At 34.0% G+C, this 72,089-nt stretch overlaps 1 protein-coding gene and 1 long non-coding RNA gene across 2 annotated transcripts; one reads left to right on the top strand and one right to left on the bottom strand.

Moving 5' to 3' along the window:
• Positions 1–32,098: 32,098 nt before the first annotated feature.
• Positions 32,099–69,975, top strand: dan (protein distal antenna). The gene is made up of 2 exons (XM_075291273.1): positions 32,099–33,508; positions 67,418–69,975. Exon 2 carries the CDS (start codon positions 67,471–67,473, stop codon positions 69,451–69,453), a length of 1,983 nt encoding a protein of 660 aa, XP_075147388.1. The 5' UTR covers positions 32,099–33,508; positions 67,418–67,470; the 3' UTR covers positions 69,454–69,975.
• LOC142240663 (uncharacterized) lies at positions 62,793–63,450 on the bottom strand. Its single transcript, XR_012723348.1, has 3 exons — positions 63,182–63,450; positions 62,997–63,088; positions 62,793–62,851 (listed from the first exon to the last, which is right to left on the bottom strand). It is a non-coding gene; the product is annotated as an uncharacterized LOC142240663 (long non-coding RNA).
• Positions 69,976–72,089: the final 2,114 nt, after the last annotated feature.

Here is a 72,089-nt window from a genome sequence, read left to right as displayed (position 1 = left end):
ACATTGGATTAAAATCTTAGTTTGAATATTTGCATTTTCATCGCAATTTCGGTTTAATGCCGGAATAACACTTATATGACCTCATTCATTTTAAAGAAATTTTTAGAATTATTAAAGCCAAGTTGTCCATAGTCCAATAAAATTTTCTTTCTTGTAAAGATACCCATTTTGAAGTCGAATCACTTAAATGTAAGGTCAAAACCACTTCATTAAATGTTTATCCATTCTTGGACAAGAAAAAACGTTATATCGGCGAAATGCGTCTTCTATGCTAAGCACTCGCATTTTAAGAGCATAAATCTTTAGCCTCAATACAATATTTTTTTCAGTGTGTTTATTCGAATCATGTGAAAACCTGAATAAGTGAGAAAGTTTGAATCTTTTTTAATGGTCTTTGTTTAATTTTAAATTATTTAAAAGGATCTTATGTTAGAGTTGTACACCTACCATACTTTATTTCTATAGAAAATCTACCAAAACTTTATTTCTATAAAGAAAATTTTGTCAACATTTTATTACTATAGAAAATGTTATCAACATTGTATTTCTATAGAAAATTTTGTCAAAATTGTAGCTCTATAGAAAATTTTGTCAAAATTTAATTTCTGTAGAAAATTTTGTCAAAATTTTATTTTTATAGAGAATTTTGTCAAAATTTTATTTCTATAGAAAATTTTGTCAAAATTTTATCTCTATAGAAAATTTGTTAAACTAAATTATATACGCATTAAATCAGCTTTTTTTGTTTAATATATACCCCATATGGACTAGCTTACACTTTAGAAGATGATGTTAATGCCTTGCCAACGGCCGCAACCCAAGTAATTATATTGTGGATGACAGTCTTTACTGAAGTTTCTATGCAATCCATGGTGGAGGGTACATAAGATTCGGCCTGGCCGAACTTACGGCCGTATATACTTGTTAATTTTCTTCGGACGAAATATATTCTCTCTCTCTTTTTAGGATCGTTTTTAACAAATTGAAACCTAAACTTTTTTGCCATATTTCGTCCATAATATTAGCATTTTATTTTACATCCCAGCTAGCATTTGGTTGATTGTTTTAACAAAAATCATGTAAATGAGTCATATTCGAGTACTTTAGGAGATCAAAAACTGCTATGTCAGTTATGTGATTATAATACGATACGAAAATGACTCGCGCTAATGGGCGTAAAATGAGTTCGTTATAAAATACAACAAAAAATAACAAAAAACGTCTAGAGGAGCCATCTTCGAGTACTTTTGGTGATCAAAAACTGCTTAAACAGTTACAGGACCAAAAAATGGCACGAAAATGACTCGCGCTAATGGGCATAGAATGTGTTCGATTTAAAATCGTCTAAAGGAGTCATCTTCGAGTACTTTTGGTGATCAAATAATGATCTTACAGAGTTATTGCAAGTGTTTTTTTATTTAAATCACAATTTTAACGGGGCAATCTCTATAATATTGTCAGAAACTTCATATAATAATAAAAACGATTTAAATGAATTTGAGAATTTGCTACAGGAAAATGAAGAAAAGCTAAAACAAATTGTAAGTATGAAAGACCACGAAACAAACTAACAAATGAAAAATCTTTCATAATAACTTTAATTAAAAGTAAGTAAATATTTATAATACAAATAATAATTAAATTTTATTACAATAAAATCAAGAGTCATTTGTGATTAGAAATATGACTATTAAATGACTCATAAGTGAGTAAATAGAGTAATTGTGATCCATTAAAGACTCGTTAGGGATTATAATCATAATTAAAAAACGACTCGAAAAAGAATCGCAGATGAGGTACATTAAGACTAAAACTGATCAAAAAAACGATTCAAAAAAGACTTTAATGCTACTAGAAAATGAGTCGAGGAAGACTCTAAAATAATATAGAAGAAGACTCATAAATGATTTATAAAGAAGAGTCGCGGGTAGTCACGTTTTTCTTCCGACAAAAGAGTCTTTTATGTTCATAAAATGAGCTCATATTCTGCCTTTTTAATCGCCAAGTAGACTCGAAAGTGCTTAAAAAACGACAAAAATGTTAGCTGGGACATTTCTTTATATCCATATTCGTACTTAATAAATACATACATACATATGTTCTCGCATTGTTATAATTATACCACAATTTTCATGAAGCATTAGCTAAAGAACTTTAAAATCGTACAATGACATACCTGTCATGTTGCCTATATATAACATACGCCAGTTAACAACTTAACTGCCGAACATTTTTTCAGTATATATCTTTCTGTTAACTTAAATCCTAACGAAGATGCATGAAAATGGCCGTAACTTGTAATTTATTCATTTTTAGGATTTAATGAAAAAAAAAAAAAATAAATAGAATAAAATAAAATTAATATTGTAAATAGTTTGTTATTTATTATAAAGGTGGGTATTAAGTTCGAAACAGTATAAAATTATACCTCTGATGCAAATTTGATTAAAACTTGATGGGGAATATCACAAAGCAAATTTTCATAAGGTTTAATTTCTTTATAATTAGAGAAAAAATAATAGTGAAAATTGCGGCTAACTCGAAAAAGCTAACTTATAGATTATCTACACAATTATTGAAATTTAAGATTGCTCATTGTCTCAATTTTACGGTTCTTCGTGAATTTTAATAGAAGACGGATTGTTCCCGATGCAACAATTTTGGTTGAAGAATGTAAAAACTTCAATTCACTTTTACATTGTCGTCAAATTTCCATGATCTTTGAAACGCTGTTATCACAAAAGTAAGTATCGAATACATCAAGAAAATTAATTATTATTTTCAATTGTTAAAGGAAATTTCGTAGTTTGAAAGAAAAAAAATGGAGCTCAAAATTGCACGAATGCCTTTGCGGTGAAATTTCAAATTGTTAAGAAATCCTGAACTGTTTTGTGAGAAACACGTATTTATTAAATATTTACGCTTTTTTGTGTTAATTTTTTCCTATTTTTAGTTAGTTTAACAAGCGTACACAAAAAATTAATAGAGTTGAAACTTTCTCAAAATACAATATTTCCATTAAGTAAAATATATTTAAATTGGCTTTAGTATCCTAGAGCGTTCACTGATTTTAAGAGTGTTTGACGAAAATAGATATAAACAACAATCGATCGCTTTTTGAATAATTCCTTGTCCACATCTGGATGTTTTTGCAATTGAATACCATGTGTGTCATCATTCTCCTAAGCAACAAATATGCGACTAGATCAGATAATTCGGATTGTTGAAGACCACCATTATGCCCAATGAGTGCCACACAAAAGACAAATGGGTATGTTATTACAAGTTTGCATTCCATTTTCAAATGAATACTTCCATTGGAACATCCGAAATTATTTTAGCTTTGACGGCGCCGTCACTGCATTACGTGCACGGATGAAAAAGGCTGTTTTTCATATGTTTGGCTATAAACATTATATGTTTGGAACACAAATTTTTAAACACAATAGTTTTGAGTGCAAGCATATAATGTTCATAAACTAGCATAACATGTTTGGGACATATATGTTAATACGTTAGAACATATTATGTTTGGGACATAAAATGTTTATAAATATAATATGCTTGGATGCAAACATATATTAATTTAGAAATAGCCTATAAACATATATGTGTTTAGTAGCTTGGAGCGCCATTTAACAGGGAGCGATATTGAATTAAGTTGGTGGTTGTTGCTTGTTATTACAAAATTAACATTTTATTTTTCCTTGGGCAATTGATCAGCTACTTCTTTGATCCTTACAAACTGTGTGGTCCGCTGTTCGAATCCCCGTCCGGCAAAAGGTAAAATTAAAATAAAAAATCATACAATTGAATAATTTCTTCTACAATGTTTGTATTACAGAAAAAGGTGCTAAGAACTAAAAAATCTCGTGGAAGTGAGAAAGATGTGGGGGAATATACAATTGGGCAGAAACAACATTTTGAGCATTCAGGTCGAAAACCTATGTTGTTAGCACCTATATTACCTGTTTATTTTAATAATTCGTTATGATTGTAAATATATAAATAAATAAATAAAATTTTGAGCACAATATTGTTTGGGAGAATTTTTTTTTAAGCATATAATATTTTTGGGTGCAAAATGCTTCCAAACATATTATATGTTCACATAATAACATATTGTTTTTTGGAAGACATTATTGAATTTGAATGCAAAAATACAAAATGTTTGGAACTTAGAGTACCCAAACATATATTGTTTAGACTAATATGTTTTCAAACATATTATATATTGGAAGAGATCAAACATATAAATGTTTGGGCAATACCCAAAAATGTATATGCTTGAAGCAAAATATGTTTGGGAGTATATGTTACAGAAGCGATTTTTTGTGAGCGTCTGGAAGCTGGATTCATTTTTGTAATCTTTTTTTCCAACTTCACTGTTGAGTTGTTCAACGAGTCTGTCAACATCTTTTTTAACTTTTTAAACTTTAATCACCAAAAAATTCGTTTGTTACAAAATTTTTTTGTTTTCCATAAAAAAAGTTATTTTTGAAACAACAACACAGTCCATTTCGTTTATATCAAATACTGTTCTTTTCTGACTTTATGTCTTTAATAAGACACATTTTACAGTTCGAAATTTAATATAGTACAATGTAATGTTGAACATTTTTTTCGGAATCTTCCGAACATATGTATCTGGAATATATGTAAAAAAAAAACTTTGGTCGAAGCAGGGATCGAACCCACGACCCTTGGCATGCAAGTCGGACGTAGCAACCACAGCTCCACGGTGCCAAACTAAATGTTTGTTTCTGCTAAATAAACTGTGTTTATTCGGTTCGTGGGCGCCGCAAGCTATGCTATATAAATATAACTTATATGGGTAATCTTCTATTGATGGCAATAACGGCTACATAGCTTAGAGGTTAGTGTATTGGCTTACAAAGTGCATGGTCCGCGGTTCGATTCTCCGTCCAGGCGAAAGGTAAAAAAAATTTTAAAAATTTATAAAATCGTATCATTTCTTCTACATTGTTGGTATTACAGGAAAAGGTGTTAAGAACTAAAAAACCTCGTGGATGTGAGAAAGATGTGAGGGAAAATGCAATTAGACAGAAAACAATGTTTTTTTTTTGAGTTAGTCTTTATGAAATTGTTTTTACATCCTGGAAAAGAATAAACGTTTATCACAAAAAGTATGTACTTTTCTTCCAAATACACTTCCTCACAGCGAAAAGCAAATGAGAAACGAGCATTGTTTGTCTAAAATTTCGTTTGGGAGGAAAGAATTATTTTTTGCGTGCAGCTTCTCGATTGGTTGATAAACTTAACGCACTGAATCTGTGTCCACGTATCATTAGTTGTGGAAAGGTAGCCAGCAAATCCTCAATTGGTTTAAATTTATTATTTTGGTTTAAATTTATTATTAATTTTCTACCGCGTATTTTTATTTGTAAACAATAGGATTGATTTTGACAGCTGGGGGCCAAGTGTTGCCAATCACAATCAAAATTTGAACTTATAACTTTTTTAGTTATCTTTTAGCACTGGTTGTCAGTGCAAAAAGAAAACAACCCTATTGTTAAAACACTCTTGTGCGCTGGTGCGTTGTCTTGATGAAAAATTATTTTTTGTGTTGTAAGCCATATATATATATATATATATATATATATATATATATATATATATATATATATATATATATATATATATATATATATATATATATATATATATATATATATATATATATATATATATATATATATATATATATATATATATATATATATATATATATATATATATATATATATATATATATATATATATATATATATATATATATATATATATATATATATATATATATATATATATATATATATATATATATATATATATATATATATCACAAAAAGTATATACTTTTCTTCCAAATACACTTCCTCACAGCGAAAAGCAAATGAGAAACGAGCATTGTTTGTCTAAAATTTCGTTTGGGAGGAAAGAATTATTTTTTTTGCGTGCAGCTTCTCCATTGGTTGATAAACTTAACGCACTGAATCTGTGTCCACGTATCATTAGTTGTATCTATATATATATATATATATATATATATATATATATATATATAATATATATATATATATATATATATATATATATATATATATATATATATATATATATATATTTAATATATATATATATATATATATATATATATATATATATATATATATATATATATATATATATATATATATATATATATATATATATATATATATATATATATATATATATATATATATATTTTTTTTTTTTTGTCGAAAAGTGGTGTAGCCAAAGTATAATCCACTACGTTAGGCACATATGGCAATAATTTGAGGACCGAACTGTGACCGTAACTTTTTTCCGACCATAGCGATAGCTCGCGCAACCGCACAGTCGTTGTTACAACTGACTGTTTGGCCAAAATGTCTAAAGGCAATAGATGCAGCATGACATTAAGGGAATTTGTTCCTGTCTTGCTGAATGTGCCTGAGATACACAAGCACGCCATACGCTGAACTTTGTCTAAACTTGTCGGCTGGTGAATTGATGTGTATATCCAATGCACAATTTTCGTTTTAGTCCCCACTTTTTTCCTATTGCCTTTTTGCACAAGTATAAAGCTACCGTTGTTTTCCTCGCCCTTTCTTCAATATTAACCCTTCGTTGCACGACATTGCATATATGATATGTTACTTTTTTGTCTATATGACCCTAGTTTTTTTTGTCTTTCTCATTCTTTTCACGTTAGGGATACTCTTTGGTAAGACTTTTTGTCAGAATTGAACGGAAATAGGGTTTTGGTATCATAAATATACAGAAAACGGTTTCACCATTCCAAAAAACGTTTATCGATGCGAAAATTAAATCATGCAGCGAACAGTTCCAAAATAACGCCAAGGTATTTTGCACACTCACCAAAGGGAATTTCAATACCCCTAAGGAAATGGGCCTAACCGTGGGAGTTTTGCGATCTTTGCAGTACATGACTAGTTCTGTCTTTGCATGATTTACCCCAAGACCATTATCTTTCGCCCATTTCTCAGTCAGTGATTGTGGTGGCATCTGCGTATGCCACCACTTTTATCCTTTCTTTTTCTAGGGAAACCAGAAGGTTGTTTATAGCAACATTCCAAAGAAGAGGTACTCACTCCCCAAGGAGGAGGCCTCTGTTCACATACCTTTGTATGTTTGCTTGTCCTTGTGTGGCTGAAATACGTCTCTTCGTTAGAAGTTCGTCTAACAGCCTAAGTATACCTGGATCAACATTCAGAGTTGTCAGTCCATTTAAAATCGAGCTCGGATGGATGTTGTTGAACGTCCCTTCGATGTCTAGGAATGCCACGATAGTGTATTCTTTGACAGATAGTGAGCTTTCAATAAAGCTGACTAGTTCATGTAATGCGGTCTCAGTAGATCTGCCCTTCGAGTATGCATGCTGTCGTTTCGAAAGCAAACTTGAATCGATGCTAGTTCTAAGATAAATGTCTATCATCCTCTCCAGAGTCTTAAGTAGGAATGAGGAATTAGGTATGAAAACGACTTTTTTCCCTCCACTTTCCTGGGATATATGCTAAGTTGATACATCCTATATATATCGCCGGCAACCAAAGGATGATTCTGTCAGTCACTGCTTGTAACTCCGCCGGAGTAATTCCATCAGGTTCGGGGGATTTGAATGATCCAAAGCTATTTAACGCCCATTTATTCTAGATTCCGATACCATTTCCTCGATAGAAAACTACCGCTGAGCCCCTGTGGCACCGCCAGAACATGGTTCGACCGTCTGATTTCCAGGAAAATGTGTGTCCAATAGAACCTCCAGCGTCTCCTCACTGGACGTTGTCCAATTGCCCTCCGATGTTTTAATGAAACCTGGAGCGGAGTTAGTGGATGCTTCTCTTTTGTAAATTAGTCCATAGTCCGTCTTCTCAATTGTAAATTAGTCCATACGGGGTATATTAAACAAAAAAAAGGCCGATTAAATACGTAAATAATTCAGTTTGACAAAATTTTCTATAGAAATAAAATTTTGACAAAATTTTCTATAGAAATAAAATTTTTTTTCATTCGTTTTGTTTTGTTATTGTTGGTTTTGTTCTTTAATCATTGTTTTTGTTTTTTGATTTCAGCTTAAAACCATGCATTGACTAAACTACAAGTGTAGCTTAACCAACAGAGGAAAAGAATGTTTGTCAAATTTATTTGGGCAAAGCCCTATAGACTGCAAGATGGTTGGATGGACGCACGTTTCGGAATTACCACATTCCTTATCAGCATCCTCTACTTGCAGCAAAACTATCAACCAATTATCAGAATAAATTCAGGCAGTTCATTAAACCCAACAATGAACCACACTTGAAACTCCCGAAAAAAAGTTTTACATGATAGCTGGCTTATGCCGAAATAAATTCGTACAAACATAACTCTTTTCCTTTGCCACCGTCAAATCATCGATTTGAGTGCAGTTGGCTGCAGTGTTGCCAGGTGATTTTTGATTCTTCCCCCCAAATCTTAAGAAAAAAACCTAAATTGGTCTAAGCTTTTTTCAAAAATTTAAATTTAATTAAATAAAATTTGCTATTTAAGAAAATATTTTAAAACAAAAGAGATTTTCGTTTGTTTAAATTTCATCCCTGAGGAAATTATTTTTTTATGGATGTAATAATACAATATGTATATCAATTTAAAACGCGGGCTTACTCTTAAAAAGCTTTCAGCTGCTAAGTTAAAATACGATTGTTTTTAATTTTGTCAAATATTAAAAATGCCCTTTCAACAGTAGAGTATAAAAAAGATAACGAAAATAATGCTATTTGCCTGAGAATTGCTCCACTTTATAAGGTCTGAAATAATTTTTACCCCCAAAAATCCCCCCAAATAAATTTTACCCCTAAAAATTCCCCTAAACGTGAAAAAAACCCCTAAATTTGGGGGGAAACCCCTAAACTGGCAACACTGGTTGGCTGGGTTTACTTTGAGCGTGCTTCCTCTTCTTTCTTTCATTCGTTTTGTTTTGTTATTGTTGGTTTTGTTCTTTAATCATTGTTGTTTTTTTTATTTCAGCTTAAAACCATGCATTGACTAAACTTCAAGTGTAGCTTAACCAACAGAGGAAAAGAATGTTTGTCAAATTTATTTGGGCAAAGCCCTATAGACTGCAAGATGGTTGGTTGGACGCACGTTTCGGAATTACCACATTTCTCATCAGCATCCTCTACTTGCAGCAAAACTATCAACCAATTATCAGAATAAATTCAGGCAGTTCATTAAACCCAACAATGAACCACACTTGAACCTTCCGAAAAAAGGTTTTACATGATAGCTGGCTTATGCCGAAATAAATTCGTACAAACATAAATCTTTTCCTTTGCCACCGTCAAATCATCGATTTGAATGCAGTTGGCTGGGTTTATTTTGAGAGTGCTTCCTCTTCTTTCTTTCATTCGTTTTGTTTTGTTATTGTTGGTTTTGTTCTTTAATCATTGTTGTTGTTTTTTTATTTCAGCTTAAAACCATGCATTGACTAAACTACAAGTGTAGCTTAACCAACAGAGGAAAAGAATGTTTGTCAAATTTATTTGGGCAAAGCCCTATAGACTGCAAGATGGTTGGATGGACGCACGCTTCGGAATTACCACATTCCTCATCAGCATCCTCTACTTGCAACAAAACTATCAACCAATTATCAGAATAAATTCAGGCAGTTCATTAAACCCAACAATGAACCACACTTGAACCTTCCGAAAAAAGGTTTTACATGATAGCCGGCTTATGCCGAAATAAATTCGTACAAACATATCTCTTTTCCTATGCCACTGTCAAAACATCGATTTGAGTGCAGTTGGCTGCTTTTATCTTGAGCGTGGTTCCTCTTTTCTTTTTTTTATTTTTTCATTCGTTTTGTTTTGTTATTGTTGGTTTTGTTCTTTGAAAAAAGAAAAAAATTGTGACAAAATTTTCTATAGAAATAACATTTTGGTAGATTATTTTTGGGGATCGGCTATATATAACTACAGACCATATATTAGCGCAATGTACCAAATTTCACCACATACTAAATTTAAACCGGGATGGATTTTGCTCCTCCAGTAGCTCCGGTCCAAATCTGTCGGTTTAAGACCGGTATGGACCAATTTTTGCATGGTTCTTAGATACCATATACTAACACCACGTACCAAATTTCAACCGGATCGAGTGAATTTTGCTCTTCCAAGGGGCTCCGGAGGTCAAATCTGGGGATCGGTTTAACAATGGGGGGCTACATATAATTATGGACCGATATGGACCAATTCCTGCATGGTTGTCAGAGACCATATACTAACACCACGTACCAAATTTCAGCAGGATCGGATGAAATTTGCTTCTCTTAGAGGCTCCGCAAGCCACACCTGGGGTTCGGTTTATATGGGGGCTATAGATAATTATGGACCGATGTGGACCAATTTTTGCATGTTTGTTAAAGACCATATACTAACACCATGTACCAAATTTCAGCCGGATCGGGTGAAATTTGCTTCTCTTAGGTGCTCCGCAAGCCAAATCTGGGGATCGGTTTATATGGGGGCTATATACTAACACCATGCATCAAATTTCAACCGGATCGGATGAATTTCGCTCGTCCAAGAGGCTCCCCAAGCCAAATATGAGCGTTGGTTTATATGAGGGCTATACGTTAAAGTGGTCCGATATGGCCCATTTGCAATACCATCCGACCTACATTAACAACAACTTGTGTGCCAAGTTTCAAGTCGATAGCTTGTTTCGTTCGGAAGTTAGCGTGACTTCAACAGACGGACGGACGTACGGATCGACTTAGATCGACTCGGAATTTCACCACGACCCAGAATATATATACTTTATGGGGTCTTAAAGGAGCTTAGTTATCAATCATTTACACATATTATAGTTTAACTGTTTTTTTTTTTGCTTGTAGTGGCGCAAGTAGCTGACATATTGTTTTCATAGGGCCGGCTCAACTCTTAAGGTTGGACATAGAGGATTTGGGCATCTACACGAAATTTCCATTAACATAAGTATCTGAGATATTTCTGCATTTTCTGCAAACTGCTGATATTTTCTTTGCAGCATGAACCGTAATGTTAGCGATTGGTATTTTGATATTTTACTTGTCAGCTTTGCGTGTGAGTCGATTGTTAGCCTGAGCCCTCTGCTATCGATTATGTTGTTGCTGTTTTCGCATGCAAATTCGACAGACTATAACTCCGAATGTCCGGGTTCGATGCTCGTCATCTTCTTTTCCAATATAGATTTTTTTTTAGATATTTTTTATTTATTTTAATTTATTTCTTATCGCTATGACCTTTCTTTCTTTTTTTGTGTTTTGAGTTGATGGGTTTATTGTCAGATCATTAGTTTGAGATAGCGCTGTTGATGCTCTTTCTGCTGTTAAGTGAGCCACTGTTAACAGGGCAGTCGCTGTTAACAGATTAAAAGTGATCACCTGCCTTTCGTGGCTCAGAGGAAGTGTGTTGGACTACAGCTCCGGAGACCTGGGTTCGACTTCTCGCTCGGTCATGTCCTGGAAAATTATTTAATTATTTATTTTATGGCTTTTACCACCACATTATGCTAATGTGGGATGTATGGGTGAGCGTTTATTGGAATTGGGGAGCCATATTTTCCTTGGAAAATGTATGGTGCTGTTTGATAATGACCGATGTGTTTCTTTTCGGAGTTATGACAGGCTAGAAAAGGGGGTGCTGAGATAGCCATATTCCACAGTTTCCTTTGAATTTTGGCATCCGGCACATTGACTTCTCGAAATATTGTTTTTTTTTGTTGCAATTTTTTTTCATCTTTGTTGATCGCAGCAATTTGAGTTTCCCTAAACTGTTTGAAAACTGATATCCTTTTTCTTTTCTTGGATTTGGCCTGTTAAGCCTTCAAAAACAAAAACTTATTTTTCTTGTGTGCTTCAGACTTAAAGGATATTTCGAGTGGGAAAATCCACGACAAAGTCTCTTTGAGGGTAACTAAGTTTGCAGCAACTCGAAGATTTCTCCAGGTTTAGTTGGAGGTTATCAGTATTGGGCGATTTTGCTTGGAGTTAGCCTGTTGCTGGTTGGATATTGTTGGCTCGCCGTTATTTCTATTGGCTTTTAACCAATATTAATTACGCTCCAAATTCTCTTGACTGAACATAAATGGTAATTTTTTACACTTCTCTCTTGGACGAAAGAATGTTACATCTTAGGCCGATATATACCGTGTTGGGCTCTTGTGCTGTGTAAATTGGGCAAAAAGTGAAGTGAAATAACAATTTTGGATTTCTAGCCCTTCTGTCGTCCTGATGTCCTATTTGGAAAAAACATCACAACAACACCGCATCTTCGTTTTATTCCTTCTACTTTGATTTTGAAACTTGCCGATTGAAATTTGAGGTGTACATATTTGTTAATATAATTTAATAAGTTTGCGTAAAATCAAGCGGAAGTGAAGCGTTGAAAACTTAAAGTCAATCTACAATTAATTTTTAATTTCCAAGTAATTCCATTCGAAATTTTAGACCTCTGCTAAAAATCGCTTTTCATAATATTGGTAAAATAACAGTTGCAATTTTTTAAATTTTTTTTTTTGCTTCCATCGGTATAAAATAGAACTAAAAAAATATTTAAAGTGCATACAAAAAGAAAAGACATTAAGAGCATAACATTCGTATATGAACATATACGTAAATGGACAATTAAGCAAGGTAAGAAAATACCACCACAAGAATATATAAAAAGTGAACAAAACCCCTCCTGCTCATCATCCCTGAAAGGCCTTTCATCGTTGGATAGCAGCATATGTTCAAAGTAAGTGATAACCTAACCTAACCTATGTGAAGAGAACTCGTATAACTCCCGTTGTTTGAGTCTCCCAGTTTGTCTTAATAAATTCAAGAAAATATCAAAATACAAACTAATTTAAATAATATTGTTTATATACCATTTTAAATCCTATTTTTTTAGCTGTTAATTAAAATAGTCCTTGTGATCCTGTCGTTAAATACATATACACTTCAGTAAATTGTAGAATTGCTATGCTAACGAATGCACAATAACATACTTCTGTTAAATCTGTTATTCTCTCATGTTTACACATATAGTCATGTGCAGTTTTGGAAGCACTGGACTTGATGTTATATATATATGTGCATTGGCTTTGTAATGAAATTACAATTATGATTTTTATACGATTATCCGTTCGCATAGCATTACTATTTTGGAAAATATTAGGTTAGGTTAGGTTAATCCGCAGATACTGGTAGTTTTTTTTTTCATTTTCACTTCCGATTTTAATGTTGCTGCGTTGTCAGTATAAATAGCTATATATATGTATAGGAAAACTTACGGATAATTTATTTTTTTTTAATTTGGTTATTGCATGTAATTTGAATTTGTGATTTTTTTTATAGTAATTAATTTATAATATCAGTTGCTCTCAGCTATAATGTTCTACCATCTATTTGTATTGAAAGAAACTGTTATGAATGTTAAAGTTAATTGAGTTATTTTTCTCTTCGACATTGACGTTTGGTTTTGTTTGGAATAAATATATGAAATTTCATTCTGTAAATATGAACTAAATATTTTGGATTTTGATTTGTAAGGGGCCGAAGGTAAAGAGTAGGGTTACATTGTGTGGGTTACCAGTTATTTTCGTTCGATTTCGGATTTTTAATGTAAACAGGAAGGGCGGGCTATATGTTTGTACGAATGACATCTGAGTACAAACCTTGAACACTTCGAGGTGCTCCGAAACCTAGTTCTATCTTTTCTGTTTTTTTTTTCATTTTCCCTGTAACTACTGCTCACAAAACATTTTTTTTTAATATAGCATAGGTTTCCTTGTTCGAAGGTGGCAAGATCCCAGCCCATCCGACGAGCAATAAGGCTGGCTAGAAGCGTGCCATTGCCTTGGACCTTTGAGTAAGGATAAGGGACTATGAACGTATGCTACATGCTTGATACTTTAGATTTAATTATTTAATAATTACTTTGTTCTAAACACACAAATATTCAAAATTTTTTCAATTTATTAAACCTTTCAATTAAATTTTAATTTTAAACATATTTTCATTTTTATAAAAATTTTGTAATCATTTCTTTATGTTTTAATATAAATTATTATTATTATTTTCGTGATTCCTTTTAGGTTTTTAAATTTATAACGGATATTGTGTTGTTTTGTATTATAATTCATTATTGTCAAGATTCATTTTTGCTTTTTACATTTATAACCGATATTGTTTTTTACTAAAATTCCTGTACTTTAATTATAAGACTTTAATCTTGTTGTACAGGATATGCTTAAATAAATAAATTATATGAGTTAGAGCAATATTTCTATATGTTACAAACGGAATGACAAAGTTAATATATTCCCCATCATATGGTGGAGGGTATAAAAATTGTGTTTTTGGTGATATAAAGGTCATAATAACGTGAATATTTTAGTTAAAAGAAAGCCAAATTTTTAAAAGAAAACTTACTAATTCTCTATTAAATTATACGCTGAACTATAAAAATTTGTTCGAATCCATCTGAGGTTGCTCTGAAATTAAATTTTTTTTACAAGAAAAACATTAAACTGGTTTCCCAAAAAAAAATAATTAAGTAACAATAATATGAATAAAAACATATCTTCAAAAGAAAGCCACATTTTTAAAAAGAATACTTACCAATTTACTATTAAACTATAAGCTGTCGTGTAATAAAAAACTTTTCAAATTCATCTCGGATTACTCTGAAATTGAATATTTATTTTTTACATGGAATAAAATTAAAATAGATTTCTATAAAACAATTTCAATATATTTTCCATTTCAGCATTATTCTCTAATATTGAAAATTCTTAATGACTTTTTTCTAAGCTTCCGATCACCATCGACCATCTCATCGCTAAAGTATTAATAACTCACTTAAAAGGTTTAATAAGCAAACGTTATGTTAGTATGTCTCAAAATACCAAAATATGCCATACCTTTATATTCCCTTGTTGCATACCTGCTAAAAGATACAGCAGCCCACGCCAACGCCAACTATACAATTGAAGCATGCCAAGCAAAACCCAAACATTCCTACAACAAAAACACATGTGCCTTCATTGAAAACAACACCTCATCCAGGCAAATAAACCATCCGCGAATAACAAACCACTGAAAGAACAAAAATAAAAACAACCCCACGCTCAGATATACACAACATACCAGCACTCGCTACCATTTATTGCATTCAGCGGTGCCAACTCTGACGATTTTTGATGGTGAATTTGGCCTCTGACGATTTGACGACGATTTTAAACAACGTAGTTATGAGATGACGATTTTTTAAGATGTTCGACTCAAGTGTTTCCTTTTAAGGGTTTTTATGTCGATTTGACGATTTTTCAAAGGGATGTAGTTATAAGTTGTAATGTAAACAAGTTATTTTGGATCTCAATAATATGACAATTTATATTTAGCTTGCTTCCAGCCGTCTCCAATGTAGAAAGAAATTTCAAAGCAATCAATATAAATAAACCTAAAATTTTGAATCCCTTTGAAACTTAAACATTGCAAAGGTATTTTTTGTCTAAAAACTATTTAAAGCTAAATAATTGTGATTGTTATGAAGCCAGTTTAGTTAAATTCACTTTATTTATTTATTCATTACCGATAATAGAAATAATAATAAAAATTATACAAAAGCAAGTAATAAGGATTTAAATTCGCCTGGAGAATAGGACATTTTTCTGACAAGAAAATTTTGTTAAACAATGTAGTTAGGTTAGGTTAGGTTAGGTGGCAGCCCGATGTATCAGGCTCACTTACACTATTCAGTCCATTGTGATATCACATTGGTGAACTTCTCTCTTATCACTGAGTGCTGCCCGATTCCATGTTAAGCTCAATGACAAGGGACCTCCTTTTTATAGTCGAGTCCGAACGGCGTTCCACATTGCAGTGAAACCACTTAGAGAAGCTTTGAAACCCTCAGAAATGTCACCAGCATTACTGAGGTGGGATAATCCACCGCTGAAAAACTTTTTGGTGTTCGGTCGAAGCAGGAATCCAACCCACGACCTTGTGTGCAAGGCGGGCATGCTAACCATTGCACCACGGTGGCTCCCAAAAACAATGTAGTAACATACATGTGGTCACAACCAGATATGTTAATTTAAATTAATTAAAAATTTATTTAAATTAATCGTCGTTTAAAAAACTGGAAACTATATGACCTAATTAGAGATTTAAACGGCATTATTCATGTAACTAAAATGAATTAAACTTTTTTTAATAACAGCTTTATTGTGTAAACAATATATGGATACCTCGGATGTTTGAATAAAACATTTATTTTGTTCCTAAATCTTTTTTCCGCTGTTTTATGGGTGACGATTTTTTGACGAATTCTTTCGGATGAATTGACAATTTTGACGAAAAACATTTTAAAATTGACGATTTTCAGCCTAAAACAGTTGGCACCACTGGACAATTTGCATTGCTCTCAATACATCAGTGTTGCCAGGTTGGGGTTTCCCCCCAAATATAGGGGTTTTTACACGTTTAGGGAGATTTTTAGGGGTAACATTTATTTGGGGGGGGTTTTTTGGGGTAAAAACTATTTTAGATCTTATAAAGTAGAGCAATTCTCAACAAAATTTGGAACAATTCTGGCATGAATTTTGAGAAAAAAATAAGGGAAGTCAACCCATGTTCCTAAATACAAGCAAGTATGCACTGACATTCTTTTTTAAACGCATCTGTTGAAGGGGCATTTTTAATATTAGATACAATTAAAAACAAGGTTAGGTTAGGTGGCAGCCCGATGTATCAAGCTCACTTAGACTATTCAGTCCATTGTGATACCACACTGGTGAATTTCTCTCGTTTCACTGCCCGATTCCAAGTTAAGCTCAATGTAAAGGGACCTCCTTTTTATAGCCGAGTCCGAACGGCGTTCCACATTGCAGTGCAACCACCTAGAGAAGCTTTGAAACCCTCAGAAATGTCATCAGCATTACTGAGGTGGGATAATCCACCGCTGAAAAACTTTTTGGTGTTCGGTAGAAGCAGAAATCGAGCCCGAATTTGTGACAAGTGGTGTAATGATTTCATCTAATGATTTTTATTTACTTCAAAAGAAAATTTTTAGCATAAAAAACTTATTTTGTCTAAAATTTTGTTCCTCAGAAAAAATCTTCTTTCAGTTTATATATTTGTGTTAAATTTAATTTTTTAAGTGTATCACTATAGGATTTTTAAGGAAATTTTGTGCCTCTTTTTGTATTATTTCCATACTTAAAATTTTTGGGGGTTTTTGAAAAAAGTCTAGACCAATTTAGGGGTTTTTTCTTAAGGTTTGGGGGGAAGAATCAAAAATTACCTGGCAACACTGCAATACATGCTCTCACTCTCAAACAAAATTCAAGTAACGTCATCTTTACATTAATCACATTCCACTTTGCCCAGAAAGATCTCTGTACTAACATACGCATTAGTTCATCGCATCTGCTGACAATTTACTCTAAAAACAATATTCGTAAATGCACACCAGTTTCAGAACAATGAAAAGTTTAACTTAAAATTAACAAAAACTTCATGAAATGTTATCACCCCATTTTTGACAAAATTGTCTATAAATTTAATGACACATGAACTAAAAATATTAAATTGAGAAATATTCTACCAACTATTATTAACTATAGTAATTGCCAATAAGAAATTGCTCTACGCTTTCACGTTAATTTTTCGTTAAAAAATATTTTATCATACAAAAAAATTTATAGTAACTTGCACTTCGCATTTAGAAAGTACTTTACATTTCACAAGTAGTTTCACGTTCCATGTAAATTTCAAGTAGGTTAGGTTAAAGTGACAGCCCGATTAAGATTCAGGCTCACTTAGACTATTCAGTCCATTGTGATACCACATTAACTAAAAGTACCTATTACATATGGGCACTTGTAGTTTTAACCGTTGAACCTTCTCGATTATTTTCTTCTGTTGAACCAACCAGATTGTTCTAAAAACATTAGCAGACTGCTTAAGTTAACGTTTTCCAGGTCCGCCAGTAATCTGAAGCTATATGCCCCTAAAATTTGCTTACGCCTTACACAAAATGCGACACTCACACAAGAGGTGTTTTATTGATTCCTATTCCTCCGCATCATGACAGCTCATACAATAGTCATTATACTTCGCACCAATAGTTTTTGCAAAATCGCCTATCAGGCAGCGACCCGTTATAGCAGATATCAGGAGTGATATCTGGCGTCTCGAGAACACTAGCATATCTAGTGTGCGGTTTAAGTTTAAATGGAGCCATATTTGCTTGTTGTCGTTACAACCCTTACAATTCTCCCATCGAACATTTGCCATCATGACAGCCTTCTCACGCAGTAAGAGCTTGCAGGTAGCCAGATGCATACCAACAGATTCTATTTCCCCTGGAATATGTAAGGTAGTTCCTAGCCTTGCTAGCTCATCTGCTTCGCAGTTCCCCGGTATGTTCCTATGGCCAGGCACCCATATTAGGTGAATATTGTACTGCTCAGCCATCTCGTTGAGAGAGTCAAAGGATTTTATTGCAGGTTGACTGTCTGAGTATATATTAATGCCAACATTTTTGAAACATTACTTCTCAGCCAATTCACCACTTCTCTTATTGCTAATATTTCAGCCTGAAAAACATTACAGTGATCAGGTAATCTTTTCGCTATTCGAAGTTCCAGATCTTTAGAATATACTCCGAAACCCACTTGGCCATCCAATTTGGAGCCATCAGTGTAGAAATCTATATATCTTTTATTCCCCGGGGTCCGTGTACACCACGCCTCACTGTTGGGAATTAGAGTCTCAAACTATTTGTCGAAAAGTGGTCTCGCCAAAGTGTAATCCACTACGATAGGCACATCTGGCATTATTTTGAGGACCGAACTGTGACCGTAACTTATTTCCGACCACAGCGATAGCTCGCGCAACCGCACAGCCGTTGTTGCAGCTGACTGTTTGGCCAAAATGTCTAAAGGCAATAGATGCAGCATGACATTAAGGGAATCTGTTCCTGTCTTGCTGAATGCACCTGAGATACACAAGCACGTCATACGCTGAACTTTGTCTAAACTTGTCGGCTGGTGAAGTGCCGGCCACCAGACTACAACACCATATAGCATTATAGGTCTAACCACTGCCGTGTATAGCCAATGTACAATTTTTGGTTTTAGTCCCCACTTTTTCCCTATTGCCTTTTTGCACGAGTATAAAGCTACCGTTGCTTTCCTCGCCCTTTCTTCAATATTAAGCTTAAAGTTCAGCTTCCTGTCCAAAATAACGCCAAGGTATTTTGCACACTCCCTAAAGGGAATTTCAATACCCCCTAAGGAAATGGGCATAACCGTGGGAGTTTTGCGATCTTTGAAGTACATGACTAGTTCTGTCTTTGCAGGATTTACCCCAAGACCATTATCTTTCGCCCATTTCTCAGTCATCCGGAGGGCTCTCTGTATAATATCTCTAACTGTTGATGGGAATTTTCCCCTGACTGGTAGCGCCACATCATCTGCGTATGCCACCACTTGTATCCTTCCTTTTTCTAGGGAAACCAGAAGGTCGTTTATAGCAACACTCCAAAGAAGAGGTGATAGAACTCCTCCTTGAGGAGTGCCTCTGTTCACATACCTTTGTATGTTTGCTTGTCCTAGTGTGGCTGAAATGCGTCTCTTCCTTAGAAGTTCGTCTAACAGCCTAAGTATACCTGGATCAACATTCAAAGTTGTCAGTCCATTTAATATCGAGCTCGGATGGACGTTATTGAACGCCCCTTCGATGTCTAGAAATGCCACGATTGTGTGTTCTTTGACAGATAGTGAGCTTTCAATAAAGCTGACTAGTTCATGTAATGCGGTCTCAGTAGACCTGCCATTCGAGTATGCATGTTGTCGTTTCGAGAACAAACTTGAATCGACGCTAGTTCTAAGATAAATATATATCATCCTCTCCAGAGTCTTAAGTAGGAATGATCATAAGCTGATTGGTCGGAAATCCTTCGCATTCGAGTGAGAGGCTTTTCCCGCTTTAGGTATGAAAACGACTTTTGATTCTCTCCACTTTCGTGGAATATATGCTAAGTTGATACATCCTATATATATCGCCAACAACCAGGGGATAATTCTGTCAGCCACCGCTTGTAACTCCGCCGGAGTAATTCCATCAGGTCCGGGGGATTTGAACGATCAAAAGCTATTTAACGCCCATTTTATTCTAGATTCTGATACAATTTCCTCGCTAGGAAACGACCGCTGAGCCACTGTGGCACCGCCAGTGCATGGTTCAACCGTCTGATTTCCGGGAAAATGTGTGTCCAATAGTACCTCCAGCGTCTCCTCACTGGACGTTGTCCAATTGCCCTCCGATGTTTTAATGAAACCTTGAGCGGAGCTCGTGGATGCTAGCACCTTCCGTAGTCTGGAAGCCTCGGACGTATTCTCAATGCTGCTGCAGTAATCATTCAAGTAGATCGGAGAAGTTTAAATTTTGCTCTATAGTTTTAAAGGGACGTCACTTTCCACGATACAATAACATATCGACAAACATAGCACCCTTAACCTTCCCTGAAAATTCTTGAAACTTTCCTTCAAGTGTGGGACAAGGAAGGTTGCCTCCCCGTTCAAAATCTCCTCCTCCACTGCCTTTGTGAATTGCAAGAAAACTTAAAAATTTTTGTTTTTTCAGTTTTAGAGGAAGTCCTCCTCCCCGACCAAATATCGCAAAGTGATGTAGCGTATCTTTTGTAAACGTCCCAGAAAATGTCAAACATATTATAAGCCCAAATTTCAAAAAGAAGGGCAAGGGGCGGCCCTCTTCCGTCCAAATATCACAAAATCAGGTATCAAATATTAAAATCGTAGCCTCTCCCCAGTCCTCTGTAAATTTCAAGTAACTTGGTAAAGTTTAATTGTTTCTTTGTATGTACTTAAGAGGTGCGGATGTCTCCCTATGCCCTTTTATTTTCCCCCGAATCATGAACCTGATATAAATTTCATAACCTCACCCATTTTTTTGTGAAATTTCAGTCGGGGGAGTTTAGTTTTGTTTTCACCGTACTTTAAAAAAGTCAGGTAAAGGGGAGATCCCCCTCCGCGACCAAATATCGAAAAATAATGTTGCGGATCTTTGTCTAGATGTCAACCCCCACCTTCAATGAAAATTTCAAGCAAATCGCATAATTTTGTTTCAAGTTTCAAAAAGTAGGGCAAAGGGGAGGTCCCCTCCCCGTCCACATATAAACCCATCAGGTATCCCATATTAATTTCATAACCTCGCCGCATGTTCTCTGTAAATCTCAGATAATTTAGAGAATTTTAGTTTTTTCACTGTACATCAAAAAACTCGAACAAAGGGGAGGTCCCCCTCCACCGCCAAATATCGAAATAAAAAAGTAGCGGATCTTTGTGTAGATGCCAACCCCTACCTCCAATGAAATAGATACCCTATTTTCACCACATGAACGCCCCTACGATCTCTGAAAGTTTCAAGTAAATCGGTTCAGCTGTTTCCGAGCCTACCCGGAACATACAAACAAACGAACAAATATGCTGTGGCAACCCCGAACCAGTGATGGAAAATGCAGTACTATAGTACTTTTGCTATATTTTTTCACCCTGGTCAGTACCGTAGTACCCCCGCGAATGATTAGTACCTTTTGTATAGACATTTTTGAGCCGATTTCAGATTATTGTACAATAGTTTTGACAAAATATTTTAATATTTTGAGAAAGTCTTTAACAAACTTATTTGCTAATAGTATTTTAAAAATTTGGCAAAACAGACAAGTTCATGCGGGAAGAAAATCTCGATTTTGTAAAAGAACACTTTCTAGATGAGAAGTTATCAATCGCTTACTAAAATAATACGAACCAAAAAATATTATTTTGCAAAAATTTATTTCTTCAGAAAGTTTTGTCAAAATTTTATTTCTACGGAAAATGTTGTCAAAATTTTATTTTTTGTCAAAATTTTATTTCTACACACAAAAAAATTTCTGAAATTTTTCACGAAATTAATTGATCCAATTAATTTTTTAATTGAAATGTCTTCAATCACAGAAATGATAGTATCAATTAAAAAATTAACTGGCAGTCAGTTAAAAAATTAATTGATCCAATTAAAAAATTAATTGATACTATTAATTTGTGTGATTGATTTTTATTTCAATTAAAAAATTTGTTGATTCAATTAAATTTTTAATTGAATATTTTTTAAAACTCAATTAAGATTTTAATTGGAAAAATGTTCGTGATTTTTTTTCTGTGTATAGAAAATTTTGATAGAAAATGTTCTATAGAAATTGTATTTTTATAGAAAATTTTGTCAAAAGTTTATAATTATAGAAAATGTTTATTTCTATAGAAAAATTTGTCAAAATTTTATTTCTATAGAAAATTATGTCAAAATTTTATTTCTATAGAAAATTTCGTCAAAATATTATTTCTATACAAAATTTTATCAAAAATTTATTTCTATAGAAAATTTTTCCAGATTTATTATACAATAGTTTTGTTTTTATTTTTATTTTTATATTTATAGAAAATTTAGTCAAAATTTTATTTGTATAGAAAATTTTGTACAAATTTTATTTCTATAGAAAATTTTGTCAAAATTTTATTTCTATAGAAAATTTTGTCAAAATTTTATTTCTATAGAAAATTTCGTCAAAATAATATTTCTATAGAAAATTTTATTTCTATAGAAAATTTTGTCAAAATTTTTTTTCTATAGAAAATTTTGTCAAAATTTTATTTCCATAGAAAATTTTGTTAAAATTTTATTTCTATAGAAAATTTTGTCAAAATTTTATTTCTATAGAAAATTTTATCAAAATTTAACTTTTGTTGTTGTTTTTATTGCAGCTTAAAACCATACATTGACTAAACTACAAGTGTAGCTTAACCAACAGAGGAAAAGAATGTTTGTCAAATTTATTTGGGCAAAGCCCTATAGACTGCAAGATGGTTGGATGGATGCACGTTTAGGAATTACCACATTCCTCATCAGCATCCTCTACTTGTAGCAACACTATCAACCAATTATCAGAATAAATTCAGGCAGTTCATTAAACCCAATAATGAACCACACTTGAACCTCCCGAGAAAAGGTTTTGTATGATAGCCGGCTTATGCCGAAATAAATTCAAAACAAACATATCTCTTTTCCTATGCCACTGTCAAATAATCGATTTGAATTCAGTTGGCTGGGTTTATTTTGAGTGTGCTTCCTCTTCTTTTTCCATTCTTTTTGTTTTGTTATTGTTGGTTTTGTTCTTTAAGCATTGTTGTTGTTTTTATTGCAGCTTAAAACCATACATTGACTAAACTACAAGTGTAGCTTAACCAACAAATAACAAAACAAAAAGAATGGAAAAAGAAGAGGAGCACACTCAAAATAAACCCAGCCAACTGAATTCAAATCGATGATTTGACAGTGGCATAGGAAAAGAGATATGTTTGTTTTGAATTTATTTCGGCATAAGCCGGCTATCATACAAAACCTTTTTTCGGGAGGTTCATTGTTGGGTTTAATGAACTGCCTGAATTTATTCTGATAATTGGTGGATAGTTTTGCTGCTAGTAGAGGAGGCTGATGAGGAATGTGGTAATTCCGAAACGTGCGTCCATCCAACCATCTTGCAGTCTATAGGGCTTTGCCCAAATAAATTTGACAAACATTCTTTTCCTCTGTTGGTTAAGCTACACTTTTAGTTTAGTCAATGTATGGTTTTAAGCTGCAATAAAAACAACAACAATGCTTAAAGAACAAAACCAAAAATAACAAAACAAAAAGAATGGAAAATTTAATTTTTATAGAAAATTGTGTAAAAATTTTATTTCTATAGAAAGTTTTGCCTAAATTTTGTTTCTGTTTCTCTTCAGAAAATTTATGAAGGACAACTGAGGCAACCGTGATTACAATACTACGGTAGGCTTTGTAAGCGGATATAAAACTAAAAAAAGTATTTAAAATTGAGGAGTTGACAAACAAAATTTTATTTTCTTTAAAATTCAGTCTAAAGGAGCTCTTGACAATAATCTTCAGATGGAATTTTTGTTGAAATTTAGTGAAAAGTACTGTTTCGTTCAAAAAATACCTTTTTTGTACTTTCTTAAAAATTGTATTTTCCATCCCTGCCCCGAACCCTTCAGCTGGCAGACGAAGACGAAAACAATTACTACGCCCAAAAAAAGTGACCCCACCGTGGAAGAAAATGTAGATTTTAGAAAATTTTAACTAAAATAGTTTTCTAATTGCAACATGTTACAAATAAGTTAATGCTTTTTGTAAAATTGAAGAAAATTTGTTAAAAATAATTAATTTTTTTCTGTTGTTTATGAAAATTTCATATGTTGGAAGAAAAAATTGGATTTAAAAATTGTTAAAATGTCTTTAGCGCTGTACGAAGTTTGAGACAGGTACAATTTTAGTAAAATTTACTCATTTGAGAGACTTATGAACTCAATTTAAACAAACTTCTGCCATTTTAGGAAAATATGAACTATTTTATTTGTTAGTAAAATTGTGCACTATATTTGTATACAACTTTTTTCTTATTTTTAGTTCACGTCATTAAAGTTAGCAAAAAATTATTCAAATAACCCCCATTTTCATGGAACTCCGTTAGTGCTACGTTAGCTAACGAACTTTCAAACCGTGATATCTACATATCTGTCATCTTGCGTATATATTCCATATGCCAGTTAGAAACTTAACTGCTGAAATTTTTTCAGTTAAAGTTAACTGGAGAAAAGATATTTCCATGTTTCTTTCTGTTAACTGGCAGTTAAAGCCTAACGGAGCTACATGAAAATGGCTGTAAGGAACATTTACTCATATTGTGCAAAATTTAACTAAAATCAACTAATCTTCATGAACTAAAATAAAGTTCGTTTGGCATTAGAGCCCCTTTTTTCTGGGTGTAGTTGCTCGCGAGTTGTTCAGCCTTCATCTGTAGACTTTTTAATAAAAGAAATTTAATTCTTTGTCGCACAAAGTTATGTTAAATAAAAATAGTTTTAAATAGTTGTTAAATGAAACAGAAGTATTTCATTTACTCAAATAACTATATGTATAATTTCACGTACGGCGCGAAATGCAATTTATTCCAATTTTATTGGGAAATTGTATTCTTGGAAGCAGAACGGCGGCAGAATTTTTGAAATCAACGTTAATTGTTGTGCATGTATCGTTTTGCTATGACAAATTTTGTTTTTTGCTGATGCATACCAGTCAATACAATTTGCGACAACGAGGAAACATTGATTATAAGGAAGATTCTGGCAGCGGCGACGATTTGGATTTTTACGACTGCAGTAATACTGAAATGTCAGAAATGGAAAACTTTCTAAAACATATGGAGCAGTTACAGAGTGAAGTTATTTCTCTTCGGGAAGCACGGCAGCCTTCGAGTGATGTGCAACGACCTGGAATTCATCGGGTACATATACCTAAGTTCAATAAGCATAATCCTGAGTTGTGGTTCGCCCAAATAGAAAGATCTTTTCCTTTGTATGACGTCACCCAAGAAGCAGACAAATTTGATATTGTTTCTGTTCACCTCGAAGATGGCATACTTTTGTCTGTCGAATACCTTATAACAAATCCGAATTCAAGTGGTTATTTATTATTGCTGACGTCAAATCGCCAATATTGGGAGCCGACTTTTTAATTAATTATAATTTTATAATTGATTTAAAAATAAGATGTCTTATCGATAATAAAACGAAACTAAGCAGCCGTAGCAACATTCAAATACCAGGTATTTTAGCATTTCAATTCATTCTACATCAACGGGACATTTTAAAAAATTGATTGATGAATTCAATGACATAACAACGACGACATTGACTCGCAAGCTATCTACAGAGCCCATTGTCGTCCACAACATCGAGACCACAGAACAGCCCGTTGCTTGTCGCCCACGTCGACTTTCTGATGAAAAACATGCAGTTGCGAAAGCAGAAATTGAATTTTTAATAATAAACGGAATATGTCGTCCTTCGAGAAGCCCATGGGCCAGCCCAATTCACATGGTGTCGAAGAAAACTGGTGGTTGGCGCGCATGCGGTGATTACCGTAAGCTGAATTCCCAGACTGTTCCTGACCGGTATCCCATAGCCAATATTAACGACTTTTCAGAGAGATTACATGGTAAGTCCGTTTTTACTACACTTGATCTGGTAAGAGCGTATTATCAAATCCCTATGGCAAATGAGGACATTGAGAAAACAGTGGTGTGTACACCATTTGGTCTGGTGGAATTTTTATATATGCCATTTGGTTTGCGAAATGTCACCCAGACATTCCAAAGATTCGGTTTTGAGGGGCCTTGACTTATTTATTGTTATATAGACGATATTATTGTCATGTCATCATCAATTGATGAGCTCGAGGCTCATTTGCGAGAAGTATTTCAACGTTTACGTCATCATGGACTAACAATAAATGTTGGCAAATGTTATTTTGGCCAATACAATTTCTCGGGTATATCATCAATGCAAACGGTTCAAAACCTCCAACCAATCGAATAATCGCAATCGAAAACTACGCTAAGCCCGAAACGATTTGTGAACTTCGTAGATTTCTTGGTGTAATAAATTTTTATCGTCGATGCATAAACGAATAAACGAATTTCTTAAAGGCTCAAAGAGGAATGATAAGAGAAAAGTTCCGTAGACCTGAGGCAGAAACTGCATTTTTAGCTTGTAAAGAGAGCCTACGTCATGCAACCATACTTGCTCACCCGGCATCAGGCTCAGACCTAGCTTTGACTGCGGATGCATCGGATATAGCAATCGGTGCCGTTACTGAGCAGAAATTTAATGGAGTGATGAAGCGATAAGGTATTTTCGGCACATTCTCGAAGCTCGAAATTTTGTTATAAGGACCGATCATAAATCTTTGAACTGCGCATTTTATCAATGTACACTTCGATACATCTGCAGTTTATTGCGACATCTCGACTGGAAATGTTCGTATATACATTCCTGAATCTTTACGACAACAAACTTTATTCGTAATCTGGATATTGTCCACCTGGATATTGTTGTAATGCCTCTGGTTCAAGGTTACCGATACTGTCTCACAATGATAGATCGTTTTTCTCGTTGGCCAGAGTCAGTGCCTTTGAAAGACATGTCAGCACAAACTGTAGCAGTCGCATTTTGGGCAAATTTGATTTCACGTTTTGGTTGTCCTAAGGTAATAACAACAGATCAAGGGAGCCAATTCGAATCTGGATTATTTTTTTTGTATTTATTGAGTTTGGTTCCTGCACAACAAGACTCAAGGTCCTATAATTTACAGTACAGGCATTTGATTGTATGCGAACAGATTTATATCATAACAAAATTTAATAAAATTAATTTAACTAAAACGAAATGTAAAATTATCGTTTAGATAGATAAATGAGTGACACATGAGGTAAAAAAGAAATGATTGTTTGCTACGAAAATAAAAAGCATAAATAAATAAATAAATATCAAATTTGAAAGTTAACTTAAACAGGGTCAATTAATAAACGTTTCTAGAGATTATATGAATCTTATTGTCAATTAAAATACAAAATATAATTATGATAAGTACAATGAAAAGAAGTGAATGGATAGTGTAGTTTACTTATTATTGTGGAACATGTCAATATTAAAGAAAATATATAAAAAGTTTGCTTTTGAATTATGCTCTGCTTGTAATTGTCTTTATATTTAGTGGTAACACGTTCCAGAGACGAATCGCATGGATGAAGAATTGCCACTCCGTTACAACATATCTGTGGCGTAGTTGGATTAAATTACCAGTTCTACCTGATGCACTAAAGCGTAATCTATTAAATAGATGATCAGTTTCCTTGTCTATAATAATCCTATGTAGAAATACTAAGACACGAATTTTCAGGTAGTTCTCAAAATGGACCCCCAATATTCTGGTTGAAAACGGAGTCAGATGGGCAAACCTGTTGAGGCCGAAAACGTATCTTATAATTGCATTATTCAAAGCACTTGTTGTTTTAACTGGCTCCAAACGAACGAGAACAACAGCCTACCATCCCCCATCAAACGGGATGATAGAAAGATGGCACAGAACTTTTAAAGCTGCTTTATTGTGTCATAGTAATACAAGCTTCGCCAGCTGACCTTCTATATGGCGGACATAGAAGACATACACCACACGATTTTTTCAGCCAAACAAACGTTCCTGACGAGCCGTCCGAATTTTTAAAGAGACTTCGCGAACATTTCAATTTCTTGCGACCCGTTCCAGTTTCGCATCAAAAGCAAAATGTTCGTATTTAGGAATATCCAGGATTGTACTCATGTTTTTCGACGCACGGATGCTGTCCGAGAACCTCATGAACCACCTTATACTGGACCTTTCGAAAAAGTTCAACGAATTTCGGATCGAATATATACCATCTTGATAAAGGGTAAAAATGTTAACATATCGGTCGACCGTTTGAAACCTGCTTTCATCATCAATAATTCTGAACAACAAACAAAATCACATCAAGAACCTCATCCGATACAAGATGCAATGCCCAAAACTGAAAACATCCGATTGTCGTCTCAAAATATAACATCGTCTTCAGTTCGAGATTTACCAGATATTGGTAATGAACTACCACAATTACCACTACCATGTCCATCTCGCAAAAATGTATCGTTCCAAGCACATCCTGACTTGGCTACTAGGGAGAGGGTGGATGTGGCAACCCCGAACTTGCCGACTTCGGAGAATGAACGAGATGGCAACCCTTCAGCTGGCAGACGAAGAATTTTATATATAGAAAAAAATAAAAGAAGATTACAAGAAACCTAACACATAAGAAACATAAAAAGGAAATCATGAATAACTTTTTAGTTTATTTTCATTGATTGGTTCATATCGGTTCATAATTATTTATAGAATCCTCTATATAAAGGAAGCTTGTGGACACTGAAAAAATTATTTAAATTTATTCTTTAAAATAATGAAATTTTAATTAAAATAAATTTTATAATCTTTGCATCAATTTTGTTTATTAAATTTAGGACACAGATTTTAGAATTTTTCGTCCCTCCGTTAAAGTCGAACGCCTTTGAACTAAGGAAATTTTTCTTAAAAGCAAAGAAACACATTTTTGATGTAAAAAACATCGTCCTTAAATTAACTAAACTATTGTATCTTTAGGTTTATGATAAAAACGTTTTAAATATAGGCTAGGACCTATTTTGAAGATTTAGCATTTTTGATTTAAAGTTTTTGTTTTTGGAATTAAGAAAACGTTTTTTACTTTGAATATCCGTTATATATTACATTTTTGTTTGTACGTGAATAGCTTTATTAGTATACCGAGAAGACAGAATGAAAATTCGAATCAATACCAAAATCCTTAAGGGAAAAGAAAAATCTTTAGATCCAAGTAAACTTTTTTGAGTGTATGTAACATATTTAATCTATCATTTTTATCTAACATAAACTCCCTATTAACTAACATACAAGAAAGAAGGTTTAAGGGACCTTGCCATCAGCAACTGTTACTACAACCCATACTGAAAAAAATATTTACGTGATATTAAAGATTTTGAAAATTTGCGTCCCTTCGTTAAAGTTGCATGTCTTTAAACTAAGGCAAATTTTCCTTAAAGTAAAGAAACACATTTTTGATTTAAAGAAATCGTCCTTAAATTAACTGAAATATTGAATCTTTACATTTAAGATAAAAACGCTTCAAATATAGGTTAATTTTTGGAATTAAGAAAATATTTTTTACTTCGAAGTATCCGTCATAATTTGGATTTTTAAACTGACATTTGTTTGTACGTGAATAGCTTTATTTATATACCCGAAAAATAGAATGAAAATTCGATGAGACCTGTATCCTGCTTTTAATTTCATAGATCCTAGATTTAAAGCCAAAAAAAATTCCTTATTTTAAAGAACCCGCATCTTTGGCTCGGAATCAATGCCAAAATCCTTAAAGGAAGGTCAAAATCTTTGACCTTAAAGCAAACCTTTTTTTTAGTGCACGTAATTGGATTGGATTTGAGAGTCATTAGTTGGACTTTATAAACAATAACCGGCCGGGCCGAACCTTCGGCCATATATAATTTTTCGGATTTAAACGGATAAAAAAAGTAAACATTTAGATTTTTAATCAGTTTACTAAATTAATCAGTGCTATCGTGTCGAACGCAACTCAAAGTCGTCAAGTTAAGTACTGATGGAAGTCAGGTTTTTCTATTAAAACAATTGTATTTTCTACACTCACAAATAGTTTACTTGGATCCAAAGATTTTGACATTCAATTAAAGATTTTGGTACTAAATACAAGAAAAGGATGCGCCTTCTTTAACATAAATATATTTTTAGGGAATTCTCTGGCTTTACATCTAGGATCAATAAAATTAGGACACAGATCGCATCCATCGAATTTTAATTCGCTTTTTGCGATATAAATAATACTTCAAAGTAAAAAGGACTTTCTTTCTTTCCAAAAAAAAAAACAAAAAAACTTAATCCAAAGATGCAAATCCTTAAAATAAGTCTTAACCTATATTTGCAGCGTTTTTATATTAAATATAAAGATTCAATATTTCAATTAATTGATAGATGATTTATTTAAATTAAAAGCGTTTTTCTTTACTTTGAGGAAAATTCTCCTTAATTCAAAGAACTCCGACATAACAGTGGGACGCAAATTTCCAAATTTGGGTCCTAAATTTAATGAAAACCATTTTTAAAGCAAAGTTTTTAACTTTCTTTTAATTAAAATATCCTTATTTAAAATGAATTTGTCCTTAATATTGAGTACATTTTTAATACAATATTTTTTTCAGTGTACAGCTTTGTACGGAATTTTTATCCTTCGACAAACTCTATAAACTGTTTTGAATATACATACACATGTTTTCTGAATATAAATTTCAAATTTACTTACTAAAATATATTATAATTAAATAGCATTACTCTAATAAATGAAGAAGTCATACTATCGACAACTGGAGCTACTTTTGTGTAGAAAACAAAATAATAATGGTTCTTATTGCATTCTAGTGGACACTACACAGATTTTTTTTCATTTCAATCACGAAATTAATTGATCCAATTAATTTTTAAATCGATCACTAAAATGACAATATCAAACATCGATGCCTATTAAAAAATAATTGTTCCAATTACAGAGTTAATCGATTCAATTAAATTCTTTGATTGATTTTTATTTTAATTAAAGAAATAATTAAATCAATTGATATTTTAATTGAATATATTTGGAAATTCAATCAATATTATACTTGAAAAACATATTGGAGATATATTTTTCTGCGTTCTCTAGGTGTTCCCGTTTGTCAACTTGCAAATTTTTACCATAAATCATGATGATAAAATCCATCTTCTTGAAAATGTTAAAATATGCGTCCAAAACATATTGGACGCATATTTTGCACTGCAATATATAAAAACACATATTTTTGGCTATGTTTTTGGACTCAAATTGATATAGTCATTTTTGTCCCATTGGTTTATGTGGCATGTTTGAATCGTCCATATTTCCTCCTCGGGCATTTTTTCGTCGAGGTAGCCAATTTGGCAAAATGAACCCTTATTGCCTTCACTTTGACCACTTTTGCATGATATATATTGGCTTTTGTTCGAGTCCAAATGCTACATGTTCGCGATACATGTTGCCGACACACACAACATCTGCTCCAACACGTTCGGATCAGTCAAGTCGAAGTGGTCAAGAAACGTTGGCACGCAACATTAACCATGTTGTAAGGAACATTTCATCAAATATTAATACACAGCGATTGCTGGGTGCCGTTGGATGGACCACTGTTTGTTCACTTATGATGGGCAGCTTCTTGAAGGTTTCTTCGGACATTGCCATTTTTCTCGGAGTCGAACGTCGTGTTCAATTCACCATCTTCATCTTGCGACATTTGGTATGGTGTGCGGCCAAAGGTGTTTTGCTGTTTTTGTTGTTGCAATGTACGAGTTTAGGCGGTCTTTAAAAAACGGTCAAGTGAATCCTGAATTTGTGTAGAGACATTTGACATATGTATGTCCAAATGTGCGTATATACACATTAATGTACACGGTGGACATAGCATGTGGGAATGTACACAGCACACGCACACACGTACACACATAGAACTACACACGACTCTATGGATCTTCTTGTACAGCTCCTTTGCGTTAAATGAAAGAGCCTAAAGAGCGGCAAGTGACGGTCATACAGCAACATTTGCGAATAGCCAATGTTTTGAGTTTGGACCATGTGTAAAATAGGTTGATGGAATGGAGCGTACTTATATACTTACATTTAAACTACATGTGTATGTACGAAACTAAAATGTGTGGATATGTATGTATGTATATATGCGGCCAAATGTGTAAGAACGCGTTACGACGCGGAATGGTTTGGGCAGAGTGTAAAATGTGCCACCGATAATAATGGATGAATCTGCCTTAAATGAAAATAACGTGCATAGTTCCCAAAACTTGTCCTCACGCCACGGATTGTTCCTTATTCATCTTCCACGTTTTCTGCATCATCGTTAGTGCGAGCAGAAATCTAAAGGTCTCGGCGTCGCTGTCGATGTATTCGTCCATACAATTTTCGCCGTTAATCATTGTACTTTTGACTGTCACCGAAAACGGCGGGTAGTTTTGTTACCAAACCCACGATAAGAAGAAACGGTCAGCACGAGTGACCGATTGTGGAAGCCGCAACAACTACCCACCACCACCATGCCTACAAATATGTCACCATGCGTACGTGTGTGTATGTGTGCTCGTATATGTGTGCGTCTGTTTGCCTGAGACGGCTGCTTGTTTACCGTGAGGAATCCTTTCGCCGCGCTAATTCAATATTCACTCACGAGACTCGCGGTAGTTTGTCGCTGAACGCGAAGTTTATAGGTTCGCTGTGACAAGCAAAACAAAGACACAATCACATCCTTGCTGTACTCGAAAGAGTCAACACTAAACTTGTCGCTGCACACCAGGAACATTGTCATTTTCGATACAGCAAATCACTCAAAAGCAACATAAACTGAAATACACATTGGATACGACAACAACAAAATAATCATAAAAATTCGGTAACATTTATACCACAACATTGTAAATGATTTTGTGATCAAACTGAATTCGTGAAAATCGGTGTAAATAAATCCAACCATCCTTAGATTGACATTCAAAATAATTAGCAACAGTGATTCGATTCCATTCTTATAAATCAATATAAGAAAAATTTAAATTCTCATCTCTCGTGGAACTGTGGTGCAGTAGTGTGACAATAAAAATACAACATAGTTGATCGTTGGTCCAAAATAGAAAGAAGACAATAACATTAACATTAAAAGAAAGAACAAACTAATTAGTGAAAGGCGGTTGTGCTGCAACAAAGAAATATCCAAAGAATACATCGTAGTCTCGCGGTGAACAATATAGTTTTTTTGGGATCTTGTCAAAAACAAGGTAAGTTGTTCACAGACTATGTACACTGAGAAAAAAACATTATAATGACTTCATTTCATAGAATATAAATTTATATCATGTGATTTGTCCCACATGGCCAGAAGTTTAAAAATTCTTCATTGTCCTAAGATTTGGCAGAATAGTTTTGAATTAAAATAAATTCTGAAGAACTGAAATCACTGACACTAGAATTTTTACTAAATTAAGAGGAGATGTTAAATTAAGGGTGGCTTTTGGGGTAATCAGAGACTTCAAATGATGGTTTTCTTTGATTTCGAAGTTAAAAAGTTTCAAATGCCGAAACGTTATAGAATTGTATGAAATGTATAAAATATAGTAAACTTTATAAACCTTGGATGGAATTGTTTATTTATTTTTAATATTATTAATACTTTGAAAAAGTATCAAAAGTAATAAAATTCTTCCTTCTAACTTACATCTTGGAAAAATGTTAGCGTAAAAACTAATTTCATGAAAATTGGAAAGGAGATACATAATTCATTAATTCATCAATGTTTTTTTTTTATCCTACTGCAGTATGTATGAACGCATACAATATATTTGTGTAGGAGAATTTTCATACCATAAATATAGGTTCCATACCTCGGATACATACACTTATCGTGGCGATAATCCTATATATAAATCTGACCAAATTTAAATATAACTGCTACATATACGTATAATCTGACTTTGATATATCCATAAGCGTAGGAAGGCCTCTGGGGAGGGGGCTTAGAACCCTCCAGAAAATTGTAGCCCCCCCCCCCCCAGAATTTGAAAGCCTATTTACGATTTTCCATTGTTTTTATATATCCAGCAAAAAAGCGTTACCAAAAAAGTAGTGAAAATGTTATATTTGGATCCGGAAGTGGTGGAAAATTGGCGCAGAAGTTATGAATTTAACTAGGACGGATGTCCACCATTTCAACAGCTGTTGCACTGAATTTGAATCACTTTTTAGGGTGTGATCTGATTTCAGTGTTTTGAATGTGAATTAAAAGTTTGTGTGATATTTTTCCAAATAAATAATTTTTATTTTTTTAATGTGTTCTTACACCGAAACGTTTGACCTCGAACATTTCCAAAAATTATCGATATTTCTAGAATAGATTTGGCTTTTTTGCGGCAAAATGTTATTACTGTTTACCCTTTTTTAATGTATTTAAAAAAATACCCGTTAAAAAAGTTATAGAAATTGAATTTAAAAACTTCCTGTATATTTAGCTAAAACAATTAGCATCTTAATGAGGACATTTTTGGAAATGCTTTTACCATAAAATTGTGTCTTTAGAACAACTTCCATTTTTTTTTTGCTGGGAAAAATTATGGATGTATTAGTTGCTTTATTATAAATTAATTGTCTAGTTATGTTGAAGTCTGACTTTTTATTTATTTTTATAAAATACAATATTAACCCTCTAATGCCCCAATTTTTTTGCCAGCTTACTAAAACTCAATGTTAACGATACAAACTCAAGAAAACGACACAAGAAAAATATATACGGTAAAATTCAGTATATGCTGCAAAGCCTCTTGAACAGTTTTAACGAAATTTTCTTTTTATTTTACCCAGTTTTGATGGCTTAAAGTGTGTTTTACTAAAGGCTTCCTCATATAACGAAGCCCGCCTAAAGGCAGGATTGGGCATTAGAGGGTTAAGTGAATCTATAACTTCAGTCTATTAATTTTTAGCTAGGGGGGGCGATAGCCCCCCCCCCTAGGAAAATTGTCTAGCTACGCTACTGGATATATCCCTATGATCTGTAATATTTAATCAACGGTTTTCAAAGTAGGCATACGGTGTTACAAAGAAACACTTTGTGTCAAATTTGAAATAAATTTCGGAAACGACACACATCGGTTAAAACTTTTTTTATGTATTTTATTACTTTTTATATATGTTTCTTTTAGAACACTCCTTGCGAGTGCAGCCTTATGTAACACCAGAATTTGTCAATAGTACTCTCAAATTTAGTTTCCATTTGATTTTATTTGCTCTCAAAATTAAAGTATTCATAAATACAAAAATTAACAACAAAAAGAAACAAAAATTAATAAAATAATATTACACTGAGGAACCAAATTTTAGACAAACGAAAGTTGGACGTCTGTACAAGATTACCTGCCAACTTTTATCAGGGGTTGAACCATCGTTGAAAATTGTTTGTTCTTAAGAGGCAACTTCAAAAATGTTGTTTCCTTCGTGACAAAATATTTCTCTATATTGGATTGATAAAATGCTTAGCTCTACTTTGTAGTGAAAAAGCATTTTCACTACTACTACACCCATAGAAAAAATCATGAACGGCGTTGTCATTTCAAAACGTTTCGTTCATGAAAGTGAATCAACACACATGTCTGTCAAACTGAGAACAGACGGGGTCAATCTGACAACGTTAAAATGACACCATCCGTTGTCAAAACAACAACGAGCGTTCATGATCTGAAAACGTATTGGTTACGAATTTATAAACAAAATTAAAAAAAAAAAGATTTTCGCTACTGTGACTCGAACCTGTGTTGTGCGCACCATATGCGTTAACAGTCGCCTTAGCACATTGCACCACCATAACAACGTCTAACGATTATTTTAAGAATTTTTATGGAAAAAGAAAAACGAATGCCATTCATGAAATCGTGAACGCCCGTGGACAAAATCGTGAACATTTCGTTTTGATTTGTTGTGAACGTTTCCGTTTCATTTTGTCACCGTCCGTTCACGATTGTGGAACGCAATTTTTTCTATTAGTGTACGGCACCGCTAAAGGTAGTCCGCCAATAATAGGTACCAGTTGATTGGTGCGCTTTGTTATAGAATTCTCTTAACTTCTGTATCATTAAATCGTTTTTATGAAGTGTAGTTCGAATTCATAGAACACTCAAATTCTAGTTTTTTTATACTCTCGAATATTTTAGTTTTCCACCCGTAAAATCGACTTTTGGTCCAAACAGTCGAAATCGACAGTCGAAATCGATTTTACAACTTGCATTGAGAGGACAAATCAGTCGAAAGTTGGACTCGAAAGAGTTTTGACGTCTTCTTGAAATAAACAAATCGGAGCTATATAGCTTTAAATCCATGCTCTATAAAATTAATATTGTGATACAGATTTCATTTCATTGTCTTTCTGCGATATATTAACAAAACTATTCATGTCCCCATAAATAAATCGAAATTAGCACACGCAAAAAAATAATTCGTTTCTCCCAAACGAAATTTTAGACAAACAAAGTTCGTTTCTAATTTGCTTTTCGCTGTAAGGAAGTTTATTTGAAAGAAAAATATATACTGTTTGTGATAAACGTTTATTCTTTTCCAGGATGTAAAAACAATTTCATAAAGACTAACTCAAAAAACAATCTTTTCTGGCTAATAGCATTTTCCTTCACATCTTTCTCAATTCCACGAGGTTTTTTAGTTCTTAGCACCTTTTTCTGTAATAGACAATGTAGAAGAAATTCTACGATTTTATAAATTTTTAAAATTTTACCTTTCGCCTGGACGGAGAATCGAACCGCGGACCATGCACTTTGTAAGCCAATACACTAACCTCTAAGCTATGTAGCCGTTATTGCCATCAATAGAAAATTACCCATATAAGTTATATTTATATAGCATAGCTTGCGGCGCCCACGAACCGAATAAACACAGTTTATTTAGCAGAAACAAACATTTAGTTTGGCACCGTGGAGCTGTGGTTGCTACGTCCGACTTGCATGCCAAGGGTCGTGGGTTCGAGCCCTGCTTCGACCGAACTCCAAAGTTTTTGTTTTGCTTTTTTTTACATATATCCCAGATACGTTCGACAGATTCCGAAAAGATGTTCAACATTACATACTACTATATTAAATTTTTACTATGAACTGTAAAATGTGTCTTATTAAAGACTTAAAGTCAGAAAAGAACATTGCTTGATATAAACGAAATGGACTGTGTTGTTGGTTCAAAAATAATTTTTTCTATTGAAAAAATAAAAATTTTGTACCAAACGAATTTTTTTGGTGATAAAAGTTTAAAATTTTCGAAGAAATTCAAAAAACTCTAACGAAAGAAAAACGTTTTCGGTACACGTTTTCCAAACGTTTTTGTTCTTTGCGTGTATGGAGTAATCCTTACAGACTAACAATGCTATACTACAATATTTACAAATGGTATCTTATTCTTAAGTATTTAATAAGAGTGTAATATTTCTTTTTATAGTATATTTATCCTCTGAAAGATCAAAATATTTATAGTATTTATTAACTCATCACATAGTCGGCGAACAGGATCGTTATTTTCAAAGTATTATATAAATAATAATAAATAAATAATAATATATTATATAAATAATAATAAATAATAAATATGTACAGAATTCAAGTTTTGGAAACGTAATAGTGTAATTTTATATGTATTCTATTTCTCGCAATGATTTGCGGCATTGTACTATGTTAATTTTTATTAAACCTCAAAATCTATCATTTGTGAGCTTATATCCGGTCCCTTCTCTTAATATAAACGAAATAGACTCTTGCTCTCGAAAAATTCTATGCATGGAAATATAACCACACTCTCATTAGTAAGAGAGAATTCTACACTTGCAGTATCAAAATAGACTTGATAAAATTCGTTAACGTAGGATTATGAATTGCCATAAAGTTGATATTACATTCCCTAATTATTTATTTCGGCAATCACTCGGGATTTCGGTAACAGTCACGCTTGAAGCCAACAATAACAAACACACAGAAATAAGAGGAAACATGCTCACAATAAAAACAAGCTCCAGTGTTAATAGTTTCCCTGCGAGTTGAGAATGCTGATAGGACAGTCTTGTAGTCTAAAGCTTTTTTAACTTTTCTTCTGTTGATCAAGCTACTCTTGTAGTTTTATTTACATAAGGTTTTATGGTGAAATTAAATCTATAAAGGTATGATTGAGTGTGAAAATCAAAAATAAAAAACAACACATCTTATATTCTTTGAAATTTGAAGTAGAAATTACGCATTTTCTAAAAATCAAGTCGAAAAATCATGGCCTCATGGGGACATAGGGTTGGCCAAAGTTACAGTGATTTGATAGCGTTATCGAGGATTGAGTTGATGTGGTAGGAGTTGGATACTATTCATCGGGAAAAGGGTTCCCGTCAAGAAGACGACATAAGAAGCGAAACAATTGTTTGTTTTTACGGGAAAAGTTTCCGGAGTATGTCAACTCCCGAAGAGGTGATCAGAAGTAGACACCGGGTTTTTGAAATTCAAAACCTTGCGATTTCTTCCTTTAATTTCAAACGACTCTATTTTTTGCTTTCATAGTAGTTTTATATTGATTCAAATGGGAAGATTTCATTTAAGAATCAATTCACATTTACTCGATATGATCATTTTGTGCTCAAATCCTCTTCAGGTCGTTCGTACTGGAATGTGTTTGTCCTTAACATGCAGCATTCAAACTATTTTCCAAATAAGCGAAAGCGACTTACATCAGAGTCGTATTTTTGTAGACTTTTCTTCGTAAAATGTTCATACATTTAACAATGTTTTCTCTATTGAAATATATTAGTTTTAAGAAGCATTATTTACGAATTCATGAATACTTTACGAAATATTTCGAATAAGAATTTCTTCACAAAGAGTATGAAATATTTGTGTAGAAATGACAATATAATCAGAAATCATTTTAATGATTTTATTAGTGACAATAATCAGAATCAAAAAGTCGACATTTCGACTTGTTCTGGAAAAGTCTGGTTTTCGAATGTTCGTCTTTTTCGACTTTCAAAGTTTGTAGAAAGTTTCTCTCTGATATTGAAAACATATTGGAAGTAAACTTACTGGAATGCAGGGTTTCCAGAATTGTTTCACAAAAAACCGCTAGATTTGCCCAAAAAATAGCTTAAAAAGCTAAAAATAGCTAGAAAAAAAGCTATTTTTTTTATCAAAAGTCACTTTTTTGATTGAAAATTAACAAACATAGCTTTATTTCACTTAAATTTAATTGTATTAATTTTAATTCTACTTCTATGAGACTGGAACAATATCTAAGTCATGTAGCTCTGTTTCCGTACTCGATACATTTTGATTACTATCACAAAATTTTACTGGAAGTCCTTCGTTTACACCAAAAAGAACATTTTTCCCAGTAAAAAAGATGTTGTACACTGATGATTTTGGTATTGATTCCGAGTCAAATTTGAATTTATTCGTTTTTCAGCTTTTTCATGAGCTATCAAAGTGCTTTAAAAACGTGTTAACGACAACTTAAATTTTCAAATTCAGACTCGACTTCAAGTAGAAATTATTCTATATATCAAGTAAAATACGTCTTTAAAATAAAGTGTAGAAAAACATCTTCTAGTTTTGAACGCTTTTTTTGTTTGTGGTCAAGATATGAAAACTCCACAAATTTAAAGGCTATTTCATTAATTTTAAGAATTTTTTTTTTTAAGAATTGACCCTAGCCTAACAAAATTTTCTTTCATGTAAAGATATCCATTTTTAAGTTGAGTCACTTAACATAACTATAAGGACAAAATAACTTCACTGACAAAACGACTTTTTCGATTTTTGGACAAGGAAAACAGTTTATATACGAGAAATTCAAAAATGCTATTATGAGCAAAATTCGTGTTCGCATTTTAAGGACATGAAATCATGAAATAAAATAAAAAGGACATCATAAACGACTCAAATGCTAGGTTAGGTTAGGTTAGGTTAAAGTGGCAACCGATTAAGTTTCAGGCTCACTTAGACTATTCAGTCCATTATGATACCACATTTAACTAAAAGTACCTATTACATATGGGCACTTCTAGTTTTAACCACTGAACCTTCACTATTATTTTCTTTTGTTAAACCAACCACATTGTTCCAAAAACATTAGCAGACTGCTGAAGTTAACGTTTTCCAGGTCCGCTAGTAATCTAAAGCTATATGCCCCTAAAATAACGCCAAGGTATTTTGCACACTCACCAAAGGGTATTTCAATACCACCTAAGAAAATGTGCCTAACCGTGGGAGGTTTGAGATCTTTGCAGTACATGACTAGTTGTCTTTGCAGGATTTACCCCAAGACCATTATCTTTCGCCCATTTCTCAGTCATCCGGATGGCTCTCTGTATAATATATCTGATTGTGGATGGGAATTTTCCCCTGACTGCTAACGCCACATCATATGCATATACCACCACTTTTATCCTTTCTTTTTCTAGGGAAACCAGAAGGTTGTTTATAGCAACATTCCAAAGAAGAGGTACTCCTCCTTGGGGAGTGCCTCTGTTCACATACAGAGATGATCTGCATCAAACTTTTTAAGGTTTGCGACTGTCGCAATGTTGTAAACGTCGTAAACGTCATATACACGTCGTAAATGTAGAAAAAGTAGCAAAACTCCAAATACTTTAGACCCTTCAGATAGGCAGCGAATGATATCCAAGATGGTGATATATGCAAAGAAGTTTCAATTGTCAGGAATTATTAACGAGTTTAAAAAATCTTGAGAATATAGTTATTTCAATTCGAAACTTGAAGCCAAGATTACTATAAACTACTCGATGGTGCAGTAAACGTGACGGTCGGAAATCGCTCATGGTCAACCTTTGACAAATTACTGCAGAAACTAGAAGGAAGGAAAACTACTTAAGTCTTACATAAGTGAATTGCTGTTTAGAGAGAATTTTATAAAATCACTTTTTGGCTTATTAGAGCCAATTTCTATACTAATTAAACATTTTCAAAATTGTAGCTAGTCATTCGTTGATGCAACTGTTCTGGCGGTGCCACAGTGAATCAGCGGTCATTTCCTATCGAGGAAATTGTATCGGAATCTAGAATAAAATGGGCGTTAAATAGCTTTGGACCATTCAAATCCCCCGGCCCTGATGGAATTACTGCGGCGGAGTTACAAGCAGTGACTGAAAGAATTATCCCTTGGTTGACGGTGATATATAAAGGATGTATAAACTTAGCATATATTCCAGAAAATTTGAGGGAAACATAAGTCGTTTTCATACCGAAAGCGGGAAAAGCCTCTTACTCGAGTGCGAAGGATTTCCGAACAATCAGCATATCCTCATTACTACTTAAGACTCTGGAGAGGATGATAGACATTTATCTTAGAACTAGCGTCGATTCAAGTTTGCTCTCGAAACGACAGCATGCATACTCGAAGGGCAGGTCTACTGAGGCGGCTTTGCATAAACTAGTCAGCTTTATTGAAAGCTCACCATCTGTCAATGAATACACAATCGTGGCGTTTCTAGACGTCGGGTGGACATTCAATAACGTCCATCCGAGCTCGATATTAAATGGACTGGCAACTCTGAATGATGATCCAGGTATACTTAGGCTGCTATACGAACTGCTACTCAGCCACTGCGAACTCGGCCACACTAGGACAAGCAAACATACAGAGGCACTCCCCAAGTAGGAGTACCTCTTCTTTGGAATGTTGCTATAAACAACCTTCTGGTTTCCCTAGAAAAAGAAAGGATAAAAGTGGTGGCATACGCAGATGATGTGGCGCTAGCAGACAGGGGAAAATTCCCATCCACAATCAGAGATATTATACAGAGAGCCCTCCGGATGACTGAGAAATGGGCGTAAGATAATGGTCTTGGGGTAAATCATGCAAAGACAGAACTAGTCATGTACTGCAAAGATCGCAAAACTCCAACGGTTAGGCCCATTTCCTTTGGGGGTATTGAAATACCCTTTGGTGAGTGTGCAAAATACCTAAACCACTAAAACCAAAAATTGTGCATTGGCTATACCCGGCAGTGGGTAGACCTATAATGCTATATGGTGTTGTAGTCTGGTGGCCGGCACTTCACCAGCCGACAAGTTTAGACAAAGTTCAGCGTATGGCGTGTTTGTGTATCTCAGGCGCATTCAGCAAGACAGGAAAAAATTCCCTTAATGTCATGCTGCATCTATTGGCTATAGACATTTTGGCCAAAAAGTCAGCAGCAACAACGGCTGTGCGGTTGTGCGAGCTATCGCTGTGGTCGGAAAAAAGTTACGGTCACAGTTCGGTCCTCCAAATAATGCCTTATGTGCCTAACGTAGTGGATTATACTTTGGCGAAACCACTTTTCGACAAAAAGTTTGATACTGTAGTTCCCAACAGTGAGGCGTGGTGCACACAGACCCCGGGGAATAAACGATATATAGATTTCTACACTGATGGCCAAATTGGATGGACAAGTGGGTTTCGGAGTATATTCTAAAGATCTGGAACTTCGAATAGCGAAAAGATTACCTAAAGATTGTAGTGTTTTTCAGGCTGAAATACTAGCAATAAGAGAGGTGACGAATTGGCTGAGAAGTAATGTTCCACCAAATGTTGTCATTAATATATACTCAGACAGTCAACCTGCAATAAAATCCTTGGACTCTGTGTTCCTTAACTCGAAAACGGCCATCGACTGCTGCAAATCTGTCAATGAGATGGCTGAGCAGCACAATATTCACCTAATATGGGTGCCTGGCCATTGGATCATACCGGGGAACTGCGAAGCGGGTGAGTTGGCGAGGCTAGGGACTACCTTAAATATTCTAGGGGAACTAGAATCTGTTGGTATGCCCCTGGCTACCTGCAAGCTCATACTGCGTGAGAAGGCTGTTATGATGGCAAATGTTCGATGAGAGAACTGCAAGCGTTGTAACGACACCAAGCAAATATGGCCCCATTTAAACTTAAACCGCACACTAGATATGCTAGTGTTCTCGAGACGTCAGATATCAGCAAATTTTAGGGGCATATAGCTTTAGATTACTGGCGGACCTGGAAAAAGTTAACATAAGCAGTCTGCTAATGTTTTTGGAACAATCTGGTTGGTTCAACAGAAGGAAATAATCGAGAAGGCTCAGCGGTTAAAACTAGAAGTGCCCATATGTAATACGTACTTTTAGTTAATGTGGTATCACAATGGACTGAATAGTCTAAGTGAGCCTGAATCTTAATCGGGCCGCCACTTTAACCTAATCTAACTTAACCTATCGGTAAGTGTTACCGCAACCCAAGTAATGCTATTGTGGATGACAGTCTTTAGTACAATTTTCTATGCAATCCATAGTGGAGGGACTTACATGTTAAGTAAGGTTAAATATGATCGGGGGCTGGTACGGGCATATTTAGCCACTCCCTGATCATTTGAAACACCCAGAAATGTGGCCAACATTACTGAAAGGAGGAGATAAATTGCATAACTTAACGTTTTGTTGATCTTCTGAAACTCATAATTTGTATGCAAGGCTGAACATGCCACCTTGGGGACACCCGGTTGACTTATACACTACACAGGTTTTATTATGCTAAAGATATAATTTAGCAAAAAAGAAATGTCCATTCCATTTCCCTATTAGATTCAGTCTTGAACTCGCAGCCCAAGTGATTGTTAGATATCCATAACAATAGGTATTTGAATTGCATGCCAGAGAATTCTTTCACTGCATTTAGCAGCAACTTCGGAAGCACGTGTAATGATTAATGTGTAATTAATACATAATTATTTATGTAAGCATGTAGGTAAGAGTATGCGTATGCGTCCCATCCTCCCCACACAAAAATTCATTCAGGCATATTTTACAATCGTATTGTTCTGTCGTGGAGCACATACATACACATATTCGCACACTTTAGTACATACACTGACGTGACGTATGGTGCTGTGTAACAACTTCAACAGATGTATTATGTGGAGCATTAAGTTTACCAGCTGATTTGACCAACCACCTATACACACACTCTCTTGTATGTTTATGTGCGTCCTCCGAAACAGAAATAGGGCAAAGTAGATACTTATGCACACTTAATAACACATTTATTTATATACACAACTTCAAACTTACATGTGTGTTAAATCACATCACATAGCAAGTTCAAGAATTATCGTCAAGTTCACATTTATTACATTGTCTCGACCGGCATCTTTACTTACGTTCTTTGCTTACTTTTTTATAATATTAAGTGTAAGTACATATATTTCCCCATTCGCATGGATATATACACATAGATATATGTGTTAGTGTAGATATGTATGTGTGTATTATGTAGTAAAGCAACCAGACTAGAGCATAGTTTTTTCAATATCGCATTGTCTCCCTGAAACCTAAATCTATTAAAAATACATCGAAAATAGAAATACAAAAATAAGTGAGATAGATAAAAAAATACAAAAAGTCGTCTCGGAAAGCACACTGATGTAAGAACATGAATAGGAAAAGTAAAAGGAAAAACTAAGTTTGGAGCACATTTTTTATTTGAGAAATATTTTTTTCACATTAAACTGTTACTGGTGTTGACCTTTATTTGCCAGACTATCCATGTTCACATGTCTCTTTACATACATATGTGTGTGAATGGGGGGTCCATGTGTTTGTGGAATACTTGCAATTCCACAGACCATGGTAATAAACCGTACCCCTACCCCATTGACTGACTAACTGGCAAACGATAAACATGTAATAAAATTATGTATAATGGGGTCGTATGCAGACACACGAACTATTACTGTGCCGCTGGAACATACTTATACCCATTTGATATAAAGTACATGATTGTGCATACGTATACATTTCTATCTCCATATGGATGTGTAATATAAAAGTATGCTGAAAGGATATGGGGCAGACTGCACAATGTGCACTTCATATATATTTTTTCTACATTACGAAAAAGTTGAATGAAGGAGGTGACAATTGGATAAAAGTGAAAGTAAGAGAATACATTTAATAAATTCCCTGATTTTTTTTATAAAATAATTCCTTATAATTTTGGTATTGAGTTTACATTAGAAAAACTAATAAATAAAAAGAATCATTCACTTGTTGAGTCATTTGCATCCTACTCAGACATCATTGTTGAAGTCATTAAATGGGTTATAATGGATTTGATCGTGTTGGATTATTTTTATGCACTTTGCTTACACATCAAAGCACCGTGGTGCAATGGTTAGCATGCCCGCCTTGCATACACAAGGTCGTGGGTTCGATTCCTACTTCGACCGAACACCAAAAAGTTTTTCAGCGGTGGATTATCCCATCTCAGTAATGCTGGTGACATTTCTGAGGGTTTCAAAGCTTCTCTAAGTGGTTTCACTGCAATGTGGAACGCCGTTCGGACTCGGCTATAAAAAGGAGGTCCCTTGTCATTGAGCTTAACATGGAATCGGGCAGCACTCAGTGATAAGAGAGAAGTTCACCAATGTGGTATCACAATGGTCTGAATAGTCTAAGTGAGCCTGATACATCGGGCTGCCACCTAACCTAACCTAACCTACACATCAAAGCAAGTGAAACTTTGACTCATTCCAAAGACTAGAATTTCTTATAAATTTTAGTATAACTTAAAATATTTCCAATATACGATGCCAGAGAATGTATTTCTATTACTAGTCTTCGTATCACAAATTTAACCGATTCTAAAAAATTTAACCGATAATGCTTTCTGCGATAAATACTCTAATGGTGAATTTAATCTAGCTCTGTTAGTCTTTAACTTCTGTTGACAAAAAGTAAATTGAAGACACTTTCGTTGCAGGTTAATTTTAACGTTTTTTTTTGCAGTTAATTGCCCATCTTGCTCTAATCTGAACTTTGAACGCCTGTGTTCCATCAAAGCTGACGTTACACACTATTTTCTTTGAAAACGTACATGCACTGACACAAATATGACCAACAATTTCATGTCTTTAAATACGAATCGTACACCCAAAAAAAAGTTTACTTGGATTCAAAGATTTAAGGATTTTGGTATAGATTCCGAGCCAAAGATGCGGGTTCTTTAAAATAAGGAAATTTTTTGTGCGACCTATCTGGCTTAGGATGTATAAAATTAAAATTAGGATACAGATCTCATTTATCGAATTTTCATTCTATTTTGCCGGTATTTTAATAAAGCTATTCACGTACAAATAAATGCCAGTTTAAAAATCCAAGTTATGACACATACTTCGAAGTAAAAAATATTTTCTTAATTCCAAAAAAACACTTTAAAACAAATTTGCCTTAGTTTAAAGACATGCAACTTTAACGAAGGAAGGTAAATTTTCAAAATGTGTGTACTAAATTTTTATTAAAATTTCATTATTTTAAAGAAATTTGTCCTTAATAGTGTGTAAATTGCGCATCCTAAAATTGAGGTTGCGTAATCATTAATATCACGTAAATATTTCAGTGTAAGCTTCTAAGGTGTACTGAAAAAACTAGTTACGTGGTATTAAAGATTGCGCAACCTAAATTTTAGGAAACCCAATTTACCCAATGTTAAGGATAAATTTCCTTAAATAATGGAATTTTTATTAAAAGAATGTTTCTTATATATGGTTAAACATTTTTTATTGAATTTAAGACATGCATTTTTGATATTTGCGTCCCTCCGCTAAAGTCGTATGTCTTCGAACTAAGGCAAATTTTCCTTAAAGTAAAGAACAACATTTTTGATTTAAAAAAATTGTCCTTAAATTAACTGAAATTTTTAATGTTTATATTTAAGATAAAAAAGCTTCAACTATAGACTGTCTTATTTTGAGGATTTTGTATCATTGGTTTAAAGTGTTTTGGAATTAAGATAACAATTTTACTTTGAATTACCCGTTATAATTTTGACTTTTTAACTAGCATTTGTTTGTACGTGAATAGCTTTATTAATATATCGGAGAATAAAAATTCCATAAATGTGGACTGTATCCCAATTCTAACTTCATTGATCCTAGATTAAAAGCATCTTTGGCTCGCTATCAATACCAAAAGGTAAGGTCAAAATCTTTGGGAAGGTCAAAATCTTTGGACCCAAGAAAACTTTTTTTGAGTGTGGCTTCACCGTAATGTACAATGCCTTTCGAACTCGGCAATAAAAATAAGATCCCTTGTCATTAAGCTGAACGTAGAATCGGGCAGCACTCATTGATAAGTGAGGAGTTCGTGTTTTCCACGGATTGCCACTATATCCAACCTTCCATTGTTAACTCTTTCTAAAATTTTTCCAACAGCGATGGAGATATCCTATAATAAAATCCTTATCCATAAATAAATCCTGCAAATAATCGTGTAAAAACAAGAAAATGGTTACTTAATTCGTCTTTGGGAGTTAGCGCAAAATAAAGTTTGCTCTTCTCGATGCTCTCATATATTTTCAACCCCCGAAAACTGTTTTTTCTTACATATACATAGGGCCAGTTTCTCAATGTCTTGTTATTTTTATCGTGTCGATAAAACAGCTGATCCCATACAAAAATTTTACTAACCGGAGGTCTATCCACCGGTTAAAATTAATCGGAGGATGAGAAACTGGCCAATAGAATTTTAAATTTAATGTTTGGCTTTTAGTGGTATTGTTTTTGGTTGGCTTACATTTCGCTTGCAATCTTAAGTCGACTATGGTTTTAAAGGAGTGTCAATGGTGTGGGCCGCGTATGTGGAAGTAGTTGTAGGCAAACTTACTATTTAAGGATACAAGCCCTACAAATTCAGCAGAGTTTTACACCTAGATGCATTATATGTATTATGTATTGCCATTTTCTTTTCATTACAAATGTATGTATTATATCAATAACAAGAACAAATATTTGTAAAATATATGAACCAATTTTTATTTTACGGATACATGGTTAGTACAAATCATACTAAAATGAAGCGTATATAAAATAACGTCCAATACAGTTCGGGATTAAATCAAGTACAGATCGTTCTTGGATCAAGCATAGTGGGATTATATTCAAGAATAAAAAAGATTGATCCAAGCCTTGAATCCGCATAAAACAAGTTCGTTTGAGCTCAGCCACCGTGGTGCAATGGTTAGCATGCCCGCCTTGCATACACAAGGTCGTGGGTTCGATTAAATAGAGCTTCACTAGGCTTGAATCAGGCACTTCCCGTACTTAAAGGAAGTGCAAACTCGATTAAGAATTTCTAAAGTTATGATAATTTTTTCGGGATTAAATTAAGAATTTTGTACTTAAATTTAGAAAAATCATACTTACCGTACTTTTGACACCGCTACGGCTTGAAATTAGTAAACTTTTCTCTATTATTTTTTTGGGTGTTAAGTTGTGAAAATGAAAAATCTTGGTAAGTGTCAAACAAACCATCTACATAAGTACCTATACATTTATAGCAAAGACGATAGAATAGGAAGATGTGAAATGGGGTATGCATGTGTTAGTATCAGAAACCAAAGATTAATATCATACTTGTAGGAAAAGCGCACCGAACTTATTGGTTTGATGCCGAAATTTTTTTTTGCTATTTTCTTAAAATAGCACTAAAGTATTAATAAAATATTTAACGAAGTGTTTTTGTTCTTTTAAAAGTTAAAAAATTGCTAAAATATGCTAATTAAGTTTTGTTACGAATGCAAAATGAAAAGAGAAACCGAAAAAAATTGCAACTTCTCATGGAACGTGTATGGCAATGATTATAGAAGAGGAAGATGGGAGATTGGCTACTGAGCACATCAAACCATTTACCACATTAGTTTAATACTCGAACCAAACGCGTATACGACAAGTATTGGCATAGCATTAAAATGCAAATATAATTTCACGAAATAAATTTCCATAAAGGGGAAAATGTATTTTTTTTTTTTGTTGCCTAAAATTTAACATTGTTTCATTAAGAAAATTACATTTTTCATTTAAAAAATAAAAACTAAAAACAACTAAAAGATTACAAACATGTATTAAACTAATCTGCTAAATGCAACATTTGGTATGACGCAAGCCAATCTCCCATCTTCCTCAAATCTATAATCTTTGGTGTTGGTACAAATCTCAGATTTTTTTTACGAAAAAGAATAACAACAAGCCCATTTCACATCTTCCTATTCTATCGTCTTTGATTTATAGTCTATTTATAGACAAACAAATCTCACACATCGATTTGTTTTGATGTTACAACAAAACAAATTTCGTGAAAACAAGTAAGGAAAGTCTAAAGTCGGGCGGGGCCGACTATATTATACCCTGCACCACTTTATAGATCTAAATTTTCGATACCATATCACATCCGTCAAATGTGTTGGGTGCTATATATAAAGGTTTGTCCCAAATACATACATTTAAATATCACTCGATTTGGACAGAATTTGATAGGCTTTTACAAAATCTATACACTCAAAATTTAAGTTGGCTAATGCACTAGGGTGGAACACAATGTTAGTAAAAAAATATGGGAAACATATAAATCTGAAGCAATTTTAAGGAAACTTCGCCAAAGTTTATTTATGATTTATCGCTCGATATATATGTATTAGAAGTTTAGGAAAATTAGAGTAATTTTTACAACTTTTCGACTAAGCAGTGGCGATTTTACAAGGAAAATGTTAGTATTTTGACCATTTTTGTCGAATTCGAAAAAACATATATATGAGAGCTATATCTAAATCTGAACCGATTTCAACCAAATTTGGCACGCATAGCAACAATGCTAATTCTACTCCTTGTGCAAAATTTCAACTAAATCGGAGTTAAAAATTGGCCTCTGTGGTCATATGAGTGTAAATCGGGCGAAAGCTATATATGGAAGATATATATAAATCTGAACCGATTTCAACCAAATTTGGCACGCATAGCTACAATGCTAATTCTGCTCTCTGTGCAAAATTTCACCTAAATCGGAGCAAAAAATTGGCCTTTGTGGTCATATTTGTGTAAATCGACCTAAAGCTATATGGGAGCTATATCTAAATCTGAACCGATTTCAACCAAATTTGGCACGCATAGCTACAATGCTAATTCTACTCCCTGTGCAAAATTTCAATTAAATCGGAGTAAAACATTGGCCTCTGTGGTCATATGAGTGTAAATCGGGCGAACGATATATATGGGAGCTATATCTAAATCTGAACCGATTTCAATAAAATTTGGCACACTTGACAACACTACTAGTTGAACTCCTGCAAAATTTCAACCAAATTGGGGTAAAACTCTGTCTTCTGGGACCGTATTAGTCCATATCGGGTGAAAGATATATATGGGAGCTATATCTAAATCTGAATCGATTTCAAAAAAATTTGGCACACTTGACTATAGTACTAATTGTTCTTCTTGTGCAAAATTTTAAGCAAATTAGGGTATAACTCTGGCTTCTGGGACCGTATTAGTCCATATCGGGCGAAATATTTCTTCCAAAATCAATAGATATCTGTTCTGAGCCAAAACACGTACTTGTGCCAAACTTAAAGTCGTTTGGACTAAAACTGCGACCTAGACTTTGATTACAAAAATGTGTTCACGGACAGACGGACATGGCTATATCAACTCAGGAGCCCACCCTGAGCATTTTTGCCAAAGACACCATGTGTCTATCTCGAAAAATAAAGGATAAAAGTGGTGGCATACGCAGATGATGTGGCGCTAGCAGTCAGGGGAAAATTCCCATCCACAATCAGAGATATTATACAGAGAGCTCTCCGGATGACTGAGAAATGGGCGAAAGATAATGGTCTTGGTGTAAATCCAGCAAAGACAGAAATAGTCATGTGCTGCAAAGATCGCAAAACTCCCACGGTTAGGCCCATTTCCTTAGGGGGTACTGAAATTCCCTTTGGTGAGTGTGCAAAATACCTTGGCGTTATTTTGGACAGGAAGCTGAATTTTAGGCTTAATATTGAAGAGAGGGCGAGAAAAGCCACGGTAGCTTTGTACTCGTGCAAAAAGGCAATAGGGAAAAAGTGGGGACTAAGACCAAAAATTGTGCATTGGCTATACACGGCAGTGGTTAGACCTATAATGCTATATGGTGTTGTAGTCTGGTGGCCGGCACTTCAGAAACCGACTTGTTTAGATAAAGTTCAGCGTATGGCGAGCTTATGTATCTCAGGCGCATTTAGTAAGACAGGAACAGACTCCCTTAATGTCATGCTACATCTATTGCCTTTAGACATTTTGGCCAAACAGTCAGCTGCAACAACGGCTGTGCGGTTGCGCGAGCTATCGCTGTGGTCGGAAAAAATGTACGGTCATAGTTCGGTCCTCAAAGTAATGCCAGATGTGCCTAACGTAGTGGATTACACCCTGGCAAAACCACTTTTCGACAAAAAGTTTGAAACTCTAATTCCCAACAGTGAGGCGTGGTGTACACAGACCCCGGGGAATAAAAGATATATAGATTTCTATACTGATGGCTCCAAATTGAATGGACAAGTGGGGTTCGGAGTATATTCTAAAGATCTGGAAATTCGAATAGCGAAAATATTACCTAATCACTGTAGTGTTTTTCAGGCTGAAATATTGGCAATAAGAGAGGTGGTGAATTGGCTGAGAAGTAATGTTCCAACAAATATTGGCATTAATATATACTCAGACAGTCAACCTGCAATAAAATCCTTGGACTCTGTGTTCCTTAACTCAAAAACGGCCATAGACTGCCGCAAATCTCTTAACGAGATGGCTGACCAGTACAATATTCACCTAATATGGGTGCCTGGCCATAGGAACATACCGGGGAACTGTGAAGCAGATGTGTTAGCAAGGCTAGGAACTACCTTACATATTCCAGGGGAACTAGAATCTGTTGGTATGCCTCTGGCCACCTGCAAGCTCTTACTGCGTGAGAAGGCTGTTATGATGGCCAATATTCGATGGGAAAATTGTAACGACACCAAGCAAATATGGCCCCAATTAAACTTAAACCGCACACTAGATATACTAGTGTTCTCAAGGCGTCAGATAGCACTCCTAACATCTGCTATAACGGGTCGCTGCCTGATAGGCGAATTTGCAAAAACTATAGGGGCGAAGTATAATGACTATTGTATAAGCTGTCATGACGTGGAGGAAAAGGAATCAATTAAACACCTCTTGTGTGAGTGTCCTGCGAATTTAAGCGAATTTTAGGAGCATATAGCTTTAGATTACTGGCTGACCTGGAAAACGTTAACTTAAGCTGTTTGTTAATGTTTTTGGAGCAATCTGGTTGATTCCACAAAAGTAAATAATAGAGAAGGTTCAGTGGTTAAGACTAGAAGTGCCCATATGCAATAGGTACTTTTAGGTAAATGTGGTATCACAATGGACTGAATAGTCTAAGTGAGCCTGAAATTTAATCGGGCTGCCACTTTAACCTAACCTAACCTATCTCGTCTCCTTCTGGGTGTTGCAAACATATGCACTAACTTATAATACCCTGTTCCACAGTGTGGCGCAGGGTATAATAAAAAACAACGACGACAAATGTTAAATTTCTTCTAAATGCCTTTTGTGCACTTGTTAACGTTCTTCTTTTTTTCACCAATGAATGAGAAAAAAAGCTTCCCCCAATTTAAAGAAAATCCTCCATATCTTGTTCATCATTCGAAATCTATGGAAAACAAATATTACGATTTCAGAAAATGTAATCTTTTGTCTTCACATTATTATTTAATTTCAGCTTAAATTCATATTAGCCAAACAATTGACTTAAGGAATTTTAAAAAGCGTGTGGTCAGTAAGACATTCCACTCTATTCGGTTTATGCGCCTTGCAGACTATAAGTTTATCCGGACAACAGTGGTCGTGCCGAACATATCCCATATATTGGCCTCATTATAAATTAAGTCCAAAGGCATAGTCGATACTAATGCATGTTTATGGGATCGATAACACATTTACCGATTATTTAGTCATCAACGAATGGTCGTATCGATTGGACACACTATAAGATTCTTTACATACATTCCGTCCGGAAAAACTTATAGTCTGTAAGAAGCATTACACACTAAAAAACAACATGCCCAGTTCCAAAGATTTTTTCTTTACACTAATGATTTTGGAATTAATTCCTAGTCAAAGAAGCGGAGAATTCAAGTATAAGAATACCTTTATTTCTCTTTTAATTATGCATACTTCTTTCTAGGAAACAAATTTTGATTCATTCGGCTTTTCAGCTTTTTCTTCATATGCTATCAAAATCCTCTAAAAACGTGTTAACGACAACTTACAACTCCAAATTCGGACTCGACTACAAGTACACACTATGCTATACTTTAAATAAAAACCCGTCTTCGAAATAAAGTGTGGAAAACATCTCCTGTTTTTTGAATGCGTTTTTGTTTTGTAGTCAAGGTACAAAATGTCAACAAAGAATTTTTCAGAATTTGCTTTCATATTAGTATACCCAATTTAAACAGAATTATCGACTTTTGGACAAGAAAAGAAAACCTTATATCTGATGAATGCATCTTCTATGCTAAGCATTAGTATATTAAAAACATTAAATTTTTTTCAGTGCACATGCTATTAGCAAAATTGTTTTTGGAACGACATTAAAACTCAAAATAGTTTATAATGACATGGCTAGGTATGTATTTACTAAAAAACGAAATTAAATGAATTTGCACTTACACTGAAAAAATAAGCATACTCGGTTCCAAAGATTTTGTCTTTACTTTAAAAAATTTGGTATTGATTCCGAGCCAAAGAAGCGGAGAATACAAGTAAGGATACTTTTAAGACACAATTCTCTTTTAAATTTAGGTTTTGTGTACTTGCTTCTAGGAAGCAAATTTTAATTTTTCGCTTTCTCAGCTTTTTTTCTTCATATGCTATCAAAGTCCTTTAAAAACGAGTTAACGGCAACTTTATTTTCCAAATTAGGACTCGACTTCCAGTAGAAATTATGCTATGTTTGAAGTAAAAAACTTATTTAAAATAAAATTTTGAAAAACATGTCCTATATTTGAACGATTTTTTGCTTTGTAGTCAAGATGCAAAAAGACAACAAATTTAAAGACAATTTCATTAAATTTAAAGAATTTTTCTGAATTATTAAAGTCAAGTTGACCTTAGCCTATAAATTTTTTCTTTCATGTTAAGATACCCATTTTTAAGTCAAATCACTTAATTATAAGGACACTACGACTTCATTGAAAAGTTTATCGACTTTTGGACAAGGAAAATAACTTTATTTTAGAGAAATGCGTCTTCTATGCTAAGCAAAATTTGTATTCGTATTTTAAAGACATGAAATCTTTAACCTCACAACAATATTTTTTTCAGTGTACTTAATATCAAAACTCTACTTAAACATCAAAACTCTAACTCTACGCCACCACATAATACAACCAAGGAAACCAGATTAATTTCTTAGTCGTCTAAAATTGGATCGCCTATATAGATAGGGGTGTGAAAAGAATTACTTCGGAATAAATCTTCTTATGTCTGTAAAACAACTCTTTGAACTACGAAAAATCAGCCATTTATTTTCAATTAAATTACTAATACACCCTCACAAAAAATCGCTTCTGTAACATATACTCCCAAACATATTTTGCTTCAAGCATATACATTTTTGGGTATTGCCCAAACATTTATATGTTTGATCTCTTCCAATATATAATATGTTTGAAAGCATATTGGTCTAAACAATATATGTTTGGGTAGTCTAAGTTCCAAACATTTTGTATTTTTGCATCCAAATTCAATAATGTTGTCTTCTAAAAAACAATATGTTATTATGTGAATATATAATATGTTTGGAAGCATTTTGCACCCAAAAATATTATATGCTTAAAAAAATTCTCCCATACAATATTGTGCTCAACATTTTATTTATTTATTTATATATTTACAATCATAATGAATTATGAAAATAAACAGGTAATATAGGTGCTAACAACATAGGTTTTCGACCTGAATGCTCAAAATGTTGTTTCTGCCTAATTGTATATTCCCCCACATCTTTCTCACTTCCACGAGATTTTTTAGTTCTTAGCACCTTTTTCTGTAATACAAACATTGTAGAAGAAATTATTCAATTTTATGATTTTTATTTTATTTTAATTTTACCTTTTGCCGGACGGGGATTCGAACAGCGGACCACAAAGTTTGTAAGGATCAAAGAGTAGCTGATCAATTGCCCAAGGAAAAATAAAATGTTAACTTTGTAATAACAAGCAACAACCACCAACTTAATTCAATATCGCTCCCTGTTAAATAGCGCTCCAAGCTACTAAACACATATATGTTTATAGGCTATTTCTAAATTAATATATGTTTGCATCCAAGCATATTATATTTACAAACATTTTATGTCCCAAACATAATATGTTCTAACATATTAACATATATGTCCCAAACATGTTATGCTAGTTTATGAACATTATATGCTTGCACTCAAAAATATTGTGTTCCAAACATATAATGTTTATAGCCAAACATATGAAAAACAGTCTTTTTCATCCGTGTAGACATAATATTATAAAAAAACTAAATTTTATTGTAATTTAATTCAAAGTTAGTCTTCCAGCAATGAAGCTTTGACATCGTTTTAAGCTGGTTTCACAAAGACAGGAATTAATACAAAATAAAAACAAACATAGGAAAAATAGGTTTGTGAAATTGATTAGGACTAAATCCTTAATTGCTAGACAATTATATAGACGATCCTTTCGTGAAATCCACATTGCTACTTTCAAACAATTTGTTTTTTTTTATTTCCCGTTTATCTTTTTTGCATTTATCCATTACACTTTCTTCAAGTCCAACATTTTGTCCTGTTTGAGAGACACATAAGCCCTCCAATTACGTTTAATTTCGTTCTTTCTATAAAAAGTCCTCTCAAAGATTACTCTCTACACTTACGTTAAAAATTTTATTTTACATTTTATAGTATTTTCTCTTAGTTTGTTTTATACGCACTGTTAGAAAAATATGTTTTTCATATGTTCCGATATAAACAAAATGTGTTTCTGGCACAATTTTAAAACACAATATATTTAAGTGCAAACATGTAATGTTCCTAAACTAACACTAAATGTTTGGGACATCTATGTTAATATGTTAGAATATATTATGTTTGGGGCATGAATGTTTCATAAAAACCATATGTGTGAATGCAAACATATATAAATTTACAAATTTCCACTAAACATACATATGTTGTGATATTTTATTCAAAGCGAAAGAGAGAGTATAGAGATGGAAACCGGGAGAGTTGACGAAAGATATCAACATAACACAGCGAAAGAATCAAAAGAGAACAATTTCTGTGAAACCGCTTGTATGTTGTTTCGGAAAACTGTTTTATGATAAGGCCAAAAATTTGATATGCTTAAGTCTAAATATTATTTAATTTGAATAAAGAGAATAGACATTCGGAACCAAAAACAATGGAAGATGAAGATGGGAAAATGGCAGCAGAGGGTATCAAACCATTGACGGCGTTCGATGCAAACGTGTCGTTTATGATTTTTTGTTCCACAAATTAAACTAAGAATAAAAAGAAATTTATATCAGGGAATGACGTAGAACAATCGGTCAAAAGTTTCTCATTATTATTTACACAAAATTTAACATCATTTGTGAGTTTTTAACAAAAAATTTGCAAATTAAAAATGAACGAACGTGTATGTATCGAACACCGTAAATGCAACTTTTGGTATGACGTCGCCCATTTTCCAATCTTCCTTTTCCATTGTTTTTGTTCGGAACCAAGAGAATAGACATTTGAAAAACAAACAGCATATGTTTTCGCCTTGAGAGCAGCGTTTTATGCAAAAACAATGGAAGATGAAGATGGGAAAATGGCAGCAGAGGGTATCAAACCATTGACGGCGTTCGATGCAAACGTGTCGTTTATGATTTTTTGTTCCACAAATTAAACTAAGAATAAGAAGAAATTTATATCAGGGAATGACGTAGAACAATCGGTCAAAAGTTTCTCATTATTATTTACACAAAATTTAACATCATTTGTGAGTTTTTAACAAAAAATTTGCAAATTAAAAATGAACGAACGTGTATGTATCGAACACCGTAAATGCAACTTTTGGTATGACGTCGCCCATTTTCCAATCTTCCTTTTCCATTGTTTTTGGTTTTATGTATGTGTGGACATGTGTTTTGTTTATCATTTTGGCATTATGGGCACAATTTTTTTCTTGGTTCGTTAAAAGAAATCAAGGGTCTTCATAAAAATAACGGACTATCGACTTACAAGAAGGTAGTGACTCCAAATCGCGATGATAAATAAAATACGACGGCCAAAGCGAGATCCCGGAGGCTGTACACGACGATGCTGACGAAGTTTGACTGCGTGGTAATGGACGACGAAACCTACGTCAAAGCCGACTACAAGCAGTTTCCGGGATAGGAGTTTTATACGGCAAAAGGAAGGGGAAAGGTAGCAGATATTTTCAAGCACATAAAACTGTCAAAGTTCGCAAAGAAATATCTGGTTTGGCAAGCCATCTGTACCTGTGGCTTGAAAAGCAGCATTTTCAAAGCTTCCGGGTCTGTTAACCAAGAAATTTAGGTGAAATAGTGTTTGAATAAACGTCTGCTGCCTTTCCTGAAGAAACACGGTTGTTCCGTACTGTTTTGGCCGGATTTGGCATCTTGCCATTACGGTAAAAAGGCCATGGAGTGGTACGCCGCCAACAGCGTGCAGGTGGTTCCCAAGTACAAGAACCCTCCCAACACACCAGAGCTCCGCCCAATTGAGAAATACTGGGCTATTGTCAAGGGGAACCTAAAGAAGGCCAAAAAACTGCTAAGGACGAGCAGCAGTTCAAGGCAAACTGGCTTTCTGCGGCGAAGAAGGTGGACAAGTTGGCTGTACAAAATCTGATGGCAGGTGTCAAGCGTGAGGCCCGGCAATTCGGATTTGGAAAAGCGAAAGCCTAACTGAATATTTTTCCTGAATTTTATACTAATTGAACTTGAAAAAGAAATTTAATTTGATTTTTTAAATAAACGATTTCACCGATTTACATGCGTTTTCCCTTGACCAAATTTTGACCGTATCACCCTTTAATCAATAAAAAGGAATATTGATATGCAGAAGTCAAGATGTCATGCCTGTGCTCTATTCCTCCTGTCCGTGTTGAAAGTAAAGTACAATTTGTATCACAAATATAAAGATAGAGAAAATGAGAAGAGCACAAAACAAAATATCTTATAATTTAAGATTACGACGATATATGAATGATAATGTAATGTTGTAGATTCTGAAACTAAATCTTTAAAGAATTTCAATTACATATTTAATGTCTGCTGAATAGCCTGGTAATGGGGTTTTTATTTACTCAAACTAACTTCTTGAAAAGTATGGAAATCGGGAAGAGTATTTCTTGATATATACTGTAGACCTCATAGCCTAGAATGCACTTCTAAAAATATTTGCTGTGAACTAACTGAACTTGGAATCACGTTAGAAGATCATGCAATACAGTCTCAATGGAGCTGTGGAGCAACGGGTACGTTATTTTTCATTTTGATTATTATCTTCTCAAAACATGTCTTCTTTACATGACGTATGATAGTGATTATAACATCGCTATGGAAATCTAACTATTCGGCTAAATTTAGATGGAAATTAAGGTTTACTAGCGATGGTTATTGTAAACTGTGCTCCGTTTAAACCTGTACGCTATTCAATCTTGAATAACTTTTGTGAATAGCGGATAATTGCACAGTACTCTCTCACGTAGCATTGAGAAACTTTGAATCATATCGCTCTCTAATCCAATTCGACCTTTTCGTTAGAAGTCGTTTTGTTGAAAATAAGTCTATTAGTGGATTTAGAGTGATTTTCAAAAATATCACAAAATCCCTCATTTGAATTTGAAGGCTACAAAAAACAACATTTTTGAGATAAGTCCAACGCTTTCGTGCAGGTTTCAACGTCAACGTCTAAAACCTCGGCCTTCTTCTAACATTGACAGTGATATTAACGAAATTTAAAATTGAGACAATGAATGCAACTTTTCGCATCTAAACCAAAGGACGAAATATTTCATGTTCCTTACATGTTTTAAAAATTATACCTTGTATCAATGAAGGTACCTGCCATAAGGTTTTATTTTTTATCGCGGGCAACTGTGCCGGAGTCTCAACAGCACAAACGGAAAATTCTGTATTATATATTGATAGCTTCCTGTATCTCGAACAACTCATTACTCAAGACGGAAGCAGTCATCGTTTGAAATGGTTGAAAATATACTTGAAATTTTCAGAATGTAGGTTTAGTTGGCAAATGGTTTATGGAAATAATGGGATTTAAAATCCATTGGCTCATACTCTAATAGTTTTTGAATAGTTCTACCTGCTGTTAGGTTGGTTAAAATTCGAATTGCAAAACAATTCTATACATATAGTAAATGTGATAGTAAACTATTAAGACACTAGATTATAAATAGCGATATGTAATCTTACATCGTACATATTTAGAGTAGAATTAAAGTGAATACATATCCTTAAGCTGTAATTACAGACGAATATGATTTCACCATTTAATATGATTTACTATTTGTAAACAAGTCCGAATTAAATTATTAGTTATTGTCAACGCACTGAAAGATCATCAATTTCAGGCTTCTATGTGCGTACTTTGTGGTATTCTGTAGCTCGAACGCGTTGACGAATATGATTTTACTATTTAATATGATTTACTATTTGTAAACAAGTCCGAATTAAATTATTATCCAGTAAACAAAGAGTCGAAAAAAAGTAGTGAAAATGTTCTTTTTGGATCCGGAAGTAAAGCAAAATTGGTGATGGACGGATGTCCACCATTTCAACAGCTTTTGCACTGAATTTGCATCACTTCATACTCTGTCATGTACTGCAAAGATCGCAAAACTCCCACGGTTAGGCCCCTTTCCTTAGGGGGTACTGAAATTCCCTTTGGTGAGTGTGCAAAATACCTTGGCGTTATTTTGAACAGGAAGCTGAATTTTAGGCTTAATATTGAAGAGAGGGCGAGAAAAGCCACGGTAGCTTTGTACTCGTGCACAAAGGCAATAGGAAAAAAGTGGGGACTAAAACCAAAAATTGTGCATTGGCTATACACGGCAGTAGTTAGACCTATAATGCTATATGGTGTTGTAGTCTGGTGGCCGGCACTTCAGAAACCGACTTGTTTAGATAAAGTTCAGCGTATGGCGAGCTTATGTATCACAGGCGCATTTAGTAAGACAGGAACAGATTCCCTTAATGTCATGCTACATCTATTGCCTTTAGACACTTTGGCCAAACAGTCAGCTGCAACAACGGCTGTGCGGTTGCGCGAGCTATCGCTGTGGTCGGAAAAAATGTACGGTCATAGTTCGGTCCTCAAAGTAATGCCAGATGTGCCTAACGTAGTGGATTACACCCTGGCAAAACCACTTTTCGACAAAAAGTTTGAAACTCTAATTCCCAACAGTGAGGCGTGGTATACACAGATCCCGGGGAATAAAAGATATATAGATTTCTATACTGATGGCTCCAAATTGAATGGACAAGTGGGGTTCGGAGTATATTCTAAAGATCTGGAAATTCGAATAGCGAAAAGATTACCTAATCACTGTAGTGTTTTTCAGGCTGAAATATTGGCAATAAGAGAGGTGGTGAATTGGCTGAGAAGTAATGTTCCAACAAATATTGGCATTAATGTATAATCAGACAGTCAACCTGCAATAAAATCCTTGGACTCTGTGTTCCTTAACTCAAAAACGGCCATAGACTGCCGCAAATCTCTCAACGAGATGTCTGAGCAGTACAATATTCACCTAATATGGGTGCCTGGCCATAGGAACATACCGAGGAACTGCGAAGCAGATGTGTTAGCAAGGCTAGGAACTACCTTACATATTCCAGGGGAACTAGAATCTGTTGGTATGCCTCTGGCCACCTGCAAGCTCTTATTGCGTGAGAAGGCTGTTATGATGGCCAATATTCGATGGGAGAATTGCAAGAGTTGTAACGACACCAAGCAAATATGGCCCCATTTAAACTTAAACCGCACACTACACACAAAAAATTTTTTTTTGATTTCAATCACGAAAATCGCGGATTCAATCATTTTTTTAATTGAAATGTCTTCAATCACGAAAATGATAGTATCAATCACCCATTTTGATTGAAAACCAACACGATTTTCAATTAAAAATTTAATTGACTTTTGTAACGGAATCAATTAATTGTGTGATTGAATCAATTAAAAACGTGATTGATTTTTAACATAAAATTCAATCACAGTTTTAATTGAATCAATTAAAATTTTAATCAATTTCGCGACAAAAATCAATCAACTATTTGATTCATTCAATTAAATAATTAATTGAAATTGGCTATAAATTTCAATCAAAAAATTTATATATTGCGCCCCCAAAATCATATTTAGTTTTATTTGAAATAAAAGAAAATATGTGTTCCTTATAAAATATATTTAATATTTTATTATTTTTTGAATTATGCAATAGACAAATAAATTTGGTTCTTGTCATTTGTGTTTTGTTCTAACATAACTTACACATACAATTACTATCAATAACAACTATAGGGTGAAAAAAATAGACTATATAAATCATTATCTTCCTTATCATAATAACCATGTCAGCATGTTCCTTCTAATATGTAAATGCGCCTAGATTTCCAATAAATCAGCAGCCTGTAAGCTAAATTAGTTTTTCTGAAAGTAAACAGTATAATTCGAATTTAATTTTGTTCAATTAAAAGTTAATTTTGCTAAAACTTACCTGCATAGAGTATCAAGTTAAATTCTTAGTTCCAGGTTGCAGATTTATAATCTTCTTTTGCAGTTGTACACTCAAAAAAAAGTGAACTCTCTATTTCACTAAAGCCAATTTAACTTTATATTAATTCATAGAATCATTATGTTTGGAAAAAGTTTACTTTACTCAAATAATTTTTTGCGTATGTTAGTTAAATGAACTAAAACACAGGAAAAAATTATACAAAAATAAAGCATAAAGGTTTCCTAATTTCGTATTTCTCACAAAATAGTTCATTATTTCTTTAAATTTGTAAATTTTACCAAAAATGTGTCCATCATGAACTTCGTATGGCACTAAAGACATTCTTGCAATTTTGAACTCCAAGATTTCTCTTAAAACTACAAAATTTTCTTTAACAAGTGCAAAAACTTAGTTATGTCTAATAAATTTTCTTGAATTTGTCGAAAAATATTTACTTATTTTTACCATATCGGAGTGATGCCAGCGCTTGTAATACTGTTTAGTTAAAATTTTCTAAAAAAATTCAAAATTTTCTAAAATTAATCGAAAGTTATCTTTCCTGATGGGTTCACTGTTTTTTCAGTGTAGTCTTCTAGCATAAAAAGGTGTATTAAGGAGCTCGGTAATAATTAATTTTAGTACAATTCCTTTCCAAAATTTCCACACATTGAAATCGTCTATTAAAACTTGAACCAATCAAAGACAAAAATAATGGCAAAACAATGAAATATTTGGTATTATGTTTATGATACTTTGCAAATTCTGGAAATAGAAAAAAATATAAATGGAAAATACATATTTTTTATTATTTTCGGATATTTTTCATATTTTTAAATTCAAAAGAAAGAACTTTTTTACCATTACATAATTCAGCTCATTAGTTTATATATCAGATATACTGCTCTCTACTTGGGTTCAAACTGAAAAAGGCAGGTAAAACAAAAATACAATTTAATGCAAACGCTACTTCGCAACTTCAAGACCCAACAAACCCATACCGCTCTTGGTTTTAAGAAAACTAGGAGTGAAAAAATTATAATTTTAAAAGATCAATATGGTACTCACCTTTTGATTGCTAACATATTCGTATATTCTTATATATTTGATAAAATGATGGAGTTGATTGATTGACCAATTGCACGAAATAAAATTGCTCACTAAAATAAATGAATAAAAAATGTATTATTTTAGTTTGTTTAATGTAAACAGGCTTCAATAGAAAACGGTATTCACATTTCACAATGTCTTACCTTCCAATAAACGTAGATTGTTTTCCATTTTTACAATACCACAAAACACAAACACAGGTAATTTCTAATGCGTTCTCGCGTTCTCTCATATATTTTTTCAAACGTTTACCACGTGACCATTTGTTGTTGCACACTTTATTTATTTCAACCCTTTGCTATGATTTGTTGTTGCGTTGAAAATATTTATGCACACATTTTGAATGCAGCAGACAGAATGTCGCCAATCATGTTTTTCAATTTACGCGAAAAACAAAAACCCAACCGTTCGTTACGAGTTACTTCCACAGACTGATCTCTCCATCACACATTTTTTTATTAATACCCATTCTCTTGTTCTCTTTTCGCTCTTTCTATTGCTCAAAATTATTCAATTTCAATCACAAAGGTGATTGGATCAATCACATGTGTAATTGGAAACGGAAAATTTTTCAATCACGTTTGTAATTGAAAATTATTTCCGAATTGATTAACAAATTGATTGAATCAATTAATATTTTAATTGGAAACGTAACAAATATCAATCATTTTTTTAATTGGTTTTTATTCGGATTTGATTAAATAATTAATTGAATCAATTAACATATTAATTGAATCCGTTTCCAAATTCAGTTAAATGTTTAATTGAAAAAAATTTGGTGATAATTTTTTGTGTGTAGATATGCTAGTGTTCTCAAGGCGTCAGATAGCACTCCTTATATCTGCTATAGCGGGTCGCTGCCTGATAGGCGAATTTGCAAAAACTATAGGTGCGAAGTATAATGACTATTGTATAAGCTGTCATCATGTGGAGGAAAAGGAATCAATTAAACACCTTTTGTGTGAGTGTCCTGCTTTTTGTGTAAGTCGTAAGCGAATTGCACAAAAGTAAATAATAGAGAAGGTTCAGTGGTTAAGACTAGAAGTGCCCATATGTAATAGGTACTTTTAGTTAAATGTGGTATCACAATGGACTAAATAGTCTAAGTGAGCCTGAAATTTAATCGGGCTGCCACTTTAACCTAACCTAACCTACTTTGTGATTCAAATTCAGTGATTTGGATGTGAATTAAAAAATGTTGTCATATTTTGATAAATAAATAATTTTTAAAACGATTTTCAATGCATTCTAACGCTTGTCCGAAACGTTTGAATTAAAATATGTGGAAAAATTCGCAATATTTCTTGAATGGATTTAGAATTTTTTTCGATAAAATTTCAATAATTTGTACCATTTTATTAAAGCTTACTTTGTTTTTAACCTTTTTGAAACAAAAAAAAATTAAATTTACCCATTAAAAATAAGAAAAAAAACGAGTTATAAATAAATAATAGAGAACATCTTTGGGAGTACATCTGTTGGAAGTGCTTTTAAAGTTGTGCCTTTGGAAGAACTTCCAATTTTTTTTGGCTGGGTAGTTATTGTCAACGCACTGAAAGATCATCAATTTCAGGCTTATATGTGCATACTTTGTGGTGTTGTGTAGCTCACACTCCTTAATATTCCTTCTCTTGGTGTACATTTCAGCTTTATGGTGATTTTGTTTCTGAAAAAGGTGTTCCATTCACATGGAACAAAGCTTACCGAAACATTTCACAAAGGGCCAAAAGGTAATTTTGTTCATTTGCAATAAAAGGCATTACTAATATAAATATCAATTATTTGTACGAAGTTGTTTAGGAACACGTATGACGTATCTAACAAAAAATTACATTATTGTTTCGAAGCTATTCAAATTTCAGAGGACCCGAATTTCGATTTTTGCATTGGATCGACATAAAAATGGTAGTTAGTTTAAAAAATCGATAATCTACCACGAATGGGCTTTCGCTGCGATAAGGCTGATTAACCGAAGGTTAAGTTTATTAAATTTTTTAGTAGCTTAACGTTTAAAATTGCTGATGTAAAGAAAATTTTAATTTTAAAAACAATTAATAGCGTGTCAATAGATTTGTAAATTTGTCAATAATTTCAATTTTTGTCGTGAGAGATATGTATCCCAAAAGATGTATCACAATACGTAAATTTGCCTTTAATTAATTAATTAATTATTTGCCTTCTGCCATCGTTTGCTTTCGATTTGATTACACATGTTAACGGCTACATAAGTTTCTTTATTTCCTAAAAACAAATTTTAAATAATATCAAACTATTAAATTTTAAATGCTGAATAAAATATATAATATTACACTTGAAATGAATATAACATACAACTTGTAGTGAATACATGTTTTATGATTGCAAAACAGTAGATACGAAGTAGTTAAAAACAAATCTGGTTCGGCCATTGGCTTCGGCTTCACATCACCTCTAGTATGGGTATTTTCCATTTGCTATCGCATTCAATAATCTGTTATGAAGCGAGAATATTGTCGAATTTTCTATTTTACCCAACGTGATCAGTCGATTTGATTTTTGGAATAACCAAGAGTAAAATTTAATGATGACAAAACGTCAACCTTTCGAGTCGATTTCTAAGCTTTGTATCCCTTATGTAGAGTATGTAGGAGCTCTCATAAAAAATGAGTTTTTATATTTTTCTATCCAATATAATATACATCCATCAGAGGACTCTAGTCGATTTCTAAGCTTTGTATCCCCTAAGTAGAGTATGTAGGAGCTCTCACAAAAAATGAGTTTTTATATTTTTCCATCCAATATAATATACATCCATCAGAGGACCCTATTTTTAGAAGTTATAATAAAAAGCAATACGTTCAAAGACATTTTCGTTTTAGATAAACGGAGGGGCGGTACTATTTTCAGTTTTGCATCGAAAATTAGTTTATTTCAACTGCTACTTTGTCTTACTAATTAAAAGCGTAAATGAAAAACAGATTTCTGTCATCTCTTGTCAAAATCTGAATGGAAACTCTACTAAGCACCAATTGACCAATACGATGTGCCCAAAGCACTAATCATTTATAAAAATTAAACTTATTTTCTTTGGGAAACCCGAGCAGTGGTGAGAAAATGTTTACCGTAAAAAGTCAATACTCCAATTCTTTTTAAACAATTTACAAGTGTGGTTCGAAAACATCATTTCAGAATCTTAGGGGGTTAAGAAATATATGATGAGCCGATTAGGAGTTATGAGTTATCCTAACATTGTTGCGGTGAATACTGTGCCTTATTGACAACGGGTATAGAGGATATATACAAATAAGAGTATAAGGCAAATACTCTTAGTACTTTCTCTTATTTTTGTCTCTTTGGTTTAGCCATGCGCAGTACTTGTTATTATGTACTGTACACAACAGTTTTTTTGGTTTAAATTTAAATGGAGGCGGAGCCAAATACTTGGTCGTATTCGTTCGCACACACACCGAGGATCACACAAATGCTAGGCTCCTTCGTATATAACTTTATAATTGTATTCGAGGGATGTTTGCCTTCAATATTGACTGTGTTTGGCTCAATTTACGCACCACCACCACCTTCTCCAACAGGTGAGTAGACAGCACCAACAGTGATGAATGGAATGCACGTGGCATGTTCGCGAGTGTGTCAGCTTGTTGCTTATTCGTGAATAAACCGTAGAGCTTATGCGCGTGGAAATGGTAATTTTTCTTTGGCGATAAGTTGATGGTGGGGTTGGTGGTGAGTGTAAAAACAACGCGCCAATTAGCATTCCTCTTTTGCTTTGGCATTGTCTTTACCTAAACCTGCATTGGTTGTCTGGGATATGCAAATTGAACGTAGTTATATACACACATAGATTAGGCGTTCGTTATCATTTGCTGTTGCAGTTCTGGTTAAAATTCTTTAACAAAACTGGTTCGCCCTGCTAAGCCACACACACCTACATCTAGAGGAAATATATAAACGTACGTACTATGCACACATAAATATACATCTATGTATATGAAGAGTACATAGCAAACAACAAATGTTTCGTGATTCGCGATGAAAGACTAACGGATGCTTAAAAGTGGCTCCATTTATTATTGGATGTCAGATGCGCCAAACGAATTCAAATGAAATCATCCCTTGTAAATGGTATGAATTTCTTCATGTACCACATGTACATTGGAAAATTGACGAATTAGAGCTCAATGCACTTGCCAACTTTATATAAATCTATTCATAAATACCGACGAATGCCATATTTGATTAACTTATGCATAGCTATTACCAATAGTAAATACATACATAGATATTCTCCACATTCCTCCGCTCTTACATAGATATCATCATACTTACATAGGCAAAAAGAAATATATTAAATATTAACTATACGTATTTTTTCTTCTTTGCAGAATTCAAACTGTTTGAAAACGGACTGAAGTTGGATATTTCCAGCTATCCACAAATGAATATACGAATTAGCACAAAGGGTAAGCGTCCTTTGCGGAGCTTAACGCCCAGCGATAAAGTTCATGCCATACAGAGGATACATGATGGTGAATCCAAGGCTTCAGTGGCACGGGATATTGGGGTCCCGGAGTCCACACTGCGTGGCTGGTGTAAAAATGAAGATAAGCTACGCTTTATGTCACGCCAGGCAGCTGCGGAGAAATTTGGCACAGATTCTATGCCAGATAAACTGAATGGAAATGCTACAAATATATTGGGAGGTCCTCCAGAAAAAAGACAACGTTTAGACGCCTCAATGGCTTTAAATTTTTCAAATAAAATAAAATTTGAACGTGCTTCTTTGAATGGCTTGGACTTTGGCAACAATAAAGGTTTGGTGGATATGGGGAGCTTCAGCAATATGTCTCCAGAGTATGGGATTTTTAATGGATCCAGCAAGAAAGCCATGTACGGTGCCGATATTACGCGATCGGCAGATCCGTCCATTGCTGCCATTAGTCCTTTGTCAAGCCTAACACATCTTTCTGGACTAACGGGTTTAAATCAATCACCATTGACGATTAGTTTCAATGAGCTTACTACAAATCTGACTTTACTCGCTCAGCTTAATCCAAATTTGGCTTCAATGTCCGGTCTAAATGGACTCTCTGTCTCTGGAAGTGCAATACGCGGTGCAACCACAAAATCAAAACCTCAAGCCAATGTTAGCAGTCCACGAGCCGAAACTTCGGAAAGACCTACAGGACTGACCGTGAAAAACTGGGCCAAACAAAGTGCATCTACTCCAACAGGAAGCGACTCAATGTCTTGTGGTCTAAATTTAAGCCAAAGTGAAGAAAAACAACGAATGAAAAGTCCAGCTTCATCTTTACCCATACCAAATCAAATGGGGGCGAACATGCCACTTTCATCCATATCTGAAGATCCTCTTTTGTACTGGCTCAAATCCCAACAGGCTGCTTTGGGTCTCAATAATATTTACCCACATACTCCACAACTAGGTGCAAATAGTCCTCCAATACGTTCTTCTACTCCTCAGCAGCCAATTCTGCACGTGGCTACACCACCAATTATTCCCAATCCATTAACTCCTTCATCTACACCGTCTGGAAGCTTAGACGATAAAAATAGCGCTTGGTTTAATTGGTGCAAGGCATTTGGCGTAAGTTTTAATTCACTTACACCGGCAGCTGTTGTTTCCGCTCTACAGACCAATACTGTTCATAACTCTTCAAACACATCGATAGTTGGCGATAAATCGGTAACAACAAAACTTGGATTTGACAATATTCTATATTCCCAACTCACAAAAGAGGCAGAAGAAAACTCCCCCCAGAGTTGTTTGTCGGGCGAACATCTAAATACCGAAATGTCAAACAGGCCTGAAGATCTCTCAGCAAAATCATCAAAAACCAAAAGTCCTTCACCAACTCCAGTTCCAAGTCCAAGTTTAGCCGACCATAGTAATCCTGGCAATACATCCGAAGTTCTCGACAATACATCGGAATCCGCGGCATTGCCAGCACCACGAAACAGTGTTGCTGACTGTAAAGATGTTCTTGATAATCTTCTCTACAAGATTAACAGTACTTCAAATGCACCCTCCAGAATGAGTGACTCAGATGCAAGCTATTTAAATGATCCCAATGACGTGACCGATTATCCACATAACAATAACAATACGGCTAAACCAGACGAAGAGGAGTGGGGCAAATGCAATGAACAAGACTATCAAAATGAAATAGATGCAGACAGTAAAGAAGCAATAAAATATGGAGAGAGATTCCTTCAATGGCTAGAGAATTGTAGCAATCCTCGAGTAACTGCAGTTCAATTGATGCAATTGAGATTTCTTATTTCATCGGTTAAAGGCTCCGATGAGATACCTCCAAAAACTATGGATTTGTCTAGTTCACCCATCGATATCGATGCATCCGTTGAGGATGCCAATCGTTGCAAACCTCGCCGTCGAAAATAGGGACATCCTAAACTGGCTTCATACCGGTCAATTCATGATAACCAATCAGTCATCGACATCACCATATCGAGGGCGAATATTACACATCCACACGAGAACGAATCGAAAAACCATTTCCGCTGATTTCGACTATACCAAAAAATGCTATTCTGGCAAATAAATTCCTCTATCAGAAGAAAATTTTAATAACATAGCCGTGTTTCCTGCTGCCAACGAAGTTCCATAAATCCGAATACCCTTAATGGTATTTCGAGATCTCCTCCTAAATGGAGTAATAATATTTCTGCTCACATAATTACTTAACTATTTCATGTACATACGTAAACTTACATATACAAATATTTTTTAATTATTATAGTTTAGTAACTAAACTTAATAGCTTCCTATGTAATACGCATATTGCGCTTATTAGATTGTATTTAAATTTACGTTGTAGACTAAGAATGTATTCCTGTATAAAGTACGTTTTTAGCATAACATTTCCTGATTTTACATAAATCCAAAATATTTTCTGACGTTAAATATGTGTTTTGTTTCATACACTTTACAAGTGAGACAAAGAAGGATTGATGGGTAAGTGGTTGTCCTGATAATTGGCGATTTAATGGAATTCAGAAGCTCATTTGAGGGTAGATGAAAATTTATACACAAAGAAGTACACAATTTTACTCAATTTAAAAATAGTTCATATTTTTCTAAATTGGGTGAAGTTTTCTTAAATTGTATTCGTAAGTTTCACAATTGACCACATTTTAATTAAATTGTGCATGTTTTGAACTTCGTATAGCGCTACAAATATTTTTACAATTTTTAATTAAAATATTCTACAATGATGGGTTCACTTTAACAAATAATTTCTTTACCAATCGTATGTTGATTATTTACCAATCTTATGTATGAAGCTAAAGACCTTAACATACGAATGCGAATTTATCACTTATCATAGAAGATGCATTTCTCTGATATAAAGTTTGTTTCTTTGTTTAATAGTGGATAAACATTTGAAGTCGTTTTGTCCTTATAGTAAAGTAATTAGACTTAAAAATGGGTACCTTGACATGAAAGTAGATTTTGTTGGACTAAGGTCATCTTGGCTTTAATAATTCAGATAATTTCTACAAAATTAATTAAATCATCTTTAAATTTGTAGACTTTTTGTATCTTGTCAACAAACTAAAAAATCATTCAAAAATTTGATGTTTTTAAAGCTTTATTTTAAAGACGATTTTTACTTGAAACCTAGCATAATTTCTACTTGAAGTCTATTCTATGAAATGTGGAAATTTAAGTTGTCTTTAACACGTTTATTTGAACTGTCGAACTGAAAGGACGTGTTTTTTAAAAGCGGATTATTTAATCGTAATAGGTACCTATTATGAATTTCACGTGTGGTGGAAAATTAAACCACCATGCAGAGAAATTCAAAGTCATCCACTGGGTTGCTAACTTCAGGATCCAGTGGACGGATATCGACTGAAGTTATAAATTTGGGCAGTGACCAAGAGTCAGAACCAATTAGTCGACCTGTAGACGGGTCGACAGGTGTTAACACTTTGGCAAGTCGAACCTTTTCTAAGGTAACGACATAAAAAGGAGGTAATCACTCGCGAAAGAGATTCAAAGAACGCAGAAATGCTTTGTTTATCCTAAAGAAATTAGGATCTGTCGACCCAAGCAAGTTGTCGGCTAAGCAAAGCGATTCCTTAAAATGGGATCAAGGAATTCTTGAAGCTGGCAAAAGGGAGCGATCACCGGATGAACTGCCATCCTCTAAATGGGATCAAAGATCGTTTGCCTCAGTTGCAAAAGACAGCCTTGAACGCGATGTCTGGTGTCTACTCAGAGGTGCGAAAAAAGCTTCCCGGACCAAGTCCTCGACGACAAGATGCTGTATGGTATCAAGGACGATATAAGTTAATAGCATTTACGGACCAGAGGTCTATGGATTGCTTTAAAGCTGCTTTGATGCTAATTGGTGAAGTTAGTCGATAGAAAAGACATACCGGCTAAACCTAGACCACATCAATGGATACCTGCAAATCCTCCTGATCCTGAGTCAATACTAAACAGACTAAAGGAATGTAAACCAGATCTTCCAACCGCCGATTGGAAGGTGGGTCGTTTGGATGAGGTGGATGGACCAAGACGACATGCGGTGTTTATATTGAACATTGAGTCGCTACCACGTCTAGCCGAGACACAAGGACGTGTAAGTTATGGCTTTCATGATATCCATATGAAGGTATACAAAAGCGATCAGCCAAAGGATTCCGAAACGAAGTAGCCTCTGGTAGAGTCAGAAGAAGAAAAAATCTTGCGAAGCCGAAGGAGACATAAAAACTGCAGACATCGACGAACATCGCATACGATGTCCCTACATGCTCAAACCTCACCTAAGCTGAACCGCTTATCACAATGGACTGAATAGTGTAAAAGAGCCTGAAACTTAATCGGGCTGCCACTTTAATCTAAAGCTGAACCGCGGATTGTTGCGAGAGTCACCGAGATCTGTGAAGAGGAAGCCCTTGATGACTCAATTGAAGCGGCTGATGTGGCAGTGGTTGAAAATTTGGATTGTTCTACGGTTCCTCCGGATAAATCTTCACCATTGTAAGGCCGCTTGTGCTGCCTTAAAA

This window comes from Haematobia irritans, chromosome 1 (genome assembly GCF_050003625.1).
Source record: "Haematobia irritans isolate KBUSLIRL chromosome 1, ASM5000362v1, whole genome shotgun sequence".
Taxonomy (NCBI): Eukaryota; Metazoa; Arthropoda; class Insecta; order Diptera; family Muscidae; genus Haematobia; species Haematobia irritans.
Note: the sequence above shows the minus strand (reverse complement) of the source record. Positions and strands in the feature narration are given on the sequence as shown.

What these genes read in the sequence shown, in the direction of transcription:
- dan (XM_075291273.1), top strand. Translation starts at nt 67,471, where the DNA reads ATGAATATACGAATTAGCACAAAGGGTAAGCGTCCTTTGCGGAGCTTA.